Source organism: Vigna unguiculata, chromosome 5 (assembly GCF_004118075.2).
Source record: "Vigna unguiculata cultivar IT97K-499-35 chromosome 5, ASM411807v1, whole genome shotgun sequence".
In the NCBI taxonomy this organism is placed as follows: domain Eukaryota; kingdom Viridiplantae; phylum Streptophyta; class Magnoliopsida; order Fabales; family Fabaceae; genus Vigna; species Vigna unguiculata.
This window is the reverse complement of record NC_040283.1, coordinates 3,746,446-3,799,396: the sequence shown is the minus strand read 5'-3', so window position 1 is coordinate 3,799,396 and position 52,951 is coordinate 3,746,446. Positions and strand designations below refer to the sequence as shown.

Below are 52,951 nucleotides of genomic sequence, written 5' to 3'. Positions count from 1 at the left end.
TTTACAATCAATCAATTCATAACGTAATAATGTCCTTAACTATGTAGGCAAAAAAAGGAAAAAAAAAATATAGCTACCATAAAAACTAATTTCTCTGATCATGAACTTTCAATTAACAATAAAATAAGATTACTTCTTGTTTAGTTTAATACATAAGTAATTTATGAGTGTAAATAATCAAATATGATAAATAATCAATAATCAAATATATACATCACTTAACATTTGTTTCTTGTTTGTTTAATTTAATACATAAGTAATTTATGAGTGTAATAAACATCAAGCCCAACTAAAACAAGTAAGAAAAAGGTTATTGCTTGTTCTACTTTGATTATTAGTAACTGCACCTCCACACTAATACAAAGACTAAGTTACCCTTCATTACTGTACCAAAATAAAAATAAAACTGGTACCAAAATGTATTTCACGTGTTCAGGAAACTATATTCCGAATTTTTTATTTTAAAAATTTTGGAAAGCTTCTTCTGGATAATTTCCTAAACATACAATCTAAAAATCAATTTTACATAGATCAAATGGTTATTTTGAAAAGTTAGGGGGTGTGCAATGTACTTCTGGGTGCAGGAAGTAGAAGCCTAAAAAAATTGCAATTCAAGTTTTATCAACCCACCACACCCTTATGGACCTTGTTAGCAAGAATTTTCTCAAGTGTTTTTCATAGATGTTGCAATAATTCTTTTGCTCAATCCAAGCTAAATGAGGCCTTCATCTTTTCTCTTTTTTTCCTTTCTAAATTTTTAATATCTGTTTCAAAAATAAGATCTTCTCATTGATATTTACCATCACTATATGCATTTTTATGGATCTTCTTTGGATATGGCAAAAAATATTTATTTTCGCGGGCGAGTATATGTGGATAAAGTACAAATAGTAAGTGGATACTTCAAATAGATATCCAGAAAAAATATGTAACGAATAATTTATATTAATTTATAAACAGGTCGGGTGCATGTATTATATTACATGTACTCGTAGATATCCATTACTTGTAAAAAATTAAAATTAAATTAATTTATATTTTATTAGGTTATATCCACACACATATGTGGATATCCGTAAGTTTTAAAAAATCAACGAATATTTTTTAAAATGATATCTAATGAGTAACGGGTATGATTTTCCATTATGTGTTAGTGAGTAGACACTATCCGTGTTCGACCTTATATGTTGTCATCCCTAATATTATTTCAAGGAAAAACTTAGGGGTGCTACACTTTTTGAGGGTCAAAATTCTCTTATCATTATTCCTCGTCTTTTTTCACATTAGGAATGACGACGTGTCCAGTAATAAGTAGTGCCGAAGATCATGTCTACCTATCATCTGTTTCGTTTGAAAAAGTTCATCCCATTACTCTCCATTACCTGTTGGCTATTCGTAAAAAAATACTCTAAATTTTTTTATACTCACAAGTACTTATGATACTTATGAATACTTTTATATTTTATTTTTCAAAATTTTAAATAAAATTATTTAAAAGTAAAAACTTTTAAATATAAACTTAGATAAAAGAAATAAAATTTAAGTATAATTTAAACCAAATTACTCAATAAAACATTAATACAAATAAACTTTGTCTCTCAAAAAATAAAATTTAAATTAGTTATGTTAAAATATAATTATGAAAAATTATTCTTTTACATTCATTATTATATATCTAAATAAAAAATAAAAATATATGAAGTCAAATTTTAAACAATTCTTCCATGATTAATATTTTTTTCACTGATAATTTTATTTTGGTCATTTAAATTAAAAAAAAATACACTCAAATAAAATTCATTAATAATTATTGTGTGAGTAGAATAATGTGATATGATCCCTGTTTCATGAGTAAACGGTTAGTTAAACATTTGTATTGGTTACTCTCAAGTTTCCTTTAAAATATGTATTTAGTATCTATGAGTGATTTCACCTGCAAATATAATTTTTTCATACCCTTTTCTCCATGCACACAAGAAATCTATAGAGTTGAACTGAATGGAATGTTTGTCTAATAGTTGTGGGATCTTCAGCCTCATGATGCTGCTGATGTTGATAACCCAAAATCTTAGTTTTTGTGTAACTAATGATTATGATGTGCAAAGATGAAATATATTCTTTTAGAATTGTTCCAAAACGTTTATCAAGAAAACCATATTCATAGAATAGGGACCCAACTAATCAATTTCTTGGACCTACCCTGATTTGGATGCTAGTTTCTCACTCTCCACATTTTTTCAACCTTGTTTTATTTATTTATTTTTTTGCCATTTTTGCACATCTGTTTTAGTGAGAGTTTTATTGGTTTATTGGCTTAATGAAAGAACATGGCTTCGGAATTTGTCATGTTTTGGAGATCCCACGTTAATTCAAAATAAAACGGGTTTGTTATATAAGTAGATGTTGGAAATTTTATGTCGACCAAAGGTAAACAATATAAATTTCATATTACAAGCAGGTTGAAACTTAAAATTTAATTATTAAAATAGTACCAGGTTATCCAAATATTTTCCAAACAATGATATATTAGACATTTCACAACAATTATAAATAAATAGAGTTGAATTTAGTTTAAAATTCACATTTTCAGACATATATTTTTGTCAAAAGAAAAAGAAGTTGATCTTATGTTGCAATTAAAATAAAATAAAATTAGTGTAAATTTTATCTCACTGAATTAAAATATACAAGTAAATATAAATCTTAATTTATAGCTTAGATTTTATGATATTAAAATTAGATGAAAAGGTCTAATTTATTGATTTTGAATTAATGTGTAGTTGAATCATAGAATCTTCCAAAACTCGAAATTGAAAAGGACATTGTTGAATCATTCAATCGAAAGGGCCATTTGTTCAATTAGCCGATTAGCATGGAAAAATATACACTAATTTCTTTTAGGTGGTGGAACCTACTATTAGTGATTCCAATGTGTATTGGAGCAGTTAGGTTTGTGATGGTTGGAACTGTATGTAATGAAGTTGAAAGCTTTTAATGTGTTATGATTTTAAATTTTATCTTTCACTTTTATGCTTTATATGTTGCGAGGTTTTGGGATAGTTTTTTTTTATTGAAAAGTGTTCTTTTAATCTTGAACTAAAATGAAATAATTTTGGATAATATTTTTTAATCTATTTATTGTTAAGGATTATTTATAGCAAGAAATAATAATTAGCGTTTGTTGGAGACTTTGAGAACACATAAAGTATAAGTCTCTTCGTACAGTTTATTTTATGTTGAAAGTCGCATAATCCAAGTAACTGATTGGATAACTAAACGTCTTTGAATTTTTGGATTGCTGAACTAACTAAAGAATTAAAACTTAATAACTGAATTTAGAATTTGAGATAAGGATTTGAATAGACTTGTGGAGTGATGCTATTTTACGTACATAAATTACTTTAGTTTATTTCTCAGAGATTTTTTCATGTAGTGTTGAAAAAGTCTAAATTACTTATATTTTATTTTTTTAGGTTATAATGAAATTTAGAAATATATTTTAGATCGGATAATCTTGATTCTTAAATTTAAAAATACATTGTAAATATCACGTTATTATTGAACTACTCAACATCTAATTCTACATATGAATTGTTATATATCAACATAAGAATATATGTTACCTTGACTAAAGATAAGATGAATTAAAACAACTGTAGTTAATGAGTTTTGTTATGGTTATAGGTATCTTCAAAAATGATAAAAAGAAACTCAATATATGTTATATGTGCAATTGTGGTATTTGCAACCACTTGTTGACCTTGGACCCGGCAAGCATATGTACACAAAAAAGTGAAAGAGAGAGGACAATAAAGAGAATGTTACGAATTCAAATGTGAGTCTAAGTTCCACATTGATTAGAAATAAAAAAGTGGAGTACTGTATAAGGATAAAGATCTATAAACTTATTGTCTTAAGGTTTTAGGTTGAGAATGGTACCAATATAGTTTTATGTAATTGAATTCAAGTCTCATTGGTGTAATATGGTCACCAAAACAACATCTCATACCTTGTTAAAAAAACTAAACAAGATATCATATTTAATTGGCACCACAAATATTAATCAGAATGATGAAAAAAGAGAAGAAACTATTTTCTTACACCTACATCATGGGTATAATATATTGAGTTGAAACCTTTTACATAGTAAAGTTAGAAAGAACTGATTTTCTATTTTCTATTTTAATTTTTTTGGTACATATATGCCTTTATTAGCCAGCAACACAAATCCAGAAGAGTTGACCGGCGTTGCCAAAGCCTTTATACAAACGTCATACATATGCCACTTCGCTGACCTAATATTATTATTACTATCTATTTTATTATCGTTATCATCATTTATTATATTATTTTTATTTTTATTATTATTAATATTAATATTAATATTCGCATACTTTTCTACGTTACTAACTAGTACTACAAACGCGCCGAAAATTTGTTCCTCCATTATGTGAAGACAAAAGGTCAACATTGTGTTTTGAATTTTTCAATTGACCCAGTAAGAAGTTCCGTGAATGAAGAGAATAATTATATTTGCATTAGGTGTGATGTGTGAGAAATCGACCAACCAGAACGAACTGCGAATTGGACCGTTCAAAACTTTGGCTTAAACATTACCCCGTTCTTTCATTATCATAATAATAAGTTTTGTCTTTTACTTATAGTGTTGAATAAAAATCTCGATGTTAATTCTAAATGTAAAAAGATAGAGTAAAAAGGGTTAAATATGGTTGTAATTAAACTAATCACAATTGAAATTTATTCTTATCTTAAATATTATTAGATTTTGGTTCTTGAAATTTAAAAATGAATAAATATAATTTTTTCAACTCAACTTAATTACCATTTCAAAATTTTATGTGGAACAAAAGATGAATTTAAATTTGATAGGTAGAATAGGTAAATAATAACCGAAGTAGTGTGGTGAATGAGTGTTTGATAAATTCATCAGAGATGTGGGTTTCGATTGAAGCATTCAAGTTGACTTGTCAAAAGAATTTGTTGGTTTACCCCACCAAAGTTAATGGCAACTTCATGAGCAATTGGTATGGGTTGAGAAGCATGTGTCGGCAATATCTATATATTGTTGATGTTTTGGCAATGGAGTTTGTAAATTAAGAAGAGAAAGGAAGAGGGAAAACAAGTGGTTGAGAAAGTTGTGTCGCAGGAGAGATGACATTGTAGATGCATTCAAAAACATGTAATTTACCAATGTCATTCTCATGTGACACGATTCCCTTCGACCACTTTCTCATAATAATCTCTTTATAATGCACTTTCTGCTTCTGTTTCATCAAAGTGGATCAACAGCGAATCCCAGGTAAATTACCAACTGTGTTTTGCTTTTCTGTACTTACTATGTTTCGGTGTCACTCTCTTTGTTTTTATTTTCTGTACTTTATATAAAAAGTAGGACATTATTAATGTAATTCAGAAAAAGAATTCAATCATAGGCTACTTTATAAATATTGCTTTTCTTCTTTTTGAATATTATGTTTGTCAATATATATACATAATATATGTGGCTTTTTATGCAGTTGAGTCAATCAGTTCTCAAAACGTCTTCCGTGGTGATTCAAAAACTATACGAATAGATTTAATAATAGATTATCTTAGTTAAAGTTTTTATAATAAAATCATTTCTTATTAATTGATAAAAAATGACGATTTTTTAATGAACTAAAATTTAATAATAGATTATCTTAGTTAAAATTGTTTTACATACTCACAAATGCATTATTTGTAGGCATATATAACCAGGTTAAAACACTCATCTCAATACGAGAATATTGTTTTCTAACAATTATTTATGATCTAAGTCCAAGTTTTGATTTATGTTAGGGTAAATATTTCTTGAATATCATGTTTAAGATTTCTGAGTATGACTGATACGGTAGTTACTTGCATCATTATTGTTTGTTTATGTATCTCTACATGAAAATAATTAAAAAAAATTATTAAGTTTAAGTTTATTATAAATTTAAATTCTTATTAATTTTTTTATTAAATATTAAAAATATGTATACTTAGATATTTTTAATTGAATTTCAATATTTTTGATTTTGTCGTGCAGTGACATTTTTACTTTACAGTATCAAAACACAACGTCATGAACTTAGTCAACAATGAAAATAATCTCTAGAACACTAATTATTTTGACATTGTTCCATTTTTTAAATAATACTAAAACAAAAATTTAGCCAATTATGTGGAGATAGAAACAATGTTATTAATTAAGATTCTAATGCTTATTTTTTTATTGTTTAAACTTGTGATGTTTTTTAAAACTGCAAAATTAAACCGTCATGTCACCAAGTGAGGTGACAATTTGATTTTACAGTTTCAAATATAATATCACAATCTTGGTCAATGATAAAATGAATAAAAGTGAATCTCTAGAACCCTGAATATCTTGACATAGTTCCATTTTCTAAATAATATTAAAGCAAAAATTAAGCCAATTTTGTAGAGATACAAAATAATGTTGTTTGGTAAAGATAATTAAAATTCCAATGTTTCACTTTCTTATTGTTCAAATTTGTGATGTTCTCCACCAAGTTTATGGTACAATTGTTTCTTCCGCAAAAATTGAGCTTATTTGCATGTGTCGCTTAAACAAGAAAGAGATCCTAAAACATTTGACTGCCACACATTCCACCGATTCAATTACTAGATTACTTAGGACCTCTTTTAATTCAATTCCAAGGTGGAGTTATCAAACTATAAAAAAAATAAAAGTAAAAATAAATCTTTATAATTAAACCTTTTCTATTCCAATATAAACTTGATACAATATATAATAAACAAGATATTAAACATAATTATATAAAATAAAATAATAAAATAAAGCCTTCATGTCCACTAGTTATAATAATAGTTATAAATAATGATGTTGAAGAGGGACTTTAATCTTAATTGGAGAGCATTCATCCTGACAATAAATGCATACACTTTCTGCATTATTTTTCCTTTTATCTATATTGCATCAAGCATTTTATTTAACATTTTCATTTTTCTGTGCCTCTCTTTTTTTCATAACTTTATTACTTTTTTCCATAATAATACAATCAACATCCACCTTTTTTACAAATGAACTAAACAGAATCATATTTGGCACCAAAAAAGATTTTACTCCCATAAACTAAACCTGTAAAACTCAACCATCAGGCATCAACTTATTCATTCTCAGTTGTATGCAACACCTACAACCCTCAGCAAGTGTTGTTCATTACTCGAGCCAAGTAAAAGGAACAAATAAATAAGTATATATGCATATATCTCCCATTCACAATAGTCTTAAGTCAGATTTCAGCTCTCACCTTCTACACACCAACACTACCTCACACCAATGTCAGGTAAAATGCACCAAACATTATTTAGTGGTTTTAAGGTCAGTTGTTTCATTCATGTCACAAAATTGCAGAATGTGATCTAGTTCTGCTGTCAATATCATGCCACCGGATAGCCTCAATTCTTGTCAATATATAAAAAAATCGTGTATTGGTGCTTTACACTCGCAATATTTACATTTCCTACTGAAAAGGTACATGAATTCACCCATCAGGTTAACTAAATAGAGGAAAAAAAAAACTGAGGCAAGTGGCAAGTGACACAATGTCAAGAAACCACTGCTGTTAGCAGTAGGTTTTTGTCATGCACACTGTTTTGTTCGGAAATTTTCATCAGACATCATTGAACTGATCAAAGTTTGAAGCCTTTTAGAACCTGGGCCAGGCTTAAGGACAGTAGTATCACCAACTACAGAACAAGGATCGCTCCCATTCTCCCTGCTTCCTGTGCACCAGCCACCAGGAACAACCATTCCAGGTCCTCTAGACAAAAGCTCTGCATCGATTTTATCCAATACTGGATCGTCTCCGTGGAACTTCCTCGCGAAGGGGGCGTTGCTGTCAACCATTCTTTTCATGTAATCGGTAGAAAGGTAGTGGGGATGTTGCCTGGGAGGATTGTCCCAAGAAATGAAGTGAAGATCACTATTAACAGTTGTGTTCTTGAACTCTTGAGCATTACAAATGACAGTGTGGAAGTACCCTTCAGGGGAAGATACGAAATTTGTGTAGTACATGAGAGCCGTACGAGGTAGGTTGTCCCATCCCCATATGCAGTAATCAATGAAAGATCTTGATAGTACCATCCAAGCCGAACCTAACATGAGGGAAAAATCTTAATTAATCACAGTAATTCCAAACCAAAAACCTTGCTTCTGATGAAGAAAACCCCGACTCCGAAGCAAGTTATAAACTATAACCCATAAGTATGAAACAGCAACCCACAAGCTAGAACATATAAATGAATGCACAGTCACAATTTCGCTGCAATTCTTGTCATTATAGAACATTGCAAACAAATGCAGCAACAATTATGATCACATTGTGATTGCAAAGAGTACAAAAAATTTGACGTCATGGCCAGATGCAGGTCATTTTATGAAATGTTGGCAACCCAGATAAAATCCAGAGAACAAAAGTAGACATAAGAAATGGATGAACACCTGTGAAAAGTTTGAAGGCCGTTGGTTTACTTCTCCTCTGCGTTATCCAAAACACATCTTGCTTCTTAGTCATATACAACCCGGGATCGATAATTATAGGCCTTGCTCGTTGATGACTACAAATAAGTATAACAATGCTTTAAAATAAAACGCATTCATAGAGTTTCACATGAAAAACAATTTATTATTAAAAATATACTTAATTGGAGTTTCAGTTTCTGAAATATGTGATTGTGCTATGTGTGTCTCCAATTACCGCGTGGTGTCTTTCATGTTATCTCTCATTCACAGCCAGGTTCTTCTATCCTCATTCCATCCAACCGAGATAAAAGTATAACTTAAGCAAATGGAATCTAACATCTATGCAGTAGGTAAAAAATAGTAGTTTGTAATCGGATGAAAATGTTTAAATCATCTCACCACAAAATATTTACTCCGGTAAATAAAAGAAATTCTGAGTAAAAGGAACTCATTGATGCAATAAGAACTTGAAAGTTCAAAATGTACATTCACACTACTTCATACTAAATATGTAGTTAAGTATTAGAAAAGATGTTTAATTACTCATTTAGTTTCTATAATTAAAAAGAAATCTCTTGATCCCTACACTTAAAAAATCCCTTTTAGAATAATGAATCAGGAGTTCTAATTTACAAGGATTTTATAATTCTAAGTTCTGCTACTTTAACTTCAGCTTATACAGGTGAATGCGTATAATAGAATGTGAAAGGATTAAAAATTGTATGTGTATGAACTAAAAACGAATGTTTTTTTAGTATACGTACTAAAAAACAAGACATTTTCTAACTGTACTCGGCAAATTAATAAAAAAAGGGGGAGAATGCATTTAGATAAGTACACTCACTCTTTCCACCCAATGTCACTTGTATGATCAATGAAATTAAGATCGCGTGGCAATTGCGACAACGCGTGCAGCAGATCTACCCCATAAAAACAAAAAACTATTCGGTTAAAAGGAGAAGAAGAAGAAGCATACCAGAAATAGAAAGAGTTTGAAGTGACGAACCGTCTTGGGTAACGAGGGGGTAATCGGAGGCGCTGAGGTTGATGAACCAATCCCAGTAATGGGAGTCGGAGAGTGCGATGGCGGCAGCGTGGAGGGTGTTGGCGACCATGGTGGGGCCGCGGTAGGTGATGAGGTTGGCTTTGGAGATAAGGCGGACGTTGCGGAAGTGTCGGAAGGTGGGGTGGCGTTCGATGTGCGCGGCGAGGAGGTGGCGTTCCTCGGGGGAGGAATGGCGGTCGAGGTGGATGATGTAGCGGTTGCGGGGATGGTAGAGGGCGGATAGGGCGCGGAGGAGGGCAGGGGCGTCGCCGGCGGAGGCGGAGATGAGGTAGGCGAGGACGGGGGGAAGAGGGGATGGGGGAGGGAGTGGGAGAGCGTGAAGCTTGGACTCGACGAAGGGGGATGGGACGGAGATGACGGCGGAGAGGGGGAAGGGGAAGATGAGGGTGGCGTCGGGGGAGGTTAGTCTGAGGGCGAAGAGGAGGAGGGAGATGAGGGAGATGAAGGAGGCGATGGTGATTACTGGGACAATGTACTTTCGTTGTTGTTGATGATGTTGTTGATGTTGTTGATGGTGGTGGTAATAATGCTTTAGTTTCTTCATTGTTTGGGTTTGGGAATTTTGATGCCTATGTCACAGATTACTGAACAGAGTCTGAGAAGAAAGAAGAAGGAAGAGGGAAGAGAAGAAACAAATGTTGGTGAGTGATGAGAGAGGGTGAGTCACCACCACCTTCACTCGATCACGATGATGGTAGATGGACAAGTTGGATTGGATGATAGTAACTTGTTTATTGCTGTTTTAAATTTTAAAAATAAAATAATTTAATATTAAATACATTGAAATAATATTAAAGAAAATTGTCTCACCTTTTTTTATTTTTGGACAGAAAAATTACACCTATTTTCTTTTATTCCTTAGATTATCGCATTATGGATGAGAAGTGTCTGATTTTTCTCTATAATATATAAAAAAAAGGCGTGTGGTTTGAAAAGTCGTTAAGTTCTAGCTATTTTTTTATGTTCATAATTAATAAAGAAAGAAAATGAAAAATAAAGAATCAAAATTAATGAAAATACGATAAATAATATTATCAAAATAAAGATAAAAAATAATGGAATAATAATAATAATAATATGAAGAGAAGTGGGAATTAGGCTAATAACAACATACTAATTGGGTATGTTAATTATTCATCAACTATTTTGTTTCAAGAATAAAGTTAAGCATAAACTTAAGCTATGTATTTAAAATCGTTTTAACTCAATATAATGTTTTTTTATATTAATTTATTTAAAAATGAAATTTTAAAATAGGTATATATTAATAAGACATAAGAGATGTAATAGGGTAAGAAGTCAAAAAATAAAATAAGGTTGAAAGAAAATAATAATAAGTTCTGAAATAAAATGGAAAGAAAAACATGAGAAATTGTTCATTACATAATTTATCGTCCACTGTTTCACGAGATGAGCTGCTCACGTGGATAAATTAGGGATAAATAATGCGAAGTGTGAATTTTACATATTCTATATATTTGGAAACCATTTTATAAAGCAAAACACTATTCTCGTCATTTCCGAGATAAAAAGAAAAACAGAATGCAAATTCCTTTTTTTTTTTCTTCAGGTTGATAAAAAAATGATTAAATATAAAAGAATATAAAACAAATTACTTGCTTTATTCATAAACGTCTTCTTTTGGTTTCACTTTAATTCAGAACAAAATTATTCAATAGTTTAGTGAAACATGAAAAAGCCTATTCCATATTATTTATTCTAAATAAATTAAAAAAAATCCTTTTCTATCATTTAAATTTCTTATTATTTATTGTGATTATATAAATTTATTCAGATTTGTATGATAGTTTTCTCTTTCTCCATAGAGAAAAAAATGTGACAACATAACTATAGTAGAGTACACACTCTAAGTATCTTTTGCTATCTAGGTGTCACCTTTTGTAGGTGATCGATCAATTGGGGTCGATGATTTCAACTTCTAAGAAGGGGTAGGGTTAGGTGAATGTGAAGTGGATAGTTACATTTTTTTTACCATTATTTTCCTACACATAACTACATTTTTTATTTCTGTAAATTACTTTTTAATTAATTATAATTATTTTTAGTAAACAATTCACGTTAAGTTGATTTGTCGTTTGATATCTAAAACAAAATTAATATAATTTATAAAAATTATATCTATTTATTTTAAAATTTAATTTGTATCAAAATTTTAAATATAAATAAATTTTAATTTTATATTAAATTTTAAATATTAAAAACATATTTTATCCTTAATTTTATTTTTCATCAGAACCTAATGTATTAAATGAAAAAGACGATTAATCATTTTATATAAAATTGTCGTCATCTATTCTATATTTTTAATTAAGAATTCACTCTTACTATTATTTGCACTGATTAACGTCAATTCTACAAATTACACAACATCAGTTATACAGCAGTTGTTGAAAGAAAAATAATTGGAAGTCCTAATTTTCATCTTTATATACTTGTACTAATATAGGATACTATTTTTTTTTTAAGAAGGAAATTCTTATCATTTAAATATATACACTCTTCTATTTCTTATAATGTGAGGTTTAAATTTTGATTACACAAACCAGTAAAACTATTAATTTTGTGATTTTATCCTCATGGTTTCGGCACATTTTTTACACAGAAGAATGATATATTAATTTTGTTTCAATAAATCATTGTTTTCTCATTTGAATTAAAATAAGTAGAGGTATATATGATTGATATAGAACGATAATTACTGTAATTTCAATATAAAAATCTATAATTAAAAGGATCAGAGGAGTGTGTATTAACAAATAACAGAATAAAATTATATTATAATTAAGTTATAACTCGAAATAATTATTTAAAACAAAATAATATGAATATAAATTATCTTTCATAAAACAAATTGCATGATTTCTTGTTTTTCGTTTTTCTTTATTCTAAAAACAATCTTTATATATAAGTTTGGACAGGGCTTAGGTTAAGAAAACCTAATTGTTAACTTTTTTTAGAGAAATATAGGGCAACAATCCAATTTGGTGCCACTAAAAATATAAAACAAAATCGAATTACTTGATAGTTGATGATTTTTAAAGCTGAAGCCATCGAAAATAGTCGATAATTAGTTTTTATATCTCCATGGTGGTTGAGTTAGTGATGGTAATGAAAACTTATTTTTTTAGAACCACTCGTTTAGTTTTGCACTCTAATTTTACCCGTAAAACTCCATCATTCATAATGAACATGCAAAACGAAACATCCTAAAAGTCCCTCCTTTTAATCTCCATCATCACTTTTTCTATGCCAAAACCTATGAGAAAGTAGCAAACTCGAGAAGAGACAGAGAAATAAAAGTGGTGATTCTGGAATGGAGGTGTTCGAAAAGGCAGAGGTGGTGCGTCTGAGGAGTCACCACAACAAATATCTGTTGGCAGACGATGACAAAGACGGTGTTTACCAAGATCGAAATGGGACATACAAGAATGCAAAATGGAGCGTGGAGATCGCGGATGATTCAAACTGGATAAGACTCAAGAGTTGCTATGGCAAATACTTAACAGCCTCCAACATGCCGTTTTTGTTAGGCGCCACAGGGAAGAAAGTGACTCAGACCCTTCCCACAAGGTTAAACTCTTCTTTGGCCTGGGAACCCGTGAGACAAGGTGCACACGTGAGGCTCAAGACACGTTATGGACAGTTTCTGCGTGCCAACAAAGGCTTACCACCCTGGAAAAACTCCATCACCCACGATATCCCACAGCGCACATCGACCATAAACTGGATCCTCTGGGATGTCGACCTCGTACAGCTCCGACCAGCCCCTCCCAAACCTATTTCTCTCCATCCTCCCATCTCAGAATATCCTTCTCATTCTCCACCCGATGATGATGATGCCTCCTTCAGTATACATCTTAGGTCTCCTGATCTTCCCACAACTCAGGATCAAGAGGCTGTGTCACCGATAAAAGATGGAAGGATTGTATTTTATAACGTGGAACAACATGGGTATGCTTCTAAGGAGAGTGAAGAAAAATTCTTCTCATTCAACGGAAGTAGCGTGGAGGATTTGAAGGAGAAGTTAAAGGAAGAGACAGGGTACGATGATATTGTTGTGTGCTGCCGCAACCCGTTCAATACCGAACTTCATCCCCTTCGTTTACAATTACCTCCTAACAACGCTGACATGCACGTTGTTGTCATTACTTCTTCCTGCAATGGTCAGTATTTCTTTTTACACTCCCACTTCTGCAGTATGTGCGTTCTTAATTTGTTGTACCAACTTTTGTTTTTCTAGCATAAACAAATGACGAAGAAGATGTTGAGCATCACACGTTCACCCATTGGTGGAAATGCACCGTGAAAAGAAGGGTTCGACTCAAAATCCATGTTCTCACTCCAAGAAGAAAAAGGCACCGAGAAGACGAAAGTAGAGAAATCGAAACGTTAGAAACACCATGAAGAAGTAATGTTTCTCCTTCCGTCTTCGGAATTCAATATTCTTTCTTCTGAAATCTGTAATTTTCTTCCTCACCCCACCCATATCCAATTGTTGTAGAGAATGTAAATATGTAAATGATTTTTCGTTTGATGTAGAAAACATAATTTCAACTATTATCTCACTTTTCAAATTAACTTCTTTCGTATCTTTAGCACTTTCGTATCTTTAGCAATTCCCTCTTTTTTTGTTGAAATCAAAGTAATTAAAAATGTTATATATAATTAATAAAACGTATACGTGAGTTTAAATTAATCTGTTACTGAAGGTTTCTGAATTTGAAAATGTCTTGTGCAACATATCTTCCCAAATATATTTTTTATATATTTTGGATTGGAGATTTCAAAATGTATATTTAGATCCGGAAATATTTTTTGGAGGACTGAATCCGAAAACATAGAAAAAAAAGGACACAAGATTTTTATTATGGTTTTAATGCGGATAAGTTTGGGAATTGCAAATTTTATGGGAGTGCATAAAGAAAAAGGGTGCCGGAAGAAAAAAAGTGCAGGAATAAATGGCCCAATACATTGTCTAGAAAGGCTCCCATATCTGACCAAAAAAATGTGAAAAGAAAAGCTCCAATGATAAGAATCCTCATAAAAACTATCACGAAAAGTATAAACTAATTTACGTAATGTATAAAATAAATATAAGTAAATAATCAGTTGTCTTGGACAGACATATTAATTTATAAAATTAAGAAAAAATCTGAAAATTTCCATAGTTATGTATGCGTTTCTAAAATTATTATTATTATTATTTTTACTTTAGTCCCTAATCCAGGAACTTAACTGATAATAATCACAACCAAAATGAAAAAACAAAAATCTAGGGACTTAAGTACAAACTTCAAATAATTTCAGAGATATAATTTCAAGAACATCATTTATTAAAAAAGATACATTAGAAAAACATTCATATTATTCTAATACATCAATAAATGACGGAAACCATTTTATGTGAAGATTAAGTTTATAGAAGAAAAAAGTTTAAGAGATACCTTTTTAATATCGTGGATAGTTCTAAAATTATCCTAGTTTCACAATATACATTTTTGTCCTGGCTTCATAAAAGGAAAAGTTAGAATGTGGAATTTTGCATCAAAGGCTAATAATCTGTGTTATTTCATGAAAAGATAAATGACTAATCCTTGGCAAGAACAATCTTAATCCTTATCACATAACACCGTTTTGCTATGGCCACAACACAACCCTACAAGGGAAGTTATTACGTGGAGCCTACCTTCAATGGCAATCTTTATATCATGTCATAATCTTGATTTTCTGGTCAAACTCCTATTGAATCGCAAGTTGCCAACTTTGAATTTTGTCAACTAAAATCTTTCCTCTTTTTGAAGGTCAATATATATTATAAATTCAAATTTTACATTTAATAAAAATGAACCCTATATATAAAAATATTCATAAATTACTTATTTTAGAATTATATATACTAGTGGATTGAACTTTAACTCTCATTTATATTATATTTGTTCGGTAAATCTGGTTGGAGAGACCTAACTATAGAACATTAAAATGTGATGTATATCAATAACAATAAAAATAAAGTTTCTTTTAAAGTAAAAGTATACACAAATGGAGCATTAACGACTCCCACTAACGATTACGATAGCATGCACTTATGAAAAAGGAAGAAGTTTTTATGTAAAGTTTGTTCTAATCATCCATATATGATGTTTACACTTACACATGATTACATATTTGTTGTAAACTTATTATCTTTTAAAACAGTAATTAAAATACATATTGTTATAGCGTCTTACTTTTAAATGTTATGTGTTTATACATATAATTGGTTTGATAAATTAAACCATGCAAACCAAAAGAAATTATCGGTTCATATTAGTTTTGTTAAGTTGTTTATGACTTCAAATTTGAACTAAACTAATTACAATTGATTTGTTGTTTAATTTATATTTCTAAATTTTAATCAACCCAATACATCGAACAACAATTTTTAAATTTTTGTATTTATACATTTTAGAATTTATTATTTAGAATTTTAATATTCTTGTTCATACATTTGTGATTTCATCAAATATTTTAAAGTTTTTTTTTTCTTATGTGATTTTTAGTAGATAACAAAGTAATAACTAGAAAAATTAGTAAACATTAAGTATAAAACATGAGATTACGAGCTTCACCACACGTTTGGAGAAGGTAATTAAGTTGGCTTGCCCCTTTGGTAACATTGAAAGTGTCAAACCAATTTGTTTGAACTAACTTGATGAGGTAAGTTGTGAAAAACATGTTGCCCAATCCAAATTTTTTTCATACTATAATTTTATCCCTTTAACCTTTATTATTAACTAATTCTATTCAAATTGCATTAAACAACTGTACGAAGCCAAATAGATTAGGTAGGTGGTTATTTGAACCTATTTTTAATAGGTCACTGTGATCCTGTTAGATCTGTTAGATCAGACCAAATTAGATCAGCACATTCTCAGATTCGGTATTTGACAACTCAGGATGAAAACATTAGTCGTATAATACATATGTTTTATTAAGTGGTACCTTTTAACTATTTATTATTATAATAAATAACACACCTATAATTAATTATGAATATCACATCATCTTATAATAAAAAAATAAACAACATTTCTTCTTTATTCTTGTAGCATGATACATTAAATTACAATTTTGCTAAACATTTTTTTATATATTTGCACGAAAAGCTATTTGACTCTATCCCTCTTTTCTCTCTCTCTTTTTCTACACACATGTCGTTAAAATTATCACCTTCCTCTTCTTCTTTTTCACAGGTTAATCTTTCCACTTTCCATCGTGAATGGCGAAATGATTGGTGTGGGTATATGATTTGTTGCTGGAGTCACTGGCACTGTTATTATGGATTACTACCACCACTTTTGGTTCTTGAAAAAAGTAGAAACTCACTCATTGAATGTTTGTATATCTTTTTTGTTTCTTTGTTATGTTTATGCTTAGGTGTGGGAAGCAACTTTATTTATACCATCATGTACTACTTTTCCTTTAATCGCAAATAAGCTTTTGAGTTTACAATATTTATTAAAACGAAAATGTTTTGGGCATAAGTATTTAGCACCTATCTAAAAACACTCAATATTTTTATTTTTCCTTTATTATAAAGTTTTTATCGTTTGATCTACCTTCTTTACTTCCCGATCTTCTTTATTTGTCTATAAGGTTTCGATGTTTAAGTCAATTTAAATTCATTCGGATAAATGCAATTAATGCTATAATAAATGCAAAGTAAAAGTCATTACCAACCTACCTTGGGTTCCTAATAATAGTGTTTGATATACACCTTTGATTAGAGTTTTCTTAATCATGATCTAATTACTTTTTAAACTTTAATTTATAGGTTTAGTTTTGATACAGTCGTCCGACTGAAGGGTCGTGTTGTCGAAATCCTCGTAATTATGGCGACAACATGTGAATAAAAAAAAAAAGTTGTTAATGGAAATTTTTTAATTATTTAAGATGAAGGATATGCCACCTCATTAGTTGATTCAACCATTATCAAGGTTCACGAGGTTGGTTCTAGTGCGTCGATTTTTATTTTGTTTTCCTTTCATGGATTTCATTGGGTGGCCTGCATTTTTGTCTTGGGATGATGAATGGGTGGTTTAAATGAAGCAGAGATTTTTGTGGTTTGGATAAATGGAAAGGGTGAAATGAACAAAAACCAAATCAATGCACACAACATATGTATATATGTGAGTCGATCCAAAATCCACACACTCTATTTCATCACTTCTCTTATTAAAAACAAAGGAATGACTATGGATCTGGTTCTTACATTATTTAGGAGTTAAAGTCAAATACAATTTAAATATTTTCATTTCTCTTCACTTTTTGAGGTATTTTTATTTTGATACATCCAATAAATCTCACATTATTTAAGAGTTGAATCAGACACAGTTTAAATATTCTTATCTTCATCTATTTTCTAGGATGTCTTTGAGCTCCATGTACTTTATTTCATCACTTACCTTGTTAAAAACAAATTAATGGTGATATAAAATTGGATTCCTTTTTCTTATCAATAATTTTGTTTTTCTGATCTAATTTTTTCTGTGCAATAAACGAGCAATTTGTTTATTCTTTACTTGATGATTTTGCTAAATTGACAACTTTTTAGTGAGGTTATAACTATGCAAGGATTCAGGTAATAACTATGCATGTTAGAATTTTATAGGGATGCAAGAAAGCTTTTAAAGTTGCAGAAAATAGTCCCCACACCCACCTCACCTTATTATCAATGCGAACAGGGAAGAGAAAGAGATAGGTCGAATGAGACTTTTTTTCTCTTTTACTTCATCTAAAATTTTGAGCAAATCATTTATTCAAGTTTAACATTATCGATACCTCACATATTTGAAACATAAATAGAATACTTAAATCAATAACATAATATACTAATCTTATCCTTTATAATAAATACTAAGTTTACTTTATGATTTGGTATCTATATTTCTTTTTTATATTTTATTTTAGCTTAATTAAGTCTTAAAATGTTGTAAACAAAATCAATTTAATTTATTTTGTAAATTAACTTCAAAACTATTTGAAACATGTTATTTGACGCGTAATACTTTTGATAGCTACAGTCCAAAACGTTAATTAATGGAAAAAAAAAAACTACTGGAATTTGATTTGAGTAAAACAATATATGTACAAGTCAAAGTAAATCATAAAATTAAATATAGATCAACTAATTAAATCTAAAATAATATTAATATAGTATCGTATTATTCAAAATGTTATTTATTACATAATGTTTATAATTAATATATTACTTTTAATTATTATTTTTATTTAATATGACAGGAATGACTCAAAACATAATAACTTTACTTCATTCTTAAAAATATTGCTGAACTAAATATAAAAACTGAAGTAATCCAAATTAATATTTGGCCCAACTATTATTACATTGAGTTTTGTTTCTTCTTAATTTGAAGTGTTTATTCATTTTATTAATTATTAATCTCCATAAAAAATTGGAGTTAGTCCTTTTGGTATGTTTCAATATATAAAGTTTATCAAACTAGATATTTGATATTGATAGTAGCGTATACTAATTTTATCAATAATTAATTTTAGTAGTAAAATCCAACTTATTATCTTTAGCAGAGTCCTCTTTTTCAATATTTTTTTCATCCAAGAAACTTGAGCATAAGTATTTTTATTTAAAGATAAAAAAATATGTCATTCTTTCTAACCAAATATATAGGCATAAGCATTTAATATTAAATAATATTGCTTTTTCTTATAAACTAATTATTGTAAAGTAATGAATGTTATATATGTATTTTTTATAGGATAGAAATAGTTTTTGACAATAGCTTTTAGGATAGAGAGTATAATATAAATAGGATATTATTAACTTATTTTTAACTTTAAGACTAATTTATATACTACTTAAAAATAAAGATTTAAAAAAATTATATAATTTCCTTTAAAATAAGTTTATTTAAAAATTGTTTCAAACATAAAGATTTGTAACCATGTAAGAAGATAGTTCTCATTTGTTTCACAAAAAAAATGGAAAAAAATTAAATAAAAATAACACAGAAAAGAAAAATATAAAATAATACTTTATTAATATTTACCTAATTGTTATATTACTATTTATTAATTATAATAAAACAGATAATGAAAAAATAAATATAAATGAAGACTATTAATAACAAATAAACATATTTCACTTACAAATTTATTTTTTAAAATTTGCAATTTTAATTTTATCATCTTTCATTTCACTTTTTACTCCCCTATTTTTCATTATTTAATCAAAGCAATAATTTCATTGTCACTATAAGATAAGATGCATCAATATACTTTTAGAACAATGAGACCCTACCTTTGTTCCTTTTCATCATCCATCTGTCTGTTTTTGGTTGCTTTAATTATTTGTGGTCATTAAAGGTAAATATCTTTTTTCTTAAATGAAATTGCTTCCAAGAACTTCTTACCATTTTAACTATTTTTTTGATGGGAAGTTTCCACAAACTTCTTTATAGAAAACATATGGTTAAAGTCGTGAAAAGTTTTTCCAAAAATAAACTCATTAAAGACTTTTGTTATAACATTTATAAATGACACCCATTTTAGGTACTTTTGTTATATTAGATATCCACTTTGAGTAATTCAAAATCCAACTTAGAGAAAATCAAAGACTATTTAAATTTAAAGAGATGAATTTTTAGAATAAAAAAATATTTTTAAACTTATTTATCAGTTTTTTAAAAATATTTCCACTATAGTTTAATTTTAAATCTTAGTCTAAATTAATTGGTTCATTTGAATTACTTTTAAACTTGTCTACATAGTTTTTAATAGAATACTTGTTTTTTTTTTTTTTCCTTTTTTCAATAGTGAGAATTTAACCTCAACACAAATAAAAGTCTCACCAGTGCGGATCTTAGAAGGTTTATACAAGTTTTAACTCCAATTTTTATATTTTATATATTTGACATTTTCAAATTTTTTTACCTAGTGGACTGTCATTATAAGGTTCAATAAAGTTCATACACAATTTTAATTTAATATAAAATATTATATTTAACTGAGTCCATAAAAGAACCAATAACATACCATTATCTACCATTTAAATGGATGTAAAAAATATTATGACTCAAATTATAATAAGTAACACTTTTTTTAAACAATTAACACCAACTTCAAAGTCAAAATTATTAATTAAACTAGTTAATTCATAGATTTGATATTTGTCAGGGGTAGAAGATGAAAGTCAAATAATAAAAAGGTAACAACCAAAAGAAAAGAAAAAAAATCCTTTATTTGTCTTTGTTCAACCCATCTATATGTAGAGTAGAAGAATAAGTTCCTATAAACAGTCAAAATGGGAAAAAGTGCTTTTTCAAAAATCAACTATTGACTAAAATCTCAACGAATTGAATTGCGAAAGCTATTGCAAGTCAAAGTGCGATCCCCAAGACAGTTCGAATTTTAAGAGCATGTTTTAGATGAAAAAAGAAAACAGCCAAGGTTAATTAAATACAATAGCTATTAATATTAAGCATGCTAAATTAAATGCTAAAAAAATATTACATATTGCATGCATTTAAATTAATGAACCTAACCTCATATGTTTCAATTTAAATATATTTAATGAAGAAAGGTTAATCAAATACAGTGGGCTTACTATATTCTGTGATACTTGCTTTCTCGTGAATGGTATCCATAACTTAAAAACAAAAGAGTTAAGCAAGAAACAAACAAACTTGCTTAATTTATAATTTCTAAATCTCACTTGACAAAATGCGTCAGGGATGGTTTACCAAAACCTGAATAAAATAATGGAAGCAAAGGTTTCCAATTAGTCTTAAAAAGTGAATCTTAGGTGAAAAAATGAAAAGAAACAAGAGCGAAACATGAATGAATGATGGTTGGGGGTGCATGTGGGGGACCTCAAGTCATGTTCCATTAGGTGGCCAACATTTTGGATTCCACTTGTCCAATAATTATCCGAATGCCCAATTTTTTCAGGCCTCCAAGGTTACCCGAAAACCTCATAACATGTTATCGCGGTGTCACGTTGAGACAGTGACACAGAAAGCAGCTACGCAGCAACCAAAAGTTAGGTTCCACTTGGATCCTTCGCACTGAAAAAATAGAATTCACCAACAAATAGATACACAGTATCCCATTCTTCTTCCAGGCTCTTTTCTCACCCCTCTCTCTCACCTCACCCAAAAGTTTACCACCTCACTTTCCGCTGCATATCCCACAATCCCTCCAACAGTTTCCACATCAATCCACGCACGCATGCACCACCTTTTCTTCTATTTTACCAATCCATCATTTTTTTTAATTTCTAAATTGCTCTTTCAATAATTCACATCCTTTCAATATACATTTCATTCAAATTAATTACTACCAATTTTTTCTTTATTTCATAGAATGTAGTTGTGTACCGTAGATAAGAGAACTTATAAAAACTTAAAAACGGAATTTAATTCATGACAAAATTAAATTATATTTTTCATTTTCAATTTTTTCTCTTAAACACAAGTTTTTTCAAATAGGACAAGAAAAAATAATACAGGGAGGCAGTGTTATTGAGAAGAGTGAATAATTTTTTTGATACAAAAATAGAGTATTAATTTTATTAAATGATTATGAAAGAGGTAGAATTTTTTTTCCTTGAGAAAATGAAATGACGCATTAAAGTGGCTGAGAGAGGGATTCAGCTAACTACTCTCGTCTTCTATCTTTTCTTTTCTCAGATTTACCCCGTGAGGACTCGTGAGTTGCGTGCTACTGTACTAGCCAAGCGACTCCTTTTTTCGCTTTCTTTCCACTATAAATACAAATCCAAGTCGGCTGCCTAAGTTTCCGTCATTTTTCTTCTCTTGCTTTCTCTGCTTCGTTTCGGCATTCTTGAGATTTTTCTGCTCCACATTTCTCTCTCGTACCGCTTGGACCTTCGTCTTCCAAGTTCCGTGCTCGTCACTTCTCCTTGCGTTCGCGAACAGGCGTCGATCGCTTCGAGCTTCGAGTTTCGTCTTCGAAGAGCTTTTGTTTTCGCGATGGCGGAGGAGATGGACGAGGAGGTTGTTTTGGCGGCGAAGAAGATAGCTATTGGAGTCTGCGTCATGGAAAAGAAGGTGAAATGTGGCTACGAGGTTCTTTCTCTAATTTGTTATTTATTATTATTTTGAAAGTGGATCCTGTGTTTGCGTGCTGGTTTTGCTTTCTTCGTGAAATGAGGGAGACTGGCAACGAGTTTTCGTGAATGTTTTTGATTTAGTTGCTCTGTTTTGGATGCAGGTTTTCTCGGCGCCTATGGAGCAGATTCTCCAGAGGTTGCAAGCATTTGGTGAATTCGAGGTAGGTGAATGTTCACTATTTTGTTCAGACGTTCTGGTTGTCGCGTGATTAATTTAGACTTTACCTGTTCATGAATCTACTGATGATACCACTGTTCGTATTGTTTCTTTTTTAATAATACTATATATTATAAAATTATGTAGTTGATGCTATTTTTTTTTTTTCATTTCTCATTGATTTTGAGAAATGCTATTTTTTCAATAGAGAGAGAAAGAGGAGAGAGAAGCACGAGAGATGTAATTGATGATATGATGGAAAGAGTTAAAAGAGAGAAAAATAATATTATATAAATTGCTCTATCTACCTATGAAAAACACAACTATTAATTTTTTCATATTTTTCTATTATATTTTTGTTGTATAGTAACACAGATGGTCCACTCTCACCTGTATGTTGTAATATATTCAGGTCGTATATTTTGGGGACAAGGTCATTCTTGAGGAACCAATTGAGAGGTATAGTTCACATCGGTTGGAACTTGTTTGATTCTACATTTTGAAGAACTGTACGTTGGTCTATTTATTGTCGTATTTTTAATAAGCTAGTATCTGTTTGATTAAGTACCTACATACTGTTTTAAAATAACTTTTGTTTTTAGTTCTTTTCATTGACCAGTGGATCAAAAAGATATGACATGTCAAGTTTTTAGTTCTGAAGCTCTATCAGGAGACGAGAATTAGTTATTGTCAAGTTTTGAGGACATTTTACTTGCACATTGTCATGAAGTTTTGATTGTCTTAAGAAAAAGAATTATCTAAATGTCACGTGAGCAGAAGTTCAAATTCCAAATTGAAGGATTTTTTTTTATGGTTTTTAATTTGCTCTGAAGCTCTATCAGGGGACGAGAATTAGTTATCGTCAAGTTTGAGGACATTTTACTTGCACATTGGCATGAAGTTTTGGTTGTTTTAAGAAAAATAATTATCTAAATGTCACGTGAGCAGAAGTTCAAATTCCAAATTGAAGGATTTTTTTTTTTCTGGTTTTTTAATTTGCCATCGATGGTAGACCTTTAGCTGATCGGAAAGAGTCTTTAATTGTATGTCTGGCTGTACCGAAAATAAGAAAATGGTAATGCTGTCGAGAATACTTTGTTCTGGATGTTTAGTAGAGAGATTTGCATATGTATATTTGGCAACACGAGCATATTCTTTGACATACTCTTTTGGATGCGCTCTCTTTTACTGCATGAAATATATTGAAAACTATAAAATCTGGAGAAACAATCAATAAGTAAGAGGTGAGTCCCACCCCTCTTTTTGTGATTTCTAATAAATTTCAACCAATGAGAGAGAATCTGTCTAAAAAAGTTTGTTAGAGAGTGGGCTTTTAACATATTTGTTCCTAGAGAACACTTTATTCCCTCACCGTGCATTGTTTTGCTATGACGATACATCCAAACAAGGAATCAAAATGTTTTTGCCTTTTATTTTCTAGTATGTTCCATGAATAATATTTGCATCTGAGACTTTTAAGTTATGGCTCAAATATTTCTTGGTGTCAACATTTTAAGTGTTTAGAATTTCTGTGTTGGCATACTAAATTTGTATATTATGCTATTATTTCAGCTGGCCAGTTTGCGATTGTTTGATAGCTTTTCATTCCTCTGGATACCCTCTCGAAAAAGCTGAAGCATATTCTGCTTTAAGAAAGTAAGCTTGTTTATTACTGACTATATTTGACCTGTATGGCACAAATTATATAAATAATCAAAGCCGCAGTAGTCTATTATTATCAAATATTGGATGGTGCTATTATAAGGTGTTCTGGAAATATTATTGGAGCCTAGGTCAATTACACCTAGGATGGGAAAATGCTGATGTAATATGAGAATAATTATATGCTAGCTTCTTGACATTCACATTCTATAGCAAATCAATCTAACAAATTTGGTATGAGGGTTTAAAAGGAGTTTGGTACAACAAACCATGCTGATGATATGTTTCTAATGATATGTTTTCACGCTTTTGGTAAGAATAAGGAGGCTACTATTTTATAAATCATAACAGTGCACAGTTTATGCTATTTTCTGCTAGTTGCAGAGAATGTCCCTTTTTCTTCAGTTGAGCCTCATTGGATGCACATTTGTTATGAGATAAATTTATTCATGCTTTGGTCTTGCATAAAGTAAAGTCCTATACTTTTGTTTGGCGTGTTTTACTCTATTTGCTGCATTTTATATCTGGCCCATTGTTCCTTTCCATTTACTCCTCTCGCTTGTGTGATTTGCTATGAGAAGTGTGAATTTTAGATGTCTTGCAATTTATGAAGTGTATGATAGGAGGAAACACGATTTGGTCCCATACATGATCAAAATCTGGTGCATGGCACAAAGAATCATAGCCATGTATAACTTATCCAACTTCTTAATCTCTTCCAAGGAATCAACCTCAATTTCAATTCCTCATCATCTTTATTGGGCTTTGACAATGAAGGAAGCCATGTCATGATCTATTTGTTTCAGAGATGCCAGTTTATGAGTAGAATCATAAAGGTGCTAAACATCATTAGCAAAATTCTTAGCCTTTCAAAAAGAGTTACAAGTTTTAAATGCTCTAAGAGTTATCAATATATTGGGTTCCACAAATTGACACAGTAGGACACAAAGCTGAAAAATTTATTTTCCAATGTTCAACCTTATTGGATGGTATTTTATTAGTTCCTTCTTCCAAGTGATCATGGAAGCCTTGGCCAAAAAACCATCGCCCAATTAATGCAGAAAAAGAGAAGTAATTTTTGTCATTAAGTTTAGAAAAGGAGTGAACAGGATGAGAACTAGGTATTTCAAATAAGGAAAAAAAAAACTAACAACCCCACAAGGTCGTCACAAGGGTTGTGCATGAACTAGTTAGAGATGAAGGAAGGTGGGTTGGAGCAAGTATAGTAGATGCTGACAACATGGTGGTGGTGTCAAGTCATTCTGGTAGCTGGAAGGTGGCATGTGGTTGCACGTGGCGTCACCTAGGAAGGATTTGGCTTTTGGGATTGGTTGGGTTCTTTGTCACAAGGGGAGCTGTCTTTAATAGTGAAAACTATGTTGACTGGAAGTTGTAGACAACAAGAAGTATTTGGTTTTGCATCGCTTGAATGGTCAAACCCAAGAACTTAAAGGTGGTGGTGCGTTGCGATCAATGGTGATGGCTAGTGGTGAATGCACCACACAATGATGAGAAAACGGGATCAACCCACTTTGATACTAACTTGAGGTTGGAAAATATGAAAAAAATGTCCAAGAACTTTTAAAAATTGTTAGCTGATTCATTTATTTATATATGTTGGAGATTCCACATCAATTAGAAATAAGACAAGTTTACAGTATACAAATAGTTTCAAATCTCACATTATAAATTGGTTTTGTAAGGTTGAGTTAGACTTAAAGTTCACTTCTTAACATGATATCAAAGTCGTGAGTTAAAGCTTATCCTAGCAAGATTTGTTGTTTGATGGGCCTATTGTGCCACCCACTATCGGACCGCTATCGAATCACCCATTAATGTCTAGTTCTATGCTTGAGATGTATACGCGTTAGAGGTGTGTGTTCGAGGTCCCACATCGACTAGAGATAAGATGAGTTTATAGTATATAAGTGGGTGCAAACCTCACCTTACAAGTTGGTTTTGTAAGTTTGAGTTAGAGTTAAAGTTAAAGTCCAATTCTTAACAACATAGATTCTTACATCGGTAGAAAAAGTGAAAGAAAGATATGATGATTTACATCTAGGTTTTAGATAGGTAATACAAAGGATGAGTTAATCTATTATAACAAGTTAACCTCTTCACATAGTTAATAAATTCTGGCCTAAATAAAGCAGAATCTGTGGGATTGATACAATTTGGAAATCACTCAATAACATTTTCTATATTCCCCCTTCCCCGAGGACAATGGTGATGTTCACTTAAATATGTACTTGCATAAGAATAATTTCTTCATAGTGTGTTTGTTTTAATTGTGTTCTGTTGTTTACTTCTTTTGTTATAGTTTTCTTTACTTTAAGTTATTGGATGAGATTGCTTATTGATCTAAAATGTGTGCACTGTGATCTAGACCCTTTCTAGTAAATGAACTGGAGCCGCAACACCTTCTTCATGATCGAAGAAAAGTATATGAGGTAAAAGGATGTTGGGTATTTTTTTTCTTTTGGCCATATTCTAATTGCTTTGTTTTTGGGTCTTTTCTTTCTTTTGTCCATATTCTAATTGCTTTATTTTTGGGTCTTTTCTTTCTTTTGGCCATATTCTAATTGCTTTGTTTTCAGATTTCATGTCATTTCACTTTGTTTAGATTAAGCTAATCTCCGATTTCCATTTAAGAAGAAAATTTAATTTTGTTGAATCCTTGATGACTTTGTAATATATATCTTGCTGAAAGCTGATTGCAGTGGTATCTGGTTCTCATATTAAGCACAAGTTAAATATACTAGGACATGGTTTGCTCTTTTGTTCATTTATTTACTGTAACGATTCTTTTTAAAAGGATGCAAGGAAGTAGATGATATGAGATACAATCTTGGGTTGTTTGTCAAATGTTATTTGATCCTTTTTGACTTGCTATGTTTGGATTGCAAAAGGGATGGGATAAAAGGGAATTGAATGGATAATATAATAACAGGAAAAAAAAAACTCAATTCCATTGTTTGTTTATGTTATGATGGAATAAAATTCCCATTTTATCTCATTCCTCCCAAATTGGGGGTGGGGAGAAATGAGAAGCTAAAGTGAAGTGGATTCTACCAGTCTCCATCATATTCCACCCTCATTTTAATGATCTAAATGATGGAACATAATGCCATTATATTTCATTTCTCTCCATTCCATCCTTTTCCACCAATCCAAACATAGGAATCCAATCCTTGCAACATTTGAAGTCACAAGGTAAAATGGACTTGTGCATTGTACATTTAGGAAGTTGGTCACTGATGTTGGTCAACCCTACCTTTAACATTTATTTTGGAAATGACTAGCTCCTGTTGACCGCAAGTCTGTTACTTTTACTGAAAATTCTTACCTAGCAACGACATTCTAGTTGCAGTTAGTTTCAAATGTTTCTTTTTTTTCTTTTGCGGGTTGGGGAGGCCACCGATTCATATGCTCTGGACTTATATAGAGTTTTGGACAAAAAATATTGTATTTGTTTCTATGGTTGGTGTCCTAATGTTTGGCCTATTACAGCCAAATACTTTTTGTTATTTCTTCTCACATGTAATGGTCTTAATAATGTTCAATTTTGGTGTTCAAGCGTCTTGAAAAGTTTGAAATTCCTGTTCCAAGATATGCCCTTGTAAATAGAGAAGTGCCATACCAACAGTTGGATTACTTCATTGAGGAAGAAGATTTTGTTGAGGTTCATGGTATGCGTTTTTGGAAGCCATTTGTGGAGAAACCTATTGACGGTGAGACTATTTCTTGTATTTAAGACTGGCACTGTTTTTGCAATTCCATGTTTCTTTCTTATCATGGTTGAAAGCAATGTGTTGTGTGATCTAATAGTCTGCCTGGAATACAACTGATTTATGGACATTGCATTGGGTTGCTTTAGCATAAGAATGATATATGACTCTTTGGAAAGCCATTAGCATTACATGTCTGTGGTATGGCTCTAAATACTATACTGGTACTTATCTACCGAGAAACTTCTGCAGGTAGTGGGTATTGCCGAGTTAAGTTATCTAACATACTTTTGTGCCATATATTTAAGTGATAGAAATTAAGCGCTCATAGATGCTCTTATGCTATTGTTATTTGGTTATATACAGAATGCTGTATTGGTTGCATAATTACTAATTTTTATTTTTATTTTTTGTAAAAAGTAATGAAGATTTTAGTTCTCATGAATACCTCTGCATTTATTTTCTTGTTTACTTGATATATAATTAACTAGACATATATTTTCATGGATGTGGTATAACCCTTACTGTATTTTATTTTATTTTTGTGAAGGTGATAATCATAGTATAATGATATACTATCCCAGTTCAGCAGGTGGAGGTATGAAGGAATTATTTAGGAAGGTAAGCTTGAGGCTGACATATCACTCACCCTAATTAGGCAGGTGTATTCTATTGCAGTAACATTTTAGAGCACATAGTAAGTCTTTAAAGATAGCACTTATTTGATCATGTTCTTTTTTAATTTTCTTTTTTCCTTATAGCCTGCGTAGTTTAAAAAAACTGTAATTATTATTCTTGTTAAATTTAATTTGCTTTAACCACTTAAGCAGTGGTGGATGCTACTGCTAAATTATTTACATGGGCAACTTGAGTAGAGTTTAATTTGTATATTGTACATCCAGAGCAAATGACAATTAACTCTGCGTCCATGACAAAAAAAAACATTTGTTATTTTTTCAGTGACTTTTTTTTAAACAAGTTGTAAAATAGAAATAAACTGGAATGAGGCTCGATAATCAATAATATGTATTTAAGTGGCTTATGAGGTTGTTCTTGTTTCAATGTTATTATTATTATTATTATTATTATTTATCACCATCATCATCATTATTATTATTATAAATATCATTAGATCAATTTCAATTCCATTTGAAATTAATTCATTCTATCATAGAAAACTATTATTGTATTAAAATGACTTACATTCCATTTCATCTGTATTCCTTCTGTTAAATCAGTTTGCCATGTCCTAAAACTTCTGGGATAATTGATGTTATCATTTCTGTCTTTTGGTGTTATGATTAAATATAATCAAGTAATTTGGTCTGCTTTGGGTATTTAATGATCTTAGGTGGGCAACAGATCTAGTGAGTTCCATCCAGAAGTAAGAAGAGTGAGGCGTGAAGGGTCCTATATTTATGAGGAGTTCATGCCAACTGGAGGGACAGATGTGAAGGTTTGGCTGCGAAGTTCACGTTGCTTGTTTTTGTTTTATTGTTTCTGCATAACAAATGGGATGTTTCTACATAGTTTTTCGCATGAAGATGGCTTTCAACATTTTGACACGATTGTAGGTATATACAGTTGGCCCTGAATATGCTCATGCTGAGGCAAGGAAGTCTCCCGTTGTTGATGGTGTTGTGATGAGAAATCCTGATGGGAAGGAAGTAAGAAGCCTGTCAAACATTATAGGCCCTTGTCCCATATATCTGTTTCAGTTCTTACTGTCTACACTTGTTCCATTTTATTCTTTGTATTTAACATCAATTATGCATTGTTTTTCTAATATTTAGTGTCTATTTCTGTTACTTAAAAGGGATTCATTTCAGCTATTCTTATTGTAATAGAGTATTTATTGTTGGTCAACGGAAAATTTCATTTTTTTTAGGAGACAAAACGTTGATAACATCAGCTAGTGTCCTTTCAATAATTGCTTATGTGAGTTTGTTTGTGTGTGCACTGTAAAGTTAACTTCTTTATCAAATAAGTATTAAACCAATGTTATTTTCATGTCTAAAGCTGCTGTTGTCAAACATACAAGTTAAAAGTAAGTAAATTATATATTCAATTTTACTAGGAACTTTAGTAACTCATAAAATTTGAATGAAATTTGTTATATTTTTAATCTTTTTTAAACTAAAAATGGAAGAGACTTTGGGTGGCTGTTCATGGTATATTTTATTATTCCTATCAAATATTTGATCATTTTCATATTTGAATCAAGCTTTGGAAACTTGCAGTAGTTTATTATATTCCTAGGAATGCAATAACAATCCCATGTTTTTACTAAAATATTCATGTAACCGATGCGTCTTCTTGCATTCTAGGAACTTAAATGGAAAAGGGTTCGTTTACTATCCACATCACTTGTGTCCGTACCCTTAGACAACCATTTTTATTACACCTCTGCTGCACCAGCATTTCTTTACCACCAACACTGCCTAAATAATATTCCTCAGTCACTAGTGTAGAATATGGAAAAATTACTTAAATAACTGAGTGAAATTATAATATTAAATAACACAATTAACCTCTAAACCTAAATTAAAGTATAATAATTGAGATAATTTGATTTTTAATTTGCTTAATGCTTGTGGATATTTTAAGTAGTCACTTGTATAAATCGTGTTGTAGAGTTGGTAGCTTAGAGTATTGTTTGTAGGGTATTCTGTCACAGGTCTTTTCTGCTAATGTCTGCCCTTGCATATTTGTCATTGCACCACTACCTTACATCAGAGTTTTCCTAAACAGTAGCTAAGAGTATCGTTTTGGTTGCTTAAATAGTTTGCTTTTTGTTGGTTTTAGTTAATCCTTCTTTAATTGCATGAACATTCAATGTTTGTCTGAGTTGTAGATTTTGGATGGATTTGAGAAGAAACAAATATTTAACATTCAAAAGCAGGATGGGGGTAGCTGGTTGGTGTGCAACAATAATTGAATTTTTCTTATTGAAAAATATCTACAATTTCATTTGGCAGGTTAGGTATCCTGTCCTACTGACTCCTGCTGAGAAGGAAATGGCAAGAGAAGTTTGCATTGCTTTCAGGCAAGCGGTATGTTTAAGAATGTGGCAACCACAAAACTGCATGTCATTTGAAGATGATCTTTTTTTTTTTCGGGCTATGGCTTATTTTGAGTGTCTGTTTTCTGAAAATCTGTTAAAACCGGCTATCTGGCTCTTAGTTTGCATAGATAGATTAATCTGCATTAAACTGAACTGATCAGTAATCCTAGAGTTGTTGGACCCATCCAAATTTTGATGTTTGGGTTTAGGGAGCTAGACTTGCTATTGAATCCTGCCAATAGTTGCATTTCTGTTTCTTTTGTCCCCTGTATACATGTGCTTGAAATGCATTATGAGTTGCTTAGTCTTTCTTTTTGTAGTTTATTTTCCTTATTATAGAAGTTTGACTGGTAACTTTAGAAGTATGTAAATCCGTTTTTGGACAAGTAACCACCTTAACAAGTTCTATCATTAAATATTTTGTAAATGATTTTGTTTTATCATTACTCTATATTTAATTGGAAATACCTTTCCCCCCTAAGGGAAATTAATTATTTATTTTTGTACTTCATTTAAATTCTTTAAGTCTTGGGATTATGTGGCTAATACTATTTTGATAAGAGGTTGTGTACTGGAAGGGGTACCAAGGTGCTGAGGCAAGGTGCGTGCAACACGCAGTACCTTTTGTTGGCCGAGCAACTGTCTCTTTAGTGTGTTTCTTACCTTTAGCACCTTTGGAATATCTTTCTGGTTAAGAGAAAACAGACTTTTAGTTGATAATTATAGTTCTAAAAACCCAAAAGTCTTGGGCTGCAACTTGCTTTCTTTGATGTTAAAAGGGTTATAATTAGAAGAATGTTCAAATAATTATTACTTGTCTATCCTATGGACTCTTAGCAGCCAGCAGCTTAGGGATTTTGTAATTAGTATTTTATATTTACTGCAAATGTTATGCCTGAGTAGTAATTTATATGGTAAATTTATTCTACTAGAAACTAGCTTTTTCTATTTTGTTTTCTAGTATTAAGTCATATGTCGAGTGAGGAAAATGCTATTTTGGAACTATTGGCTCAAGGCATTAGAAAGCCCTGTCTTTGATTGCCTTGATCAGTGGCTGCTAGTTGAAGTTTAATCATTTGATGCGTTCAGCCTCATGTTCATATGCAAGTGACATTCATTGATGATGAGGTTTTAAAAAGGGTTTGTCTTGTTGAAGAAAAGAAATATTTTAGAGTCTGCTTCTCTTGTTCTCCTACTATAGTTCACTAATATTGCTTGCAGGTTTGTGGGTTTGATCTCTTGAGATGTGAGGGGCGCTCCTATGTTTGTGACGTGAATGGATGGAGCTTTGTTAAAAACTCACACAAGTAATATTTTGTGATTTTATTATTTTGGCTTTGTTATATGGGTTAAAGTACATTGTAGTTGTTCACTAGTAACTGCAATCGGAAAATCTTATTTACCACTCTTTTTTTATGATATTTATGAATTGTCTATTTTGTCTGGTCCTTCTATTTGTAACATAAGCTTACATGACAAACTAATCCCTGCTGTTTGCAAATTGAAAAATATTCCGATAAATGGTAACTTGTGACTTTCTTTGATGATTACAAATTTGCATACTGCATACTATGCTGAATTTTTTAATCATATCACCTTAGCCCATCCCATAACATGTTTTTCACAATTAGTACCTCTACACCTGCCTAAAATGCACTTTTACTAATCTTGTTCGTGTTAATGAATTAATAGTGATTAGAAATTTGAAAGAATCTTTTTTACTGCAGAATATAAAAACAAGAAAATATCACTCATCATCTATGACAACTTTTACTAATTATTTAAGAAATAATTTCTTCATATTTTATATTTTATGTCTCATTTCTTGTTTCCCTTGACATTTATTTTATAGTTGAAATTTTCACCATATCTCATTTGCAACTTCTGAAGGTATTATGATGATACTGCTTGTGTGCTGCGGAAGATGTTCTTAGATGCAAAAGCACCTCATCTTTCTTCGGCAATTCCACCAACTTTACCATGGAAAGTAAATGAACCAGTCCAACCTTCTGAGGGACTCACTCGTCAGGGTAGTGGTATTATTGGCACTTTTGGACAATCTGAAGAACTAAGATGTGTGATTGCTGTTATTCGTCAGTATGTTCTTTCACCTTTCTGTAACTTAAATTGGTTAATCATCTGGTTCTTTGCTACTTACTATTTGGTTTTGGCAGTGGTGATAGAACTCCCAAACAGAAGGTGAAGCTAAAAGTTACTGAGGAAAAACTGCTGAACCTAATGTTGAAATACAATGGAGGTCGACCTAGAGCTGAGGTGATATGAATTTCTAGTGCCAATGTAATATTTGCCAACTTTTATTTGAGTCACTTGATTTTGTTTCGCTCTTTTACTTGATTGATGATCTTTTGTTTGCAGACAAAACTTAAAAGTGCTGTTCAACTTCAAGATCTGTTAGATGCCACACGCATGCTAGTTCCTCGTACCAGGTATTTCACTATGCACACAATTCAATATTTATTTCACATTTGCATCACATGCAACCCAATTTTAATAATTTGATATGTAAGTTTAATCAAATTTTGGAAGTGTGGTTGGTGTGGTAAAGTGAGCTTTATTCTCTGAATTTCTTTTGATTGAATTAGAATAAATTTGTAATTTTCTATGTTCACATGTTTACTATTTGCACATTTTACCATTGTTGTTGGCAGGTAATTTCACGGGTTTTCTAATCAGTGTATATTTGTTATTTGTGTTTAAGCAAGGTTTTAAACTAATTGTAACTGTATATACTATGTAGACCAGATCGAGAAAGTGATAGTGAGGCTGAAGTCGAGCACGCCGAAAAGCTCCGTCAAGTTAAAGCCGTCCTAGAGGAGGTATTTAATTTTCTTGAAATCATAAAGTCAGTGACTTGAAAGATATTTTTCTCCTTTTTTTTCATATATCACATATATGTAGAGTAGGAAATTTGTGTGCGCACAAACTTGCCAACTATTGTGTTAGTCACCAATGTAATAATATAGGTGGTGGAATTCCATTCTGGATTTCATTAGCTATGACTTTTATAGGGATAGGTTTTGACTTTTATAGGTTTGTTAATTTAGTGGGTTTTGGTTAGTCTCCCCACTATCTTGCAATCATTTTCTCTGTTTCTTTCATATCATTTTGGTACTTTTCAAATGTTTGATATAGTATAGGGTACTAACCTAATTGGGACTGTACGCTATATATAATGATGTTTTTCCATACCTACCTTTTATAAAAGAAAAGAATGCATGACAAGAAAAGGAAAACATGAATTGCTGCTATGATTAGATTTTAACCCCTATTGCAGGGTTTGTGGAAAATATTCATTTATTTTTTAGGGTAACATAAGGCAAACTTTCAAAACCTTATTCTTATGCGCCCTAGGCAGTATGATGCATATGCTCACCTAGCTTTTATTTAGAAAAATGAGGCAAAAGTTTATCAAAATCATGACCACTTTGTCAAAGAGACTCTTATAGCATGTCATGAATGAACTTTCCATAACGCTAAAACTATTCAGTGTAAGGACCAGCGAGGTTTAACAAAATCTCTTAAAAGTCTATATTAAAAAGAAAGCAGCATTTTCTTGCATAGCTAAAGTCTATATTCCACTGTAAAGAATTCATTAAAGACAGATTTTGTAATCTACAAAAATGAATTGTATTATTGCTGTTTGAGTTATGGTCATGAATATATTTGCAATGCAATCTGATTGCCTAAGCTGCTAGCTATATAGTTAAGATCATATTATACAATGACAGACTCTTGGTGTCCTAAAAGAATGACAGATGGCGACTAACTATTACATGGTGCGGACTCAATGCTGATTCAGCTTATCATACAACAGTAACATAACAATGATACAGAGAATAGCCTGTCACTACTTATACAATCACGTTGATTGTGTGCTACTAACTCATGAATTAGTATGTGGTATAAATCCAATTTTCCTTGCTGTGCTAAGACCATGATTGTATATACAAGCAAAGAAAGGAAAACTGAAGACACAGTTCCTGCTAGATCTGGATATATGCAAATATTTGATTGGTGGCATTACTGTCTTGATGATTTGGTCATGTGTGAAGAAGACCGACTAAAAAGCCTTTAGAATGGTTGATCAGATGAACAATAAATGATAAACTGATAGAGGTTAAGAAAGACCAAGAAAAAAGTGAACCATTATAAAGGAATGGTAGTTTTCTTATAGAACATAATGGCAGTTTTTATCATAGCTAGCCTCACTTGTGTGAAAGGATTTTGGTGTTCTTTCTGTGTTTTTATTGAGATAAAAGAGCACAGGTACTGTGTTACACATACAGAAACTTGTCTTTTAGTTGTGATGTGCTACCCATGTTTCTTGCAAAAGAGGAAGACAATACCCTTACACACATGACTTTTAAAGCTTGAATAACAACATCTTTGATTTTTTATTTTCATAATTTTAATAAAAAGGTCTTGAAATGTTCAGTGTACTTTTGTTTTCTTTTATTCAATGTCAGGGTGGGCATTTCTCTGGCATATATAGAAAGGTTCAACTAAAGCCACTAAAGTGGATCAAAGTGGCCAAAAGCAGTGGGGAAGGAGAAGAGGAACGGCCTGTTGAAGCTCTAATGGTTCTTAAATACGGGGGTGTTCTTACACATGCTGGCAGAAAGCAGGTTCAGATTGATAAACACATCAGAGAATGTTTCTGCTCAGTTTGAGTTTGATTGTATTGCTGTTGTCGAGACTTGATAGTAAATGTGAGATTTGTATTTATAATCTTCTTTGCAGTTGTGTTAATTTTGTTTTTTCCTTTGTAGGCTGAAGAACTAGGAAGATATTTCCGGAATAACATGTATCCAGGTAACTTGAATAATTTTTTTGTCAGCAATGCATTCTGAAGTTCTGAAGTTTAAACTAAACGGCACTGAGGCATACTAGAGCTGAATTTTTATTTTTTTTTTCTGGAAGTAACTGCAGAAATAGTATCACTGATTTTCTATTTTTTTATGTGTATACTATTTGAAACTCTTCTTTCAAGTAGGAATGGTGGTTGCCTAATTGTGTGCTGAAAGAGATATAAAAATACCAATGGGTCGGTGCATACTTGCTTTTTATAGATTTGATACTGATGGATTGTATATTTTTGGCTTCATTACAATATGTATCTACCCAATGTAAAAGCATTCTTTGATCTTATAGTCACAGAACCTGATCCTGGGGGCTTTAATTGGTGGACTTGTTCACCAAGGAGCTTCCGGAAACAGTATCTCAGGAACTTGTTGTAATTTGGGAATGATGATATGTATTCACAGACTTGAGGGGTAGTATGAAGCACCGATCCTTCAATTTGTTTCACGTATATCTGATACATGTCTAATACACGAGACTCTTAAATGCTGCAGGAGAAGGTACAGGGCTGCTTCGCCTCCATAGCACATACCGTCATGATCTTAAGATATACAGCTCTGATGAGGGTCGTGTACAGGTATGGGCTGTCTCACTTACTTCGTGCAACCAAAAGGAGGCCTTAACTTCCTGATTGGTTCTGGAAGCTAGTACTCCCCTTGTTGTTTAATTATTTTTGTTTAATGATGAGATTATGTTGCTAACTGGCATAATCTGTAAAAAATGCGTTATTTATGAACCATTTTATATTGGTCCGTGTTAACAGATGTCTGCAGCTGCTTTTGCGAAAGGTCTTCTTGACCTTGAAGGGCAGCTAACACCAATCCTGGTTTGTTTGTTTTTTTAAATTTTTGTAACAGTTATTTTATGATCTATTTTATGTGTTGGATATGTTTGACTAAAATAATCGTAATTTTAGGTTTCACTTGTTAGTAAGGACTCCTCCATGTTGGACGGGCTTGACAATGCCAGTATTGAAATGGAAGAAGCTAAGGTTTGCAGTGTATACGTTGATTTATGTGTTCTTGTTGTACGTTATAGGCATTACAGTAATGATGAAAACTTGAAAATTTGTTCAACGTCAAAGACCAATTTTCCTAAAGGCTTAAGCTGTTAGATGATGGCTGAGAATTGTTTTATTTCTTACATACCCCCTCATCCAAGGGCCCTTTTTTCTTGTAGAGTTATTAGAGATGAAAACCATTCACGTGCTTTTGTCTAAGAGGTTAAACTTTTGGGTTGTGAGTAATGCTAGCAACATTTTGTATAACAAATGCATTCCAACACATTCTACTACAACAAAACCTTTCCCACTTGGTAAGGCTATCAGGTATATAGATTACAAGAACCATTTGGCTCAATTAAAAACCGAAGTTTCTGCAATGTTATTTACCGAAAGTCCCGCTGCGACCACTTTCTCCGGTCTTGGCCTCCCTCTTCTATTCGTAGGATTAGAAATCATATAATATACATCTCTCATGGATGCCTTGAGCCCTTCTTCACATATCCAAACTCTAAACCATCTTAATATATTTTCTGTTTTCTTTTCCTCAATCATTGCTGCAACAATCTCTTCTCAAATACAAGCATTTTGTATCCTGACGTTTCTTTGTTGACCCACATCCTTGTTTTCTATTTTGTGTTATACAGTAGAAGGGTTGATCCATTTTTTTACCTGTATATTTTTATTAAATTGAATGGGAGTTCTAGCACCTTTGCGATCGAACCCCTATTCCTATAATTGTAGAAAGGCTCATTTCCTTTCCAATTACCTTAATGTTAATAGGAATTGAAACGACCCCTTCCTATTCTCATTTCATTTATTTCAAAATATTCTCAAATCTTGAGCTATTAGGAGATGAATAATTTTATATATTGCTTAGATGCTCACCATACTAGATTTTGAGACTAAAGCATGGGTAAGGCATAGACTCACTTGATCTTGATCTCGTGCATAACTTCAATTTTGTGTGGAGAGTCGAGGGCAAAAAGAATTGAATTCCTGAACCATTGGACAGTGGTATCTAATGATTTTGTATTTACAACTCATGCATATCAAGTAAGGTTTAGAAAGTAATACAGGACCGCTGCTGTGCTTTCCAACTTATTATTGCCATGGTTGAATATTATGCAGGCTCGGCTAAATGAAATCATAACATCCAGTTCAAAGACAATCCCTAGCAATGGATCAGCTGAATTTTCTTGGATGGTTGATGGTGCTGGACTGCCACCTAATGCGTCAGAATTGCTTCCCAAGTTGGTAATGTTTTCTTTAGATATAATAAAGCGTTGTTGTTTATATTCTTACCATCTTACTATCTATCGAATGGAAACGTGCTTGGTATAAATTTGAGTTCATTACTCTCGATAGGATAGTTATTCCTCCAATAGTTTTTCACTAATGTTAAACATGAAATGTTTGTGTGAAATGGTACTAAAACTGTTTTGTTTCTCAACTTTTTTTCTTATGTACTGAATAGGTAAGCTTGATTAAGAAGGTTACTGAACAAGTTAGACTACTTGCCACGGATGAAGATGAGAATCTTGCAGAAACGAGCCTATATGATGTAATTCCTCCTTATGATCAAGCAAAAGCACTTGGAAAAACAAATATTGATGTTGACCGTATAGCTGCTGGATTACCTTGTGGTAGTGAAGGGTTTCTTTTAATGTATGCTCGATGGAAAAAGCTTGAACGGGATCTGTATAATGAACGCAAAGCGTAAGCATTTACGTTTAGCTTTTGTTTAATCTGGTTTGATTTTATTGTATTTCGTTCTATGTATGAGTAGACTAAATGATACTTCAACTGCTAGCGACACATGATAAAAGGTTTAGTTACATGCAATATCCATAATAATAGGATTCCTCGTTTGAATTTTTTAAATCTAATTATTAATGAAGTCGAAACTTATTAAACCCTGGTAGTTTGTACATGGGCACTACTTTTGTATCTTTCCTTGATTTGTAGATGAACTTACTATTAAATCATTTCATCCAATTTTTTTTTTCTTTTCTGGCCATTGTGATATGCTTTACTTTTTTTCGTTGTAATTTGCAGCCTCTTGAGAACTAAAATAATTGTTTTGTTTGTAACTTGTAAGAATATTTAACTTTCCTTAATTAGAATGATTTTCATTTTTCTCTAGCCTTTTCGAATTTCGTTTTTTCTGTGACAACAGTGTTCACAAAACTCTGATGAGTTCTAAAGTTGCTTATTGTTTTGGCTGATACACTGACGATGTTTTACTTTCGTAGGCGCTTTGACATCACTCAAATTCCTGATGTATACGATTCATGCAAGTAAGCTTTTATTTCCTTAGGTTTTTATGATGACGTTGTAGGACCTTTCCAGAACTACAATATTTGTGGAGTACTTTAACAGTAGAGATATATTAGATACCTTGCGAGAAATTTTTCATTCTATGAATGAAATTGCAATGAGTTATTAGCACAATTGTCAGTTTGAGAATTTCTAGAAGCTTGTTTGTAGATTTCAAGGGGATGATCTTGTAATGTTAACAATTGAGTTTCCTTTTTATTGCAAGGTGAAGTTTTCGCTCATTTATATTTATAATTTGGTTACACTTCTAGTCAATGTTAGACTCCATTATATCCCCTCGCAAGCCAGTGACTAGACACTTGAGCATAGAAATAAATATCTATTGGTGGTCTAATAGGGACCCGATAACGGGTGTCATGATATGTTCAATTAGGTTCTGATACTATCTTAGAAAATGGACTTAATGGGTAATTTAACCTTTTAAAATTGGCTTGATGTTTACATTTACTTATATACTATAATTTGGTCATACCAATAGAGATATGAGATCTCCAACATTTTCCAATGTCCCTCCATCCAGTTTAGTGTGTGAGGTGTCTATGTAGGTATTAAAGTTGAAACTATTGACTAGGCATTGAACTTTTGGAAACCCACTACAACCTCAATTGATTGATGGAAATTTCTATGTTGAGCTAGTAACAGCCAAACACATAGTACTCTTCAATATATCTGTGTATAATCTGCAACTTTATCATTATGAAGAAAAAATTGGCAGTTTCGTTTAAATTATGTAGCTTCTTTTATTCCTTATGTTTGAGAAGTTAACATTTACTTTCTTATTACAGATATGATCTTTTACATAATGCGCATCTTAATCTAGAGGGACTGGATAAGCTTTTTAAGGTTGCCCAGGTATGAGTTCTATTAGGGAAATTTGTGCTCAAATTGAACCAGCTTAAACCTGTATAAGCCTGGCTAACTAGCCTGGATTTTTATCCACTAGATCTTCTGAGATATAACTTTTGATGGCTAACTATTATTAGTGTTTCCGTACTTCTTGGGGTTGAGCATAATTCCATACTGGTAGCATTGGTTATATTATTTCATCAAAATACTCCGTCTGCACTTTTTTATATAGTTTTCAATTTTGATTAATATGTAATTTGTTGCCTTTATAATTGTGTCCTTGTAGTAAACATCATCTAGTGGGATAAGATTATTGTTCATGTTTGTTATTGTATTTATCCTTGTTGATAGAAAAACTTACTGCCAAGCCTAAGCACCTTTTACTCAGCAAACCTTTTTGTTAAATTTTGAATGGTTTTTTTGCTTTACCATTTAAAAAAAAAAATTGGATCTTAAGAAACCAGAAGAGTCAAGTATTCTGCTTCAGAAACAACATACCCTCATGCAATATTCCTCTGCATCATCACCTTGAACAACGATGATAGGTCCTTTATTGCTATACCTTGTTATTTGCAGGCACTTGCTGATGGTGTAATTCCTAATGAATATGGAATAAACCCGAAGCAGAAGCTAAAGATTGGCTCAAAGGTAAAGTCTTGGTATATGGAATCTATATGAAAATTTTGGAATAGTTTAGAGACCAGGTTGCTAGTCTAACTATCTAGTTGGTCCACGAATTATTTAAAAAAAATTAACTTCTGTTTACTTAATGGAATCCTATTTATTATTTTGCCAAAGAGCTAATCAAAAAGGATTTATAAGTTACGGATCCTAGTATAAATATTTATAGTACATTTAAATATTTCCAATAATTCAAGGCCATACAGATTAATTTAACTTTAATATTACTTTTAAATTTTCAATTTGGTACATAAAACTGATTGCATGACTATAAGGGAAGGTTAAGGTAAAATGAAAACAAAATTTTTATTCCTTGCCAGAAACACTTAGTAGCAAGTAAATAATGCGAAATGTTATTACTTTGTTTTATTTGTTTGTATTAATTTGATTCAGATTGCACGTCGGTTGTTGGGTAAAATTTTAATTGATTTGAGAAACACTCGAGAGGAAGCCATTAGTGTTGCTGAGTTAAAGAGTAACCAAGACCATGATTCATCCTCCGTGAAAAATGAAAAGGAAGATACCGAGGCCAAGTCAAAACATCCAAATAAGAATGATGAAATAAGGAAATCCATCACTTTAAGTGATATATCAATGGATCAAGATGATGACGATGATAAGGAGACCAAATACCGTTTGGATCCAAAGTAAATGCGTTGTCTTTGTTTTATGTTGTTCATTTTTTACTCGCATTCTAATACTATTTTGATTGTCCACCACCAGGTATGCAAATGTAAAGACACCTGAACGTCATGTGCGAACACGCCTATACTTCACATCGGTGAGTCCTTTCCCAATTAAGCACCCCCCCAAATCCCCCGCCTCACTCACTAGCTACAGTGTTTCACAAACTGGTTTCAATCACAGATAGGTTACTCATTGGCTATTCTTTTTTAGAAATTTTAAGTGGTTTATTATCCACAAAATCTTGTCATTATATTGGCTGGGGATTAGTGCTGGAGATTTGGGTCCTTTTCATCTTGTGTTTTGGTGGACTTTACATCAATCTGGTTCAGCAACCTGCTTAACTAAAAAAATGACAAATAGATGTAGAAAAAAAAACATATATTGTAGCCAATTGTTGGGTTCTAGTGGGTGGCATGCAAGATAGCCAAACATGTTGGACAGACATGCAAGACACTCTTGTTAAGGGGATTTGAATAAAGTTTCTTGGAAGGAATCTTTTTGATTAATGATGTTTTGTTCATGATGTAGTATAACAAGAATAATAAAGTCCTTTGGCATGTAGCTCGGTCTTTATCGAGGTCTTTATTCTCAAATTTGAGTAATGTGAAAGGAGATTATAGGCTCTAGTAGAGTTTTGTTCACTTAAAGTTAGACACCGATCTCACTCCCCCCTTCCTTCAAATAAAACATTCAAAGCTGTCGTTTAACTGTGAAATTATGTTCGAACAAACAGGTATAAAATCCTATAATTTCTAAATAGGTGCAAACTCAGGTTCAAAAGTTTCGGCATTAGAATCAATTTATCTTCGTTTTATTTCCGTATTTTTGTTTTTAACTGTTATTTATGTTTACAGGAATCACATATCCATTCTCTGATGAATGTTCTTCGTTATTGTAATTTGGATGAATCTCTTTTAGAAGAAGAGAGCCTCGTTTGCTATAACGCTCTACAGCGCCTTTATAGAACAAAGGAGCTGGACTATATGAGCTACATTGTGCTGAGGATGTTTGAAAACACGGAGGTAGGTTATTTTGACCTTCCCCAAGCAATATTTCTGATTTGTTACTGCACGTCTGCAATATCCAGTCGTTTACCGCTAGTTGGCATTTTCGATGTGGTGTTGATAGAAAAAAGACTTAATTACCATTTTATTCAATTCGGACCCGTTATTAATAAAAGGTTCAATCAAGCTCTCGACTTTTTAAAAACATAAAAATGTGACTATTTGCTATTCAATTAGTAGTAAAATCATTAGTTAATAAATAGGCACTTTTAATTTAAACATAATACAATGTATAACCACTATGTAGTTACAATTTGTAAAACTCCGTCGTATTCTTTAAAATTAAGAGACTTGATTGAACCTTGAAAAGACCACATTGTTGTTAAAATTGAAAGACTTGATAAGAGAGACCAAATCAAATAAAAAAATTAATAATAGATAGAATTAAATATGGTTCTTGAATGCTCAATATTATTTTGGTCCTTCAATATTTTTCGGGTATAAGATAGAGTTCATTAGGAGGGAAGGCTATTGAGGCCAGGGCAAGCCACATGGCGTAGTGAAGGTGTACACAGTGGTGTGAGTGATATGTTGGTGATAGTTATTTTAAGTCTTTTAGTGACTTGGGTTGATGGCTGCTTGGCTTTTACACATCTACCATAAGGTATGGGCGACAAAAGAATCTATTTATCTGTCATCCATCCACCTGTAAATTCATTTAATTCATCCATCGTAAAATATTAAAAAAATAAAGTTGATCTGATCAAATCCTTCCGGATAACTTTATGGATGGTTAATGATCATTATTTTCCAAAATCCAATGTATTAATAATTAAATCTTTCTTAATATTTACTTCCTAGAAATTTATCTTTTGAAAATTGTTTTAAAAATATATTTTTAATATTTTAAAATATATTACTTTTATGGATGGATTGAATATTCATCTGTGAAAAAATTGTCAAGCAATGGATTTGATTTTTGTCAAATGGATCTAGACAAATTATATTTTAAATGGATTAATGAATGTATCATTGGATTCATCAATTTTCCCATCCCTACTTAAGGGTAAGGTAATCAAGCGGCCCTTATCCTCTTTAGTTGAACAATGCCGTTCAGTTGCGGTGGACTCCACCTTTTTGAGTGGTATAGTAGTGAAATATAACTAGGACTAGGAAAGAGCCCACAAATAGAACATCATGAAGAATCCATTCCTGGCATATGAAACTGCCTTTGGCAAGGCTGTTCAGAATCCTAGATACCCTAACTATGCCAGCTGTAGTAACAGTTGTGAAAACTAACCACAGTTGCAACTAACTGGGTTAACTAAGAGGCAGCTTTAGTCTATGAGAACAGAGAAAGAGAGCTACCTCGTAGAACAGTGTGATACTTTCATTATTTTGGAGGGGTATAATTATCTGGAGTTATGTGATGTGTAGTTTCTGTTGTATCTGTGTTATATTGATTTTAATTTTGGTTTGCAAATGGCAGGTAGATTTAGAAGATCCAAAAAGGTTCCGCATAGAGTTGACCTTTAGCCGTGGGGCTGATTTATCCCCGTTGGAGGTAAATGATATTTAATTTATAGTGTTTGCTGTATCTGGTGTATGGTTTGAAAGTGAAATTCAATTCAATTCCACTGGACATTATTATACAAATGGTGCAACTGGTTTCAAGCTTCGGAAATCGTTAATCCATCTGATGGCATCATTGTCCCTCGCAGCTGCACATAACACAGCCGTATGAGGCGTCAGTTTTTACGTCACTCATTTCGTTTAAATTACATTTATTGGCATGATAAAAGTTCTCTCCTTGACAACTTTTCTTTTGAGAGGAATATATGCTGACTGATTTTAAGTGTTGAATTTCTTCATTAGCTTATTTATGTTTGTTGTATTATTTGCAGAAAAATGATAGCGAGGCATCTTCGTTGCATCAGGAGCACACACTGCCTATTATGGGTCCTGAAAGGCTACAAGAAGTAGGGTCCTATCTCACATTGGAAAAAATGGAGATGATGATTCGTCCATTTGCAATGCCTGCAGAAGACTTCCCTCCACCAGCAACCCCTGCAGGATTCTCTGGCTATTTCTCAAAGAGCGTACTTGAGCGTCTAGTAAACCTTTGGCCTTTCCATAAGCATGCCCATTCTAATGGGAAATAGTTAACTTGTTCAGTACTTTTCGCCTCTACTTCTATGTTTCTTATTGTACATGGGAAAATTCTGACACAACCAAAGCGAGCTTTGGGGGCTCTTTTGGAAATTTTTTTGAAGCAAACCTCTTCCAGCCAAAAAAATGTTGAAAGTTGTAAAAAACAGCTTTATTAGTTAAATTAGACTCTTGCCCAGCTCCTTCTGTTTTGCTTTTGTCCAAAAACTAACAGGATTACGGGAACGAATACGATGTGTGAAAACGGGTGATGAGCAAAGACCTTATAAATGAGAACAGACACTAGAGAATTGGAAAGGCTGGTAACAAGACAGGCTTGCTCGGATCGGATAACATTTCGGCTGCTGAGAGGTAGTTGGCAAAATTTCCCCGAATCAAAGTAATTGCTTCAACGCAATAGCTACTGCAATTTCAAATTCTGTTGCCTGCTCCGTCAAAACGCGATGCAATGCTACTATAGTCAATGTTCAGTGGTACCATCTTTCTTGGTCTAAGCCGTGGGCACCGTTTATTGTCGTGATTAACTACTTTGGGTTGAATCATCGTATCATGTGTCTATATTTTATGGGTTTGATGATAGTTTTGGTTTCAATCTTCGGATTGACTTGTCTGCGAGACCCTGACGAAATTTAGTATCAAACGTAGTTCATGGTCTTATTGCTATTCAATGGTAAATGATAATCAGTAAGTAGTAAGTACGCTCTTAAGTGACATCAATTTTGAAAATTTAGTTCTGCCGCACGTACCCTTACCCCTGTAAGACTCAATTTTCTTTGGTTGTTTATGGCTTGTCCCAACTTCATTCTAATCTATTAATTGTAATAGAAAATCATTGAACCTTGCCAACCATCTTCACCAAATCCCTCAATTTTTGTTGTGTTCGTGACCCTTAAATAAGAGTTTGGCCGACATTTAGTTCAATTTTGAACATGTTTGGAAAAGTGTCAGTAAACTATTTCGAACGGCAATCTTGAGAAATGATTGTAGAAGTAATTTTGTTGCAGATTTTTGTTTTTAGACTGATCCATGGATTAAAAATTTAGAGAATGTTTATTCTGGTTTTTGAATAGTTTTTTTAATCTATTTAATAGCACAGTAATATGGTGTGGTTTATTTTTAAGTAATCTTTGCAAGCATGAGGTCAAGAGTTTAAACATAGATATGTGCGTATAGAATAATATCAGTAGCTGATACAAAATATCAGTAAAATTCAATACTTCAAAATAATATTGGTTAGGAAATATCTTGAGTTCAATCAAAATATCCGAGCAACCCAAAATTTTGAAGAGCAGTGTGATAATGTTTAATTTCCATTCCTCGTCTATCATTTCAACATTTTAGAAAAGTTAAGATGAACAGAGTCTATATTATTTGAAAAGACTGGTTGAGACGCAAGGTTGTATACGATCGTGGATATTTGTCTCCATCTTCATGATTTTTTTTATACATTGTATTGGATGATAAAAAAAAGGTCCAAATTGTTTATTGTGAAAATTGAAAACATGTTTTAGATAAGACAACTTGAAATTATTCCAATTATTGTGTTATTCATAAAAATATTCTGAATTGTATAATTTAAAATCATTGAGATTATACAATTAAAATATACATTATGGACTGTATTATTTTGAATTTTGAATTCTACAATTTATAATAAACTTTTAGGTAAAAATATTTCTACCTATATATAATGTAGACTTTTCACATACTTCTAGATGTGTAGAAAATAAAGTACGAATGACTAAAAGAAATTGTCTACAATACTTTAGTATCATGGTGTTGGGACTAAAAGATGGAGTTGACTGTAAGGTGTCAACACACATAGCCATGCAGATTTTTATTGTGCAACTCCGTTTGATTCGTCAAGAAAAAAATTAACATCGTTGGCTAAGAAAGATATAATTCGTGCTTTAATAAAGTATGGGATAGAATTTATGAGTTTTTCAAGATGAACAAAAATCAATTTGGCATGTTAATTTAGGAATTAAATACATAACCTTCCATTTTTTTTTTACCGTAACATGCTTTCATTACCTATATTCACGTATGTCAAACTCTAAATCATGGAAGAATTGCTCTACAAATCCAATTCATATCCAATCAAAATCTTAATAGAACTTGTCATATCACACCTTCCCACTACCACGGAAGTTTTCCAAGCTTCTCAAAAAAAAGAAACAAGTCCACCTCACATGTCTTTGTTAATTTCACATTTCAACAATAACTCTCTCCATCTCACATTACTTCTTAATGTTAATGTGAAACAATAATACAATAATCAAAATATACACGAAAAATAATTTCTCTAAACTCACAAGAATATGTGAGAAGTAACAACAATAATTATAAAAGTAAACATCCGTATTTTTAATATAAAAAATTCTCTCAATGAGAAGGAAAACATTGCCGTCGCAATTAATCAAACTCCATTAAAAATCATGTATGAATACAAGATAATCAAAGCAAATATTTATAATTATGTAATACATCAAAGTAAAAAAGCTTATTTGAAAAATAATAAAAGAGAAGCCAAGAATAGAGTAATAGCCCAAAACATTTTCTCTAATTTGAAAATTTCCAAGTAATAAGGATGACAACTATAAAACTTAATAACCATAAACCAAGAATCTCTTGTCAAAATTTCAATATGATCTAATACTAATACTAAGTGAAACGAAAATCTCAACTTTATGGAGATACCTCCAATGTGCCCGTTCAATTATTCCTTCCTTTTTTTTTCTCTTCCAAAGACTTTCAAAATTAATACTCTCTTAGACTTGAATACTTAAGTTAAATAAAACAAAAATGAAGTTTACTAATTTAAGTTTTTTAGACACAGTATAAAACTCAACCGAACACTACTTGCTACAAAAAGACACAAACCGTGAAGGATCGTATGACTCACTACTAAATCCTACAATTAGTACAAGAACACCAATTCTTTGTCAAACAAATGTTACTTCTTCAGTTATATGTCCCGACCATGTCATACATAGCACAAGGAAGTTGCTCCTAAGCCGACAAAATTGAATCAATACGAGATTGGCCTCATCCCATTATGAATATTAGTGGGTCTCACGCGGATTTATAGACATATGGCCAAAACAAAGCATGAGATACCCTCTTCCGACCACCATCACCACAACCTTCTTTGATGGTTGTTTAAACTGCAAGGAACAAAGTTAAAATACAGTACAACATAGCACTCCATAAATGAACAGGCAATCAAAGTTATCAACATAAGCATAGAAAGTTACCCGAGATGTTTCATTAGCGACAATCCTCGCACATGGTTCAAATTCTTGCATCTGGTGAAATTTTGATACAATTCTTAATTCCACTCATTCATTTTCAGTTCCTCCTCTGCCATTATCATGGACGAACGAAGCCACCAACCTTCATTGACCCACCACAGAATGCCCTGAACCCATTAGAGGATAGCACTAACCCCAACTTTTGGAGACATAAAATCCCCACCTTTTTGTAAACAACGCACTAACCCCACCTCAACACCATACCACAAAACTCAAACATCCACCTCCCATTCATTCCCCAGGCTCAATGTCTACTTCCTCACCACCAACCAACACAACCCAAACTGGCTAATGGTTTATTCGGAAAGAAAAAATGAGTCGAAAGGGAATGAAATTTTTAACATGTGATAAAATAAATTTAATTGTATATTTATATATTTAAAAAAGTACTTTTTTAAATAATTTAGTGTGTAAAGTAAATTTTTGAAAATATATTTAAAGTTGAAATTATTTTACGTTAAAACAAAAGATTACTATAAAAAATTAATAAATAAAAAATTGTATTTCAAAATAAAATATATTAAAATAAATAATAAAAATTTAAATTAATTAATTTTATTTTAATTTTTTATTTTTTATTTTAATCATTTATCTTATAAAATATATTTTAAAATATTTAATTATCCATTATGATTCAATTCCTTAGTATATCTGTCCCTCATAGTGAGGAAAATTAACGAAATAATTGTCCAGATACCTAAGAATCCATGTTGTTAGTTAATCAGAAACAAAAAGTTAATAATAGAAAAAAAAAAGTTAAAGAAGTAATACCTGATTCTTTTTCATTCGGCCCACCAAAAATAGTGATTCGGCCGGCTGGCCGGAAGATGAAAATCTCAATTTGTTTTTATCGACTTGACCAATCAACCCACTATTTTTAATTTTATTTTAATATATATATATATATATATAAACTACTTAATTATATACTTTTTTAAATTTGTAATTGATTAATTTATATCTTTAAGTACATAAATAAATTAGAATGATTAAAAGTTAAGTTATTTTATTATAATTAATAACTTATTTTTTTTTGGATATATTAACAATTTAAGATACATTACTTCAACATATTTATATCCTTATAATTCAATAATTTCTTCATTTTGTTTTCTTTTTAAATTTCAAGTAAAATAAAATTGCATGCAAAATACTAATTTAACCCAACAAATTCTAACATGTTAATCGGTCATCCCATGATTTCGGTAATTTTTTTCTTAATTTTCATAATTCCAATCTGCATTGAATGTAGTTTGAAATATAAATTTTGATATTTTAAAATATATAATCCAAAAATAAAAATTATATATGCAATTTAGTATACATTTTTATTTTATATTCCAAAATGTATAATCAAAATATATAAAACATTATATTTCATATTATATATCTTAGAATACAAAAATTTATCGGAATGCCATGTTAAAATTATTAGAGTAGAGAAGGAACTAGGACACTACTTTCTCACCCCAAAATATAACAAGAAAGTACATTACATTTTACATGCCCACAGCCGAATCAAATCCATGGCCTGCAGACCTGAATGTTTACTAGATTTTAAAAAATTCAAATAGAATTTAGTTTTATTATATTGTATCTTATCGAGCTTATCAACTCTAATTACACTATCTCATACTCAAATTGAGTTCTCGAGCTTCAAGACTCTACTGAAATTTGATGTCCTTAATATACCTCGCTGTTGAACAAATGAAAAGCTATATTCTGTCACTACTCTGAATTCTTATTCTTAATTTATTTATATATAATCTAATTTTAACAGATTAAAACATAGTCTTATTTTTCTTTCTCTTTTACAAAATATTTCCCAAGAAATTTGTTCAAATTAGTCCTTAATTTTTAATGGCGTAATAACACAACACCACTAATATGACACTAGTGGAGTGCACTATAGTTTATCCTCTACAGTTCCTCCTTCCACCTAAAATAGGTCAAATCCTTTTGGTTAACATTATAATGTCCAACATCATCTGACAAATACTAACAATGACTAAAAATAACAACCATAAACTAAGTAATGGACTAAAAAGTCAAGTAAATCATAGAAATAAAAAAATATATTTATACCTTATACTTTATTGTCTTTAACACTATCTTTTTATCCAAATATGGTGTATAATATTATTTTAACTTTATTTATAAAAGTCAATAATCTATTCTCAGTTAGATACCAATATAAAAAAAAAAAAAACTTTATCTTATCCAGTTGCTCAATTAAAAGAATCAAGTAATCGAACAACTTTTCATAATAGTTAAAAATTTATCCAAAAAAAAAAATATAGTTGTCCAGTAAAAGCAGTAAGTTCAATTTCAGTGTAAGGGAAAAAGAAGTATACTTATTTCAAAATATGGTCTATTCAGAGTGAAGAAACTTCTTTTGCCATAATTATACCAAGGCTTGACACCCTTGCGATAAATGTCCTAATTCAAACAGGTATCAAAATCAAAATTATTCATCCCATCCTACTCAAAAGGCTATTTGGTCAATTCGATCAATATGTTAAATTGACTGACCTATATGGGATCAACCAATCACTTTGACATGCCCTTTCACAGCTCTATAACCTGTCATCTGAAGTGAAACTTCAAATCTGAATAAAAAGCATCATAAACAATATATGGCATATAAAATACTATCATTTCAAAGAAATTGAGCATAAAAGCAACACACAGAGTGAGAGAGTATTTTGAATTTCGTTATACAATTATAATTGGCAAAACTATGAAACAGACATCATCTTAATCAAGAAGCAACTAACAAGTTTAAATTTTACAAATCCATCATGATCATCATAAAAAAACACTTTAAAATTGTTGTCCTCCCTCGAAAAGGAAAAGTACATAGCTGCATAACTAGGCTTGAAGAGCTCGATGCTTCTGAACCTTCTTCTCGAGCTCGTCCTTCTTTGCGCCAACAACCCTGTCAATTACCTTCCCTTTCCTCAACAACACGAACGTCGGCATCGCCTGCACCTGAAACTCCCCCGCCACATCCTAACATATCCAATTTAGAAAATAAAAATAAAATAAAAAGTTCAGAATCCTTCACGGAAACAACAAATGAAGTCAATCAACATAGAAAGAAGAACACGGAAGCGAAAATCACCGATAGTTCGTCGACGTCAATCTTGATGAATTCAACGTCACTGAACTTTTCGGCCATGGCGTGAATCGCTGGCTCTATGAATTTGCAAGGACCGCACCACGACGCCGAGAAATCTACCACGACCTGATTAACATTCAATGAAAAGATGAAGAAGACTAAGATTAAAATTCAGATACAACACGCAGAAAAAAGAAAATTGGGGAAAACTTGTGATCTAGGGATTTACGAGCTTGCTGGTGTCTTGGAGCTCGTTGAAGTGTAGCTGCCAACGCGCCGACGAGTGGATCGCCGTCACGCCAGAAGCCCCCTCCGAATACGACGTCTCATCGCCGCCGCCGCCACCACCAAGGATCGAAGAAAGGACACCGCCCATTGCTTTGTTTTGGTGGTTATTGATATTCGTTTCTTACTATCTGCGCTTTCTTGCTACGCCTTCTTATGTATAAACATAAAGTGCGAAGATACTTCACTCCACATAAAATTTTTTTACATGCTAATCAGGAATTAAAAATAATTTTATTTTAACTATGAAATTTTCGTTTTTATACGTAGATTATATTATATTACATTTTCATTTATAAATATCATGATTATATACATTTTTTATTTTAAAATTAGTCATTTAAATTATAATAAAGTTATTTTTATTGTTGGCGTTTTCTTTTAAAAAATAATATGAAAATAGAGATAAATAGAAGTTAAAATTAAAAATGTTAAATACAGAGATAAAGATTTAGAGAAAGGACTATTTTTTTTTCGTAAAATGGCTATTTTTTAATTTCTTGTTTGGGTTAAGGTGAAAAGCTAAGAATGATATAAATTCACGAGAAATTTCCAACAAAAGTTAAACTAGAAAGGTGAAGTTTAATTAAATTGATGATGACAACTTAAAGGAAACTAACCAACCACTGGTGACGGAGATCCCAATATGTGTGATTTTGTTAGCATCTTTTTAGCAACAACCAACGGAAGCTTTCCCATATGTTTGGTAAAAAATCAAAAATTGAAAGAAAAAAAAAATGATGCGTTTGATTTTATTAATTAGCTTTGAATGCAAAATATTTTTGTTTTATTTTTATTCTTCTATTTTACTTTTACATATTTGATTTTCCTTTGTCCTTCGGTAATCTCATCGAAAAGACAAATGAGTAGGTAAAATCATAAATGGCGATAAAATCGTGAAAAAAACGGGGAATTCAACGCTGATTTTTTTTCTAATGTATTCATTTTTTTTTCTCATTCATAATATAAATTTTTGAATCATTGTAATATATATATATATATATATATATATATATATATATATATATATTTCAAAGTACTTGCCCATATAAAATTTAAAAGGTTAAATATAATTTTAATTTTTAAATATTATGTTGATTAATGTAAATGACTTTCCGCTTTTAATTTTTTAAATTTGAAATTTATTAATTTTTATCCTTAATTAAATATAATAGTAATTTAAGTTTAAATGATCACGACAAATAATGCATATCGTATTCATAATAATATATTCTCACATCA

The 52,951-nt window shown here is 31.4% G+C and overlaps 4 protein-coding genes across 7 annotated transcripts; 2 read left to right on the top strand and 2 right to left on the bottom strand.

The window, feature by feature from the left end:
* Window positions 1-7,462: 7,462 nt before the first annotated feature.
* Window positions 7,463-10,298, bottom strand: LOC114183762 (beta-glucuronosyltransferase GlcAT14A-like). Its single transcript, XM_028070889.1, has 4 exons — window positions 9,540-10,298; window positions 9,378-9,453; window positions 8,513-8,628; window positions 7,463-8,166 (listed from the first exon to the last, which is right to left on the bottom strand). Exons 1-4 carry the CDS (start codon window positions 10,141-10,143, stop codon window positions 7,652-7,654), a joined length of 1,311 nt encoding a protein of 436 aa, XP_027926690.1. The 5' UTR covers window positions 10,144-10,298; the 3' UTR covers window positions 7,463-7,651.
* A 2,595-nt stretch (window positions 10,299-12,893) lies between these two features.
* Window positions 12,894-14,148, top strand: LOC114186360. Its single transcript, XM_028074428.1, has 2 exons — window positions 12,894-13,783; window positions 13,861-14,148. Exons 1-2 carry the CDS (start codon window positions 12,934-12,936, stop codon window positions 13,863-13,865), a joined length of 855 nt encoding a protein of 284 aa, XP_027930229.1. The 5' UTR covers window positions 12,894-12,933; the 3' UTR covers window positions 13,866-14,148.
* An 8,161-nt stretch (window positions 14,149-22,309) lies between these two features.
* LOC114186178 (inositol hexakisphosphate and diphosphoinositol-pentakisphosphate kinase VIP2-like) lies at window positions 22,310-45,700 on the top strand. 4 transcript variants are annotated; one of them, XM_028074206.1, is made up of 30 exons: window positions 22,310-22,708; window positions 22,872-22,931; window positions 23,340-23,386; window positions 24,500-24,583; window positions 26,976-27,039; window positions 28,167-28,320; window positions 28,868-28,938; window positions 29,669-29,773; window positions 29,892-29,984; window positions 31,296-31,370; window positions 32,603-32,688; window positions 33,272-33,478; window positions 33,556-33,655; window positions 33,758-33,828; window positions 34,140-34,218; window positions 35,869-36,027; window positions 36,172-36,214; window positions 36,757-36,839; window positions 37,026-37,088; window positions 37,179-37,253; window positions 38,394-38,519; window positions 38,740-38,981; window positions 39,518-39,562; window positions 40,388-40,454; window positions 41,025-41,096; window positions 41,523-41,776; window positions 41,853-41,910; window positions 42,671-42,838; window positions 44,310-44,384; window positions 44,725-45,700. In XM_028074206.1, exons 1-30 carry the CDS (start codon window positions 22,631-22,633, stop codon window positions 44,980-44,982), a joined length of 3,162 nt encoding a protein of 1,053 aa, XP_027930007.1. In that variant the 5' UTR covers window positions 22,310-22,630; the 3' UTR covers window positions 44,983-45,700. The 4 variants fall into 4 exon arrangements, with proteins under 4 accessions (XP_027930007.1, XP_027930006.1, XP_027930008.1 ...); XM_028074205.1 differs by having other exon boundaries at window positions 22,310-22,726; XM_028074207.1 differs by lacking the exon at window positions 22,310-22,708 and having other exon boundaries at window positions 28,199-28,320.
* A 5,238-nt stretch (window positions 45,701-50,938) lies between these two features.
* Window positions 50,939-51,850, bottom strand: LOC114183873 (thioredoxin H2). The gene is made up of 3 exons (XM_028071034.1): window positions 51,654-51,850; window positions 51,428-51,550; window positions 50,939-51,315 (listed from the first exon to the last, which is right to left on the bottom strand). The coding sequence occupies exons 1-3, from the start codon at window positions 51,798-51,800 to the stop codon at window positions 51,175-51,177; spliced, it is 411 nt and encodes a 136-aa protein (XP_027926835.1). The 5' UTR covers window positions 51,801-51,850; the 3' UTR covers window positions 50,939-51,174.
* Between the last annotated feature and the right edge of the window lie 1,101 nt (window positions 51,851-52,951).

What these genes read in the sequence shown, in the direction of transcription:
- LOC114183762 (XM_028070889.1), bottom strand. Translation starts at nt 10,143, where the DNA reads ATGAAGAAACTAAAGCATTATTACCACCACCATCAACAACATCAACAA. An exon ending in CCCCCTCGTTACCCAAGACG is followed by an intron (nt 9,454 to 9,539) that starts GTTCGTCACTTC and finishes TTTATGGGGTAG; the next exon opens with ATCTGCTGCACGCGTTGTCG. An exon ending in AGTGACATTGGGTGGAAAGA is followed by an intron (nt 8,629 to 9,377) that starts GTGAGTGTACTT and finishes ACTTATTTGTAG; the next exon opens with TCATCAACGAGCAAGGCCTA.
- LOC114183873 (XM_028071034.1), bottom strand. Translation starts at nt 51,800, where the DNA reads ATGGGCGGTGTCCTTTCTTCGATCCTTGGTGGTGGCGGCGGCGGCGAT. An exon ending in TCCAAGACACCAGCAAGCTC is followed by an intron (nt 51,551 to 51,653) that starts GTAAATCCCTAG and finishes AATGTTAATCAG; the next exon opens with GTCGTGGTAGATTTCTCGGC. An exon ending in TTGACGTCGACGAACTATCG is followed by an intron (nt 51,316 to 51,427) that starts GTGATTTTCGCT and finishes TGGATATGTTAG; the next exon opens with GATGTGGCGGGGGAGTTTCA.
- LOC114186178 (XM_028074205.1), top strand. Translation starts at nt 22,631, where the DNA reads ATGGCGGAGGAGATGGACGAGGAGGTTGTTTTGGCGGCGAAGAAGATA. An exon ending in CACATGCTGGCAGAAAGCAG is followed by an intron (nt 36,028 to 36,171) that starts GTTCAGATTGAT and finishes TTTCCTTTGTAG; the next exon opens with GCTGAAGAACTAGGAAGATA. An exon ending in GATGTATACGATTCATGCAA is followed by an intron (nt 39,563 to 40,387) that starts GTAAGCTTTTAT and finishes TTCTTATTACAG; the next exon opens with ATATGATCTTTTACATAATG.
- LOC114186360 (XM_028074428.1), top strand. Translation starts at nt 12,934, where the DNA reads ATGGAGGTGTTCGAAAAGGCAGAGGTGGTGCGTCTGAGGAGTCACCAC.